The 60948-nt window shown below is 37.8% G+C and overlaps 3 protein-coding genes across 3 annotated transcripts; all 3 read left to right on the top strand.

The window, feature by feature from the left end:
* Positions 1-473: 473 nt before the first annotated feature.
* Positions 474-1424, top strand: LOC121451895 (olfactory receptor 13C9-like). Its single transcript, XM_041657692.1, has one exon. It carries the CDS (start codon positions 474-476, stop codon positions 1422-1424), a length of 951 nt encoding a protein of 316 aa, XP_041513626.1.
* A 20467-nt stretch (positions 1425-21891) lies between these two features.
* LOC121451657 (olfactory receptor 13C8-like) lies at positions 21892-22854 on the top strand. Its single transcript, XM_041657355.1, has one exon. It carries the CDS (start codon positions 21892-21894, stop codon positions 22852-22854), a length of 963 nt encoding a protein of 320 aa, XP_041513289.1.
* Positions 22855-50249: 27395 nt separating this feature from the next.
* On the top strand, positions 50250-51212 carry LOC121451656 (olfactory receptor 13C8-like). The gene has a single exon (XM_041657354.1). It carries the CDS (start codon positions 50250-50252, stop codon positions 51210-51212), a length of 963 nt encoding a protein of 320 aa, XP_041513288.1.
* Positions 51213-60948: the final 9736 nt, after the last annotated feature.

Below are 60948 nucleotides of genomic sequence, written 5' to 3'. Positions count from 1 at the left end.
TAATAAACCATATCTGTGTTATAACATTGTATATTATCTTTATATTCACACACACAAAAGTCTTGATTCAACATGGGTCACAGGAAGAGAGTCTTGAGTTTGAGCCTAGGTTTTGACATATACTACTGTAGCTCTATTGACTTTAAAATGGCAATGTTCTAAAATTTAAGTGACACAGTTTATTAAAAACAAGCTGCAGAGTCCTTAGCTCATCACTGATGACCAATGTAATAACTTATCTCTCACAGCCCTCTCCCCACATTGCTTCCTTTCTTTCTTTCTTTCTTTCTTTCTTTCTTTCTTTCTTTCTCCTTTCAGCCTTTCTATCATTTTTTGTCTAACACATTCTTTCTTTCATTGAGTCTAATGCAAATTTTTATACTTTTTTTCATTGATATACTTGGATCTGCTTTAGCATAGAACATGACTTTTAATATTTTTTTAATTCTTACAGGTAAAAGGAAGGCAATACAATGGAATGGGAAAACCGAACTCTTATGGAGGAATTTTTTCTGAAGGGGCTTTCTGGTTACCCAAGGCTTGAGCATCTCTTTTTCGTGCTAATCTTAATGATGTATGCAGTCATCCTTGTGGGCAATGGCACTCTTATTATCCTCAGTATTTTTGACTCCCACTTTCACACCCCTATGTACTTCTTCCTGGGAAATCTGTCCTTCTTGGACATCTGCTTCACGACCTCCTCTATTCCCTTCACCCTGGTACGCTTTCTCTCAGAAAGAAAGACCATTTCACTCCTTGGCTGCGCAGTGCAGATGTTTCTTGGTTTAGCCATGGGGACAACAGAGTGTGTGCTCCTGGGTATGATGGCTTTTGATCGCTATGTGGCCATCTGCAACCCTTTGAGGTACCCTATCATCATGAGCAAGAGTTCCTATGTGACCATGGCAACTGGGTCCTGGTTTTCAGGGGTTGCCAACTCTGCAGTACAAACGGCATTTGTGATGCGACTGCCTTTCTGTGGAAATGTCATCGATCATTTTCTCTGTGAAATTCTGGCTGTCATGAAGATGGCTTGTACTGACATCTCGGGCAACGAATTCCTCATGGTCGTGGCCACAACTTTGTTCACTTTGATGCCGCTGCTCCTCATTGTCGTCTCGTACTCTTTAATCATTTCTAGCATTCTCAAAATTCGCTCAGCTGAGGGGAGAAGCAAAGCCTTTTCTACCTGCTCAGCCCACTTTACTGTGGTGATAATATTCTATGGAACCATCCTCTTCATGTACATGAAACCCAAGTCTAAAGACACACTCAATGGGGATGACTTGGATGCTACAGACAAACTTATATCCATGTTCTATGGGGTTGTGACTCCCTTGATGAACCCTTTAATCTACAGCCTCAGAAACAAAGACGTGAAGGAGGCTATAAAAAGTCTGAAGAGACGGTTCTTAGGCAAATGAATGGTCAACATGTTGGACACTGTGGGAGACTCAAGATTGGAATTTTAGTGGGTTTTCTTTCTCGCTTGCCCTTTTACGCATTGTGTTAATGTTTTTATGCCAAGAGACGGCATTTCAAAATTATTGCATGCTCACTGAGAATGGTCAAAGTCTGGAAAGAATAAGGAAAAAAAAAACAAAGATAACATTGAGAAATAATTACTTTTTGACATTTTGGGCAGCATCTTCTTAATTCTGTATTTTTTTTTTACAATATTAGAACTGAGCATATATGGCATTTTTACAAACCTAACTTTATTTTACAAGCAATTGCTCTTCAAAACCTTCAACATAAATAGTCTGGGCTGTGAAAAATGTAAAACAGAAATGTCTGATAATACTTTATCAACCTTTTGCCTCGCAGAGCTCTCTGTTGCGGTATATTAATCTCAAATGTTATATCTTTTCACAGCTTTTAGGCTTTTTTTTTCCTGCCGTGTTCTAAGGATGCTGAGAGTTGGAACTGTAAAGGAAGCAGATAAATAGGAATTATGGGTATGGTCCATACAATCAATGAGTGTTTTTAAAAAGTCATTTCTTTTAGCTTTATACATTAGCTTTAACATAACAAATGTACAAAACTGAAATATGGGTTTAAAATTAGCTTACTAAGGCCAGGAGATGATCCAGTGGGTAAAAGCACTTGTCTCACAGACCTGGCAACCTGAGTGTGATCCCCAGATCAACAAAAGATGGAAACAGAGATTATGCAAAATTGCCTCCTGACCTCCGCATGTACACCATGGTGTGGGTGACCTCTCATCATGCACATACACAAATAATTATCATGATAATTAGAAACTTAAAAATCGGCTTACTGGTTCACATATGAACATTTATATATTTCATTGGACATAGGGTAACAGCATTCCCATTTCTAATAAGCCAGATTTCTTTTCGGCTCTGAGTAAAGGGCAGTACTTTCCCAAGTCTTAGACGGCTAGGTAGGCTCTTTATTCTTAATAAGAATGGCAGAATTTATGACTTGTCTCTTGAAGTAGAGAATTTTGTGCCCTCCACAAGCCACGGAAGCAGAGGCTCAAATGATTTTAGGTAGGTGACAGCTTGTGCTTCCTTTACTTTACCCTCAAGTTTTGATTTTATTTGAAGAACACTTCTAATTTACCCCCTAAGATGAATAACAGAGTCTGTTCAGTAGTGTGCCATACTCTAGAACGTCTACTTTAGTAAATACATTGTATCTTGATCGCTCAGTAAATTCAAGGACTTTGGGCAAAACACTTTTTAAGATAAACATTGGATAAATATAGAATCCTTGGGTGTACATATTCATTTAATATTTTTAAGTTTCCCTTTCAATTTTAGAGGAAGGGCCATGAAGTACTCATGGCTTACATTTAATTACTTCCAGATTCCATTATTGTTATTTGTAGATTAAATCTGCTGGCAAGGACAGAGACTATCAAAGTGTCAATTCCACAACCCAACACAGCAGGCTATATATAATAAACTTAGTTCCCATACATCAATCCCTAATATTCCATCCCTGTAAGAAGTCTACAAATTAGGTACTCTGTGTTTCACCATAGGCCATCCTTGATACCCAGGCATTAGCCAACCACTACATGGCTTAAATCCAGCTACTTCCATAAGCTTCCTGGGATGAGATATATAGCTTTTAAACATTACACTTAGACATTTAGATAGAAAATTAATGGAAGAAGAATACATTAAAGCACAATTTACCTTCAGAGTAGGAGACCAGGAAGGTTTTTTTCCCCCAGAGTTGTAAGACCAAGGTCTTTGAAGAATGACTCTTGTCACTCTTAATATGTTCATGTGTTCCGAATTGCTGGGCATGTGTATGATTATAATTATGATTTACTTTAATACCATAAATACAGTCTTTGAGTCTTCAGAGAGCTTTTGATTAAGATTTGTTTTAAAGGCTCATTGAAGCCAGGCGGTGGTGGCGCACGCCTTTAATCCCAGCACTTGGGAGGCAGAGGCAGGCAGATCTCTGTGAGTTCGAGACCAGCCTGTTCTACAAGAGCTAGTTCCAAAACAGGCTCCAAAACCACAGAGAAACCGTCTCGAAAAGCCAAATAATAATAATAATAATAATAATAATAATAATAATAATAATAATGGCTCATTGAGAACTCTTTGGTTGCATTTTTAACAATGCTTCTTCCTAACTTGGGAGCATAGTCAGACGAGCTGGCACAGAATGCTAGGTATTTTTCAGAGAGAGTGTGTGCAGCTAATTTTTGATTAGTGCATGGCACTGCCCCTTCAGGTTTCTAGTCATGCCGTCTCATAGCAGTGTATCTTAGTAGCACGGCTAATATGACTGATGTCGGTCCAAAATGATGCCTAATCACTGTTCATAGAAGAGCTCTAAACCAGAAAAAGAGCTTAATTGGTACATAAAAGATGAATTTGGCATTAACATTAATTTTCCAGAAAAAATCATTATGAAAGCCTGAAGATTTTTTCTTTCTGTTTCCATAGAGATAACATTTGCTTTATAAAAATGGATGTGTTTCACATTTATAGTGTGAAAATAACATTTTTATCTTTGATATTATAAAGTATTATAGTAGATCTTGTAATTTAAAGAACACATTTTTCACCCTTTTGTAAAAATCACTTTCTAAGTGAGATTAGATTCTACGCAGTTATTTTTTATGAAGTTGAAATTTTCAGGCGAGGTACACGGTCATGAATAAATGAAGGAACTAAAGAATTATAATGTGGACAATGGATGTGCACCTTGGAGCCAGGTGTTGAAACATTGACTTGGGTTTGGGAAAACAATGATTGCCTGACATGATTTCTATAAGAGACCAGGTTTGCTCAGATGTGGGCCATGTACAAACACAGTGTTCCATGTATTTTCTAATTTGATCAGAGAATAGTTTAGTTGCTTGAGCAAAAGAAGTGAGTGTGGAATTTTACAGAACCACTCTTGTGGAGTAAGGTAATTGGAGTAAAATTAGTGTATCCTTTTACAAATGTTTGTAGGCATAAGACTAAAAGGCATAAATGAATGAGGCACCATGCAAGGATGCTCACAGAGTGATTATAATCAGTGCTGTGTGTATCTTACTTGTTACTCACACGGTCTACAAATCCAATCCCTTCTCTTTGCCAAAAATAATAAAAACAAGATCAACCAAAGAATAGAGTATGCTGGCCTCTTATTATTTTTACTCAAATCTTCTTGAAATTTAACCAGATACAACTATCCTCCTGTTCAACTCAGTGATTCTTTAATTCAGCCTAACCTAGCTTTGGACAGCATTTATAAGTCAAATTTAATGCATCATTTCCAGCTCTTATTTGCTATCTTTGCAGAATATATGTCTATTTTTGCATCATCACTGCTTTAATTTTTTTCACATATTATATGATTCTAAAGTGATATCTGTTGCAAGAGAACCCAATACAGCAAATTGTACAAAGTATATATTAAAATATAGAAAGGCCTTTGTATAATACATGTATGTATTATCTGTAAATAAATTATGTGGCTTTTATATGCAATAGTATCTGGTGACTTATGGAGGTACCCATCCAGAACACATATTTAATACATTTCTTAAACTAATCTATATTTAATATCTACCTTTATGCCAGTGGTATGTTTCATTCAAAACTGTTCCCAAAGCATCTGTGTTTCTGTGCATTCACATTTTGAAGATTTATTTATTTTTATCATTCTCTGACAGTTTCACATGTGTGTTTAACAGATTTTAGTCATTATCAGCTTCTACTGCCCCGTCTCATGCCTGCTCCTTCCCCTCCTGGAAGAGTACCCCTCCTAGTTTCACACCTGTTCTTCTGTGTGGCCCACTGAGCCTCAGTAAGACTGCGTGGGAAACTTAAGAGCTGTGTGTTGTTTCCCTGTGTGGGTTCAGGAAAGTGTAAGCGATTTTATGGGAAAAGAAAAGCTTGTTTGGTCTTTTAGATGGACTTGTCTGGCGATTTCTTTTGTTTCCTTTTGTTGAAAATAGATTTTTTTCTCACATAATATATTCTGATTATGGTTTTTCATTCTATTCTCCAAGTTTCTCGCCCCATTCCCTGCCATCTACAGCCACCCCCTTTCTGTCTCTCATTAAAAAATAAGCAGGCTTATATGGGATAATTAGGAAATAAAATAATAAGATAAAACAAAAATTAACACCTCAGATTTGGACAAAACAACCAAACAGATGGAAAAGAGCCTAAGAGAAGGCACAAGAAACTTGCTCACACACTCAGGAACTCCATAAAAGACACTAAAGTGTTTTTTTTAAATAAATGTCAAAATATGTATGCAAAGGATCTGTAGGTTAAAAAGAGAGAAGGAAATATATAAACAAAAAATGAAAGCGTTCTTACATGATATGATGAGGCAGAAGCCTCTAAAGCAGCTTTTGAGTTCATTTACTGTTGGCCATGTACTGGTGGGCATGTGCCTACCCTTAGAGAGTAATCTGCCTGTTTCTCCAGTGAGAGTCCCTTGGAGAAAATCAAATGTTCATCTGAAAGTGGTTATCAATGGAGATTGCTTCTGGCTTAGGAATGGGGGTGTATGTTAACTTGTTTCTTTTCTTCTTCTTCTCCTTCTTCCTCTTCCTCTTCCTCTTCTTCTCTTCTTCTTCCTCCTCCTCCTCCTCCTGCTCCTCCTCCTCTTCCTCCTCCTCTTCCTTCCTCCTTTTAGGTATTTTAAGACAGGATCTCCCTTCACAGCTCTGGCTGTCCTGAAACTAACTATGTAGTTCACGCTGACCTCCATCCCATAGTGATCTGCCTGTCTCTGCCTCCTGAGCATTCAGATTAAAGATATGTACCACCATTTTGGACATATTTTGGAATCATAAATTTCAGTATTATGGGGCTAATATGATGCTAATAAACTCATCTAAGTCAAATTACTTTTGTACAATAACTTATGAAGCCATAATATTATTGGAAAAAAGAATGAGGCCAGCATGAAGGATTAGGATGGTTGGCAGCTGGGACTTAATAGGCTAGAGGGCAATCATCAGAAGCATCACTTTGGAGGTAACATTTCGGTAAGACCTGTAAGAGGTTTAGGCATAAGGATATGAAATGAAGTACTACAAGGAGAGGAAAGAGCCTGGGCAAAGGCGTAAGGAAGATTAGCTCCGATATATTTGAGAATTTCCGGTAAGACGGACATGGCTGTCACTGAGAAAACAAGTGAAAAATGCTTGCAACCAGAGAGATAGGATGGAAGTAGGGTGTATATGCTAGGAGAAGCTGACTTAAATGTGTTGCTTTATGACGTTTTCCTCTACAAATTCTTTGAATAATTTCTGATGCTTTTGGTTTGACTCTTTAAGCTTCGACAGTGTTGAATAGTTGTCATCTTATGTATCTATATGAGTGAGTTTAAATATGGAAGGAACTTTACCTAACATATGCATATATAATTTGTGTATCTTATATATATATATTTTTTATGTAATAGTATTTGATAAAGCAATAAAGAATATTTTCAGAATATATGTTTACTACATATCTTAAAATATTCCGTATTTAATAATCACTTTTGTACTTTTGGCCTTTTTAATTCAAAACTGTTCTTTTTTCAAGGTGTTTAATATTTATATACAGTTTCATTTTAAGAGATATATTTCATATTCCTGAGTGGAAACACAAATGCATAAACACACAAGCACTCACACATATCTATTCCTTAGAGCTGCTGTAATTTCCTTGATCTTTCAAAATCTATTTTGCATCATTTTTCTCAAATTTATATGAAAATTGTTCATAAGGAGATAATTCAGGCTCATATTATATACTAGCATACATTTTGAATAATAAATCAGAAAACTGAAAGTTAGATTTGGTAAAAGACTAAACTTTGGTGATGGTGCTTCTTTATTCTTAATTAATTAATTCTTCTCTCATATACTACATCCCGACTGCAGTTTCCCATCCCTCTACTCCTCACAGTCCTTTAGTTCTCCTCCCCTCTCCCTTAGATCCACTCCTCCTTGCTTCCCTTCAGAAAAGAGCAGGCCTTCCAGAGATATCAACCAGAAAAAGTATAACAAGTTACAATTATATGGCGCAAACCCTCCTATCAAGGCTCCACAGTAGAATGAAAAAGATGTCAAGAGTTTCTATTTTGTGGAATAATTTGAGGAGTATTGGCATTAACTCTTCTTCAAAAGTTTGATAGAATTCTGTCCTAAAATCACCTGGCCCTGGCTTTTTTTTTCTTGGAGACTTTTAATGATGGTTTCTATTTTCTTAGGGATTATAAGGTCTATTTAAATTGCTTATCTCATCTGGATTTAACTTTGGTAAATGGGTCCTATAAAAAATTATCATTTTTTATTAAAGATTTTCCAATTTGGTGTAGTATAGGTTTTTAAGTATGACCTTATGATTCTCTGGATTTTCTCAGTGACTATGTCCCTCTTTTCACTTTTGATTTTATTAATTTGGATATTCTCTCTTTGTCTTTTAGTTAGTTGGATAAGGGTTTGTCTATCTTGCTGATTTTCTCAAAGAACTAACCCTGTTTCATTGATTCTGTGCCTTTTTCACTTTGTTTCTACTTTATTGATTTCAGCTCTCAGTTTATTTCCTGCCATCTGCTCACTCCTTTTTGTTCTAGAGCTTTCAGGTGTGCTGTAAGTTGCTAGTAAGAGATTTCTCTAATTTCTTTATGAAAGGCACTTAGTGCTATGAACTTTTTTCTTAGCACCACATTCATTGTGTCCCATAAGTTTGGGTATGTTGTGCATTCATTTCCCTGAATTCTAGGAAATCTTTAATTTCTCTCTCTCTCTCTCTCTCTCTCTCTCTCTCTCTCTCTCTCTGTCTTGATCCAGCAGTCATTCAGTAGACAGTTGTTCAGTTTCCATGAGCTTGTAGGCTTTCTGTTGTTGTTGAAATCCAGCTTTAATTTGTGGCGGGTTAATCTGATAGGATGAAGGGTGTTATTTCAGTTCTACTGTATTTGTTGAGATTTACTTTGTGACCGAGTATGTTGTCAGTTTTGGAGAAAGTTCTGTGAATTGCTGAGAAGAAAGTGTAGTGTGTTTGGGTGTGATATTCTGTAGCTATCTGTTAGGTCCATTTGGTTCTTGACGTCGGTTAATTCCAGTATTTCTCTGGTTAATTTTTGTATGGATTATCTGTCCATTGGTGAGAGTGGAGTATTGAAGTCTCCTACTATTAATGTGTGATGGTCAATCTATAATTTAAGCTTTAGTAATGTTTCTTTTACGAATGTGGGTGCCCTTGTGTTTTGGTCATAGATAGTAAGGATTGAAGCTTCATTTTGGTGGATGTTTCCTTTGATGAGTATCAAGTGTTCTTTCCCATATCTTTTGATTAATTTTGGTTTGAAGTCTATTTTGTTAGATATTAGAATGGCTACACCAGTTTGCTTCTAGGTTCATTTTCTTTGAAAATCTTTTTTCAAACCTTTACTCTGACGTAATGACTATTTTTGATGCTGAGGTGTGTTTCTTGTATGCAGCAGAAGGATGGATCCTGTTTTCACATCCATTCTGTTAGCCTGTGTCTTTTTATTGGGAAATTGAGCCCATTGATATTGAAAGATATTAGTGACATCCGTAAAAGAAACATTACTAAAGCTTAAATTATAGATTGACCATCACACATTAATAGTAGGAGACTTCAATACTCCACTCTCACCAATGGACAGATAATCCATACAAAAATAATTATTAATTCCTGTTATTTTGTTTTTATTGTTGCTATTTTTATTGGTAGTGGTTGTGTGTGTCCTTCCCTCTTTTGTTTTTTTTTGCTGTGAGATTACTTATTTCCTGTGTTTTCATGGGTATAATTATCTTCCCTGGGCTGGAGTTTTCTTTCTAGTATCTTCTGTTGGGCTGGATTTGTAGACAAATATTATTTGAAGTTGACTTTTCATGGAATATCTTGTTTTCACCATTTATGGTGATTGAAAGTTTTTCTGGGTAAGTAGTCTGTGTTAGCATCTGTGGTCTCAAGTTTGCAGAACATCTCTCCAGGCCCTTCTGGATTTTAGAGTCTCCATTGAGAAGTCAGGTGTAATTCTGATAGGTATACCTTTATATGCTGCTTGTTCTTTTTCCCTTATAGCTTTTAATATTCTTTCTTTGTTCTTTTGTGTAGTGTTTGGTTATGTGGTGATATGACTTTCTTTTCTGCTCCAAACTATTTGGTGTCTATAAGCTTCCTGCACCTTTATAGGCATCTCCTTCTTTAGGTGAGAAAATATTTTTCTATGATCTTGATGAAAATATTTTCTGAACCTTTAAGCTGGATTTTTTCCTTCTTCTATTCCTATTATTCTTAGGTTTAGTCTTTTCATAGTGTCCCAGATTCCCTGCATATTTGTGTCAGGAATATTTTAGGTTTGGCATTTTCTTTGACTGATATATCTACTTCTTCTGGTCTTTCATTTTTTCCTTTTAGCAATTTCTTTTGAAATAAAGGGAAACTAAAGTAAGGGTTTCTATGCCTCCATACCTGGTAACAGTAGCACAGGTGTTTGTTGACATTAATTCTTACGACCTACCAGCATGAGGTATCTTACCTTTTCTTTTTTCCTTCTTTCATTGATGTTTTTAGTTTTCAGGATACAGCTCCTTCACTCCCATGGTTGCATTTTTCTTTTTCTCTTAAAAATTATGAGCAGATTGATAACCAATTCATCTAAAATACAATGGGATTGCTGAATTTTTTTTAAAAAAAGAATGGAGAGCTGAATGAATGAGCTTTGTACTTTTTCACTTTACATGCTAGTTCCTTCTGCCTTTGATTTTTATGATAAGGGATGTAACATGCAGGATGTTTTGAATGTGCCCACCTTGACCTAAAAAGTATCTTCAATGTTAAAATGCAGTGGAGAAGTCTCTGTACACAGAAAGGAACGTTTTAAAAAAATGCTTTCTTATTCAATATCATTGCTGAAGATTTCCAGATGGTTATACATTTCCACATAGACTTTCTTTTCTTCTGTGTTCTATAAATGATTGTTTTGGAATGCTTTGCTTTAAAGCAGTCTAGGCATCATCTCTGCTATTGACATTTTAATGCTATAGTATCCTTTTGTGTTATTTTAACAACTAAATAACAGAATGTTTAAAAAAATGAGATGTCATTCATAGGTCTATAAATGGAATAACAAAATATCAGTATCTGTTCTTTGTTGTGATTCCTGAAGGACTGACATTACATGAGACTTTGGTACTCCAATACTACTTATAATCTGAAAATTAGAGTCTGAAACTATGAGGGAAAAATATTCTTAAAAAATTCTTTAAGGGAAAAAACCTTCCAAGGTCATAGTTGGAGCAATAGGGGGAAACGCTCAAAAAGAGAGGAGAGTCAGTGTCTAAGTAGGCCTTACAAAGCCTGAAATCCAATCAATTTATCTTTCAATTAAATTTATTTATTTATTTATTTATTTATTTTATATCCTGACTGCAGTTTTGTCTCTGCTTTTCCCATTTCCTCCCCTCCCATTCACTCCTCCTCTGTTTCTTTTTTTAAAATATTTATTTATTATGTATGCAATATTCTGTCTGTGTATATGCCTGCAGGCCAGAAGAGGGCACCAGACCCTTTAACAGATGGTTGTGAGCCACCATGTGGTTGCTGGGAATTGAACTCAGGATCTTTGGTAGAACAGGCAATGCTCTTAACCTCTGAGCCATCTCTCCAGCCCCCTCCTCCTCTGTTTCTGCACATAAAGGGTCAGGCCTCCCATGGGTATCATCAAAGCATGGCATATCAAGTTGCAGTAAGACCAAGCCCTTTTTCTTGTATTAAGACTGGGCAAAGCAATCCAGTATGACAATAGGTTTCCAAAAGCCAGTCAAAGAATTAGAGATAGCCCCTGCTCACACTGTTAGGAATCATACAAGTAGACAAAGCTACACAAATATCACATATAGAGGGCCTAGGTAGGTCACATGCTGTCTCCCTCAACCAAATTATTTTAATCTGATGTGGGATTCCCCTCTTTATGCTGTAAATATGTTTTATTACTATTGGTTAATAAAGAAGCTGCTTTGGCCTATGGCAGGACAGAATATAGCTAGGTGGGAAAACTGAACTGAATGCAGGGAGAAAGAAGGTGAAATCAGGCAAATGCCATGAAGCTGCTAAAGGAGAAATATGCCAGAACCTTACTGGTAAACCACAGCCTTGTGGAGATACGCAGATTAATAGAAATGCATTAATTTAAGATATAAGAGCTATCTAGGAACATGCCTGAGCCATTGACCAAACAGTGTTATAATTAAAGAAGTCTTTTTGTGATTATTCAGGTCTGGGTGGCCAGGAAATGAAAGAGCATTCTCTGCTTACATAATGGCACCTAAATGCTAGGCAAAAAATTTCCACTTAAAGTTCGAGAAAGCTTTAAAAAGAAAAAGATTCCAGACAGAAAAGAACAGAGTCAAGCATGGCTTCTTAGTAGCAGCATTGTCTCAGGTGGCCTCTGTGTGCTATAGGCAAGCAGAGGCATGGTTCCTTTAAGAGAGGTTTCTTGACTCAGACTTAGCAGCAAAAACCTTGCAGCTCTTTTAAAGAGGCTCTGTCACCAAACACTTAAATGGTGTTTATGAGCAGTTGGTGACAGCTTTCGTGATAGCAGCATGGACCTTGAAACTCCACAGAGTTTGTGACTCCTGCCAATACCTCTGCCATGAAGCTAGACTCTCAAAAAGGTAAGGGAATGGGGGAGACAACAGTCAAAGCTAAAGCTTTAATCCTAGCCATATTGCTTAGCAAATTAACGTCTCGTGCTCTGAAAAAGGTAGAGATATACAGTAAAGACATATTCAGAAAAAAAAAACCCTCTAAACTGTTTACAGTGTATTTAAAAATATACATAGGCTTGGGAGAGAAAAGAAAAAAGATAGAGAAAGCCCTTTAAAAAAGAAATAGAATAGTCAGGTGTGGTGGCACACACCTTTAATCCCAGCACTTGGGAGGCAGAGGCACGCACCTGTGAGTTCAAGGGCAGCCTAGTCTACAGAGTGAGATCCAGGACAGCCAGGGCTAGACAGAGAGACACTGTCTCAAAAAACTAAAAGTTAAAAAAATAAAAATAAATGAAATATAGTTTTAAAAGTTACATAAAGATGGAAAACACACCAAGTCTCTAGTATATGTATATTATTGTGTTTTATTTGAATTTTTGGCTGTGAATGAGCTAACTACAAAGAGACAATTCATTGTATGGACAATTAAGCTATTATAACATACATATTTTAATGGTATCTTGACATCAATTTGAGTTTAAGTATATACTACTTTGGAAAAGAGTTTCTGCTTTTGTTTCCACAGAAGATGAGAACCTATGTATTCCTTCTAGTATAATGTGGTTTGATGGAACAAGACTTCTGTGAAGCCTAAAATTACTTTGCCCAACAAACAGCAGGAAGCAATGCCCAAATTCCCAAAAATGATTATTTATAAATATTTGTTTTTACTTAAAGTGGGTTGATTATAAGGGTTTTATCTTATTGTTCTTCTAGCCTCTACGTCGTTTATTTTTTCTTGATTTTAGCTATTGCAAGTCCCTACCCCTAGATGAAAAGCTAAATAGTGGCTTCTGAGAGAAGGAGAATCCATGTTCTTCAGGGAAGAGCCTCTTGATATGTTATTAAATACCAAGTGATCTATCCTAAACCCAAATATATAAACGTCACACTAAATGGACTCTGTAAGGTGTGTGTGTGTCTGTAAAAATAATAATTATAGAAAGCATGACCATAAATTTGTAAGGTAGTGATGGGGAGATATAGGAGCAGTTGAAGAAGGGAGAAATGAGACACAGAAATAATGTGAATATGGTACTTATGTATAAAATCTCAGAATGATTTAAAACACGGAACAGAAATAGAGTAAAAGAAGGAACAGTGGCCACATCACAACTTCTGATTGCAATTATTGTAACACGTTGCCTTGAATTACTCCAGATTTTACCAATATAGTACATGGTGTGATAATCTATAGAAAAATAAATCTTTTAATCAGAGACATGTTTCATCAGGTAAAGACCTTTGAGGCCAACACTGATGACATGTTGGACACTCAAGAGAGAAGGAGAGCAATGTCCCTCACAGTTGTACTCTTTCCACTTCTGTACACATGCGTGCACACATAAACACATAAATAAATGTAACACAGTTTCAAGAAAGAAAACCTACCATTATTTCAGAACCAGCAGCTCAAACAATAGTATGAAATAAAAGATAAAATGTGAGATTATGATTCTGAGTGAGTCTATGATCGACCAGCTTCTCTTATTGGAATCCAAGCAAAGATATCCAGAATTTATTTTCTCTTTCTGTGAAACTGCCTGGATGTGGACTCCAGTGTTTAATGTACTGTCACCTAAACCTCTAATAGGAACTAAAGTGCAATAGAATTAAATTAAAGGGGAAAAGCAATCCAATTACAGGTAAATTAAAAGTAAAACTAAGTCTCACAGTATGAGCTTAATAATGAAAGCTGCAAAATATTTAAGAAATAAAACTGCAAGTTGTCTATGCGTTTTACATTCCTCTTCTATAAAAGATTTCTGCAGTGTATCTAATGTCTGAATGGGGGATACTTCCATTCCCAAAGAATTAGTTCGGGTAAAAATCCCTTTATCCTTTCTCGTGGGATACACTGCCACAGAAGCCTTTACCACTCACTACCTAATGCAATCAATGATTAATGCTTGGGATCCAGAAGTTATAGAAAACTTCCTGCTTTAATTAATCTATGTGCACTAATGCTAAAAATTTCTTGTGTTACACAGCATGGTCTGTAGTCAGGTGAAGTTCTGAAGTTATCTGTTGAGAATTGGTGCCCAAATAATGCAAAACTCCAATATTTCCAGCCAGGACTGTGATAGTACTTTGTAATTTAAGATGTGCAAAAAGCTAAAAGAGTCTAGTATTTTGTTATCTACTCAACCAATACATTTTTCTATCCATATTTCAGAAGAAATTCAAAGTACATGTAAATGGATTTTGATGATTAATTATTGTAATATTGCCCTTGAAGCTATTTAAATTATCCTTTTTTGTTATAGTCTGAGAAAGTGATAGAGTATATACAATTGAAAATTGCTAGTAATAATTCTTCTGATGGTACAATGCTGAAGAATAAATGTGAATATTAAAAAATACTGAATTAAGAATGATTATGAATAACACGACTACCAGAGAAAGATTGATTAAACTTGCCTAAACACAAGAAAGTCATAAATAAAATAACATTTTTAGAAATTGTTTCATCTATTTTTTTTAATACCCAAACCATCAAAAGAAACATAGAAGAGTTCTGTGTGCTCCAAAATGAAAACAAACAAACAAAAAAACCGCTAAATTTTGAGTTGTTTGATTTATGGAGAAGGCAAATGTCATATCTCAAAATGTTATTATTCCATATTTATAAAGTTTCTAGGAAATGGGGGAGGCTGAATGTGAGCAGGGCCCTGAATAAAAATAAGTACAATTAAATCTTCAGAATCTCCAAAGGTATTGACAAAGTAATAATGCCTTGTATATCATAGAAGTTCAATTATCAAGTATAATTGGAAATATCAAGAACATTTAATCACACTGATGAGCACATTTGAAAAATGTGATATGATACCTTAGTAGAGCCATTGCTACTAACAGTTATCATAAAAGGCTTCAGTTTTATTCCTATTGGGAAGAAATAGTTGGCCAGTTGAGCATCACTTTAAGCTCCCTTTGTTATGGAAGAATGCAAAGCTATTTTGTGAACTGTAATATGCATATTATGGGCTACATGGAAAGAACATTCTAGTGAGAAAGAAGAGCACACTGGTCACCAGGTAAGTGTGAAAATTATGAACTGCAGGACAACTAGAGACATCCATAGTACTCATGAAAAGTCCTACTATGTCTTTAGTCTGTATATTCATCTTTCTGAGGACATCCTTCACCCGTAGACATATGCACTTCTGTATGACTAGATATGGAAAGATGCCCTGAAAAGGAGCTGAGTGTCTACTCATGGTACCTGACAATCAACCTATATTAGCTAGCTGCCCTTTGAAAAGGCAAAAGATAAATCAGCTCATTGAGAATTAACTGTATCTCATCTTCAGACAAACTGGATAATAACTCTAATGATATGGTATACTGTTTTTTTCAGCTCTTTGAGTTAGAACAGTGACTGGAAATATGGTCTGAAAGATAAGCTTGGATGATGAAAAGTAATACATCTATGAGATAAGAAGCCACAGAACATTTGACGGCCCTGAATGGACAGTCAAAGTGGGTAAGACTCTGTTCATGATAAAATCACATTCTGAATTTAGAAAAGGTTAGGGATTAACAGAGGGACTCTTTATTAGTTCTTTGGAAGTTGTTGAGGAGCCTGGGACAAGACGTGAGAGTATGAGAAGGCACACAACCAATGAAGCATTATGTACCCCATTTTTTCCCTCAGAAATTGAAAATGTTATGTAAGGATTATTCTTGTCAACAGAATAAACAGTTGAGACTAAAAACAGTTATGGACCATGTACTAATTCCCTATGGTTGCCTCAACATAGGCCCACAGGAGAGTTCTCTTCAAAAGGATCCAGGGACACTCACCACTGGCAAGAAGATTACAACGAATCAAAACTTTGATCCAGATAGAAAAGAATATCTCATGACTCAGAGAGACCCTTTTTGAATTTGCATGTCTGACAATCCAAACAAATCCCACAACCATCAATAAAAGCTAATACCAAAATGCTATATTAATTTTAATGTTTATTATCCAGCTAAGGAATTCAAGTAAATTGAATTAGTTCTGTGTCACAATATAAAATCAGCTTATATGAGTTGATACACAAAGAAGCAGGTCTTTTGAAAATTAGGATCCCCTGTTGATTGAATTTGGTGATAATAATTGTCGAGGTAGCAGGAAGTTGATGAGGTAGCTCTCACACTCATTCGGTGGTCAAATTTAACACAGGTGAAGAAAAGGGCAGATTGGAATAACATAGATTATTGGGATCTTTCTATAAAATATGGAGAATTTGTAATGCTTATTGGAACATCTATTTTTTCTCTTTTTTTAAGCCCAACTTTTGTTGATTGCATTGATGGGTTCTAGAGGATGAGTTGTGGAACATGACCCTGTGAAATTCTTTCCAAATATAAGTATGAATCATCCCTTCAGAAAGAGTCATTCCTGCTTTTCATGTTTTTAAAGTGGGCTTGTGGAGTTCTGTCTGCAGTGGATGAGGCGGGCTTTACATTGTAGTCTGATTCTCAGTGAGAGATGAAACAGTGAAGCTCACGATTATGTGTGGACAGCAGCTGAATCTAAAACTCTTCTTTTCTTGTGTGTGCTACACAGCCATCATCAAGACAGTCCAAATTCAGCATCTCAGAAAAGATTCTGTAACTCACCAGACTGTTCTGAGAACACTGGTAAATATTTGACTATGTAAATGAGTAGAGCTATTCTATTAATCTTATGTGATTTTTTTAAAGATATATTTAGAAGAATACATGAGCTTATGGTCTATGAGCCTTAAAATCTTCCAATACTGTGGCGTTATGAATGACAATATCTCTGCATTTGAATACCAATCACAAGACTATACTAATTGCAAGAGATAATTGAGTCTGGCAACATTCTCCCTGGAGTTTTGGAAAGTTTTTTTAGCTCTCCATGTTTATGTGTCTAACTCTCTAGCTCACCCAAATAATGATTTCAATGGTCTCTGCACGCTAATGTCTGGCCCTCTGGAAGATGTTTCTGAAGTTTAAAAGGTAAACAAACATTTAGAGCATAACAAAGACCTTCAAGAAACTCTGGCCCATTTTATATTGTTTTCTAAGATTCAGCCACAATCTTTGAACCATCATCTGTTGGTTTTACCTGATAATAGACTACAGGTGAGTAGAAACCTGAAGAAAATAATAAGAGCTCTCAATGCTGTCTTGTTCTCACCTTTGTCCTGCATCTCAACAGTGCCAAGAATGAAGAAAGATGCTTTTAGAACATGATGTAAAATGGCTGGTAAGGGCTTGACCTGACTCTAACCAGGAAAGCAAACTACTCTTCAGGCTCAGGATCGCATCATATTCTGTCTTTTTGTTTTGTAATTCTGAGTTTGAAGTTGTGGATAAACTATTAACATAGATGCTTTAAGTGGAGACATCTATTTTTTTCCTTCACGTTTGGAGCTTCCTTCATGTGGTGGCACAGAAATTTGCGTTTTGGAACACAGGAAATCTCTTTGGTAAGATTGATGTCATTTAAAGAAGAGGACAGACAAAGAAGGTCTTTGTTCTAAACTCAAGTTTAATTTCTTTTTTAGCATAATTTTTGCCTACATGAAAGCATCATTTTGCTTTATCCCCAATCTTGCCTGCAATAAGAATAGATCCTGGGCTTCCTTGGCTAGAACCTAGAAACACTGTGAAACAGGTAATAATTCCTTTCTTCAGTAGCCAAGTAACATGAACACTATTAGTACATGCATAATCTGCTGAAAATTTTTATTCCAAATTTATGAAACTCCAATACAACAATTTGAATAAGTCTTTGACCACAATGCCTGAAAAATAATTTAAGTAGATGAGATATATCATTGATGTATATCACAATGACTACTTGTTTCAAATTATGACGAAATATGATTCCTATATCTGAATGTCAATTGATTCATATTATATACAATCCTCTGAATATAGGAACAAACATAAACTACCTCTTCTAAAAATACTTTCTGGCTTTCCCTAAGCCAGAATTACTGTAGTTAAAGCCTCTTTATTCTTGTTTATTATTTACAAAGGAACATTACTTTGGGTCTGAGACACTTAGCTGAAACTAATTATGACCCAAGGAAGAATCAAATGTGTTTTAAATTCCTACACTCTACCATAAATTCAGTATAAGTAATCACATCAGAACTTATCTTAGGCTAATGAGCCTAGGTTAGTGCCATATGTGAGCTCACAAAGCTGAAGGCAACTAGAAATTTAGCATCCTGCTACCCAGCAGTGGTCACGGTCTTTTTACATACAAATACACTGTGATAACAGATATCACAGGTGTGATAACTGATGATGTCCTGAAGACACTTGTGCCCTCTATGAAAACCAAGGACATTTTTCTACCCACTGAGAAGTGCCTTGATGGACTTGCTCCTTCTCATGAAATAGTAGAGCTGGAACTGGGCAAGAAGACAGGGAGAGCCTTTCTTCTAACAGGGAAAAAAAAAGAATAGAATAACTATAGATAACAAAAGACTTAGGTTCAAATGGTGCCCAGGGCCTCAGTCCCTGAACTTAACCTACAGGTTTTTTTCCCCCTCCTGGTTTCTGGAGATGTGACTTGTACACTCACAAGTTAAGGAGACCAGAAAACCCAGGGAGAATGAGACGGTTTTTGTTATGTATGGCATTAGTTGGTTTAATAACTCAGTAACAGCCAGAACCTAGCTGTGATGAACCCAGCAAAGCTTTAGCCTGACTTCCGAGCTGAAATGAGGTAGATACACTTGGTCCGCATTTATAGAATTGAACTGAGAAGTCATAGGTGACAGACAGATTGTGTCTTTCTCTAGAAAAATTAAGTTTTCTGGTATCAAGCTGACCTAAAACAAACGGTGTCTCTATTATCTAAACAAGATGGATTTGAGTCCTATTCCCTATGCACCAAAGAAGACATGATTACCCTGAAGAGTGAGGGCAGAGTGCATGCTGACAGTTAAGTGTTGATGCGACAGGGACAGCTCTTTAGAAGGTCCCAATGAATCTATTCCTAGTGCTTTCATACTTAATGTCCCCTGGTCAAACTTCACTGGCTCCCAATTGCCTTAAGAACAAATTATAATTTCTTAACATTACCTTTAATATGCCCCACAAATGTGCAAGTCAGCATTCCTTTCCTTACCCACCAGAATGCTGTCCTTTGCTATATTGTAAAGTCTCTGTGTGCCCTAAGGACACAATGGCCTCAGTCAATTGCCCAAGACTGTGCTTCTCAGCTCATGTGGACCATGTGATGAGATCCTGTCACAGGCCCTTATATAGCTTCCTCCCACACTTTGAAGTCTGTCTGTGCTTACTCATTGAGCAATTCAGTGACTTTCTGGGGGAAAATAAACCATTTCCTACAAACATTCTTTACCATAGAGCATTGCTGTGGTCCTTTTACCAACACCCATATTGTGCTCCAACTCTTCACACACTCAAATGGATTCTTTAAAGAAAGAAGAGCCCAGCCCAGCTGTAATTTATTGATGGAGCTTACTGGCAATCCAAAGAGAAAAATTCAAAATGGCTCACAAGTTTTGCTATAAAACAGGGTGCCATACTCTACATAAAACCCAGAAAAGTCAGTGCGGAGCAACCCCTTCATTCTTCTTCAGGGTCTGTTCTTTGTATACCCTATGAGCATGGCAGCTTATCACCAGCAGGGGGCGGAAAGTGAAAAGAAGAAAGTTTCTCCTGACTAAGTGAAGCCTAGTGACTCTGAGACTAAGATAGCCATGTTCTTCTATCTCAGATTAGACCACAGGCTCTTGGGCAAACGCTGCCTCCCACTCATCCTGGGAGCTGCTTTTCATTCTCCCTTATTACTGAGCAATCCTCCGCTCTATGACTTTTTCTTTAGCTAGATTCCAAAATGTATTTTTAAAAACATGTTTTCTAGACAACTTTTGATTTAATTTTTCCTTGTCATGCTTTTCTTTTTATTTCAATCCATTATTTATTGTTTTTAATAAATAAGTGTAGTGATTGCCTCCATTTTATATTTACAATGGTCTCTTCCACTAAAACTGCATTTTTATCAGTGCTCTTTAAAATGATGCCTTATATGTCTCCTTTACTTTTTGCGTGTGCTCTTATCTGCTGTGCCTTTTTGATCTGTGCTCTTATCAATTGTTCTCTGTCTTTTATTTATACCCTGTGAAGGATTTCCCATGTTCTTTTGGAAGTCTCCATTTCTTACGTACATTCTCTGATTCCATTAATATTTTCTCTTTAAACTCACAATCTCTTTAAATTTATCTCTAAAAGTACATGAATCCTGGTGAAATCCTACTTTAATTCCTGTTTTATTATGTTATATATATCATAAATCACTTTGACAGTTTTTTAGTAATCTGTTTACGTTGCTGTAGATGATAGCTTCATTCGCTTCCAATTTCTGAACTCTTTTGCCGGTGCAGATCCATGTGACAGAGCTGTTACAGAGATCATGAACATCTGAGCTGTCACTAACCTCATGGGCTAGAGGTAACGTCATGATCAGATCAGTTCCTTCAAGCCAGATTTCCCAAAAACCTTAGCTAGGAGAGGCTCCCAGGTCTGAGAACTAGATTCTACCCAGTTTCTGTTGTTCTTTAAGTGTGTGCACACACAGACACCTGCGTGTCAAGGTGTCCTTGTAGAGGTCAGCAGACCACTTTCCGGAACTAGTCCACTACTTCTATCCTGTGGATCCTTGCTGTGGAACCCAGGTCCTCAGACTTGTTGGCAGGCACCATTTGCCCATCTCACTGCATCCCTCGCCCACACCCAACTGCAATGCAGAAAAGTCTTTCAAGTAAACTGTTGATCCCAACTTGTGTTTATTTGATACATCTGTTTAAATGATCATGTTTGAACACCTGGTGAACACATTTCAGATTCTGTACTTCAGTATTTCCATAAGATGTTGACCCTGAACATTTAGTAAGTCAGTAAAGCTGCTTCCTGGTTTCCATCTCCGGTGACAGACAAACCAATAAAACCAACAATCTGGACAGTAATAGTGAAAAGAAAGAAAAGGTGACGGTGAAACCCACTAGTTTGTTTGGTTCATATCCACTACTAAATACAACAAACAGAGACAAAACATTGCATTATAGGCAGCTAATTTCCAACATTTGTGTACCACATCAATGTGATTAGACACTCATTTCCAACCTATTAAATCAGAACTTGCAGACACAGCAATATGACTGTTGAGGATCTAAGGATTCACTGTCTTAATAGAGAAAATTCAGGTAGGCATTCCTTATGCTAGGCCTTGATTCATGGTGAGAAACTTTAACATACTAACAACAAAATGAACTCAGCAGATTGTATTTACATATATTTGTGGATACACACGCACAGATATATCACATAAAATCTAAGAAAAACAGGTGATTAACTTGAGAGTGAGGAGGTATGAAAAAAGCTAAAGGAGGGTAGATGGGAAGGGCTGGAGGAAGTAAAGGTATTAGGGAACAATGTAATTCTGTTTCAATTAAAAATCTTTTAAAATGAAAAATTCTTAATTATTAATCACATAGAAAAACTATCCCCCCATACCGTATATATAAATACAGCCATCGGCAACAAAAAATATTTTAATTTTATGAAGTGGCTCTTATAAATTCATTAATAGATTTCTTTCTATCATACCCAGAGTTCTGCTGAAGGACAGACCTATTCATATGGAGAGAGCCAATGGTTCCATGTTGACAGAATTTGTCTTGGTGGGGCTCTCTGACCACCCAGAGCTTCAGAAAGTTTTATTTGTGCTGATTTTGTGCATGTACCTGCTGATCCTGCTTGGGAATGGAGTCCTCATCTCAGTAGTCATCTACGACGTGCACCTGCACACCCCCATGTACTTCTTCCTCTGCAACCTTTCCTTCCTGGACATCTGCTACACAAGCTCTTCTGTCCCACTCATTCTCGGCAGCTTTCTGAAAGGAAGGAAGAGAGTTTCCTTCTCTGAGTGCATGGTCCAAATGTTCTTCTCCTTTGCCATGGGTGCCACAGAATGTGTGCTGCTAGGCACGATGGCACTTGACCGCTTTCTGGCCATCTGCTACCCACTGAGATACCCTGTCATCATGAGCAAGGGTACCTATATGCCCATGGCCGTTGGATGCTGGATTGCTGGGCTTGTTGACTCATTGGTGCAGACATCTCTTACAGTGCATTTACCATTCTGTACTGATAACATCATTCAACAATTTGCCTGTGAATTTGTGGCCGTTGTAAAACTGGCTTGTGGAGATATTTCAGTCAATATGATTAGCATGGCAGGGTCAAATCTGCTTTTTCTAGCTGTTCCATTGATAGCCATTGCTATCTCTTATGTTTTCATCATTGCCACAATCCTGAGGATCCCTTCCTCTGAAGGAAAACAGAAGGCCTTCTCCACGTGCTCTGCCCATCTGACAGTGGTGATTATATTCTATGGAACCATTTTCTTCATGTATGCAAAGCCCAAGTCTAAAGTCACTGCTGGGACAGGACATCAAAGTGTGACTGAGGCACTCATCTCCCTTTTCTATGGAGTGGTGACCCCCATGCTCAATCCTCTCATCTACAGTCTGAGGAACAAGGATGTGAAGGCTGCTGTTCAGAGCATGCTGGGAGGAAATCGTCTGATGAAACATAAATGATTATTTATTTAGACTTTGTGACTCGCTATTAGAAGTTGTGTTTATATAAACACAAAATTCATTAAGATCGAATGACATATGAAAATTCAAAGGCATTAAAATATTTTGGTTTCTTTTGTTACAATTTAGGTTTTGTTATAAATGCAGAAATGAGACATGTTGCGGGATGTCCTCCCATTCCTCCAGCCTATAGCTGCTGAGATACCAGCCCATTGGGGCGTGGTCTCTCTCCCTTTAAATAAGTGGCCACTTCCCTCTCCTCTCTCTCTTCACTTCCTGTTCCGCCGGTGACTAGACTCCCTTCCTGGTTGCATAGAGGGCTGTTGCATGGGACAGTTATCTGTAAGTTTTTTCCCCTTTAAATAAATACCACCCTATTAATCATAATTCCAAACTATTGTGGCATTGTTGGTGACTTATGCCTTCATTTTGGCGCCCAACATTTGGTTTTAGAACCTCTCCTTTCCCCGCTCGGCTGCTGGCCGCAAGTTCGGCTTGGCGGGAGTCATCCCTTCCTCAGTTGCCGCCTGTGCCTTGCAACAGCGGCCTTGGCCTCCCCACGTGGATTTAAACTCCACAGGCCCGCATAGTCTCTGCCCGCGTGATTTGCTCTTTTCTGAGTTGTTTTTAAATCTCCCTTGCAAGCATAGCTCTTAAGTGGCGCTAACCAGAGCATGCAGTTGCTGAAAGCTGCAACCCCTCAGGGTGACTCTGTCACGTGGAGGCATAAGCGGCTTCCAGGTTGTTCTTCTCTACCCCTGGATTCTGGGTTTCTGGTTCCGTCTCTGGAATTGATTTAATTGCATTTACTTTGTTGAGAAACTTGCATTTTCCAGTTTTTAACATCTACTAAGGCACTGAAACAGGATCCCGTTTTCATCGCGACTCGGCAACAGCGCCACCTGCTGGATAAGAGGTAATATGGCAGTTTTCGTTTCTAACGCAAATTTTACTGCTTTGTTTTCACTAATACAATGGATTAGTAAATTTATATTTACTAATACAATGGATTACGTCATACAAGGTTTATATGATTATGGGGATACCTTGATTTGCTTGTTACTAGGTTTCAGTTTTCTTTTCCATATTCTATCATTAAGGAAGAATATGGCACTCCTAAGAACGATAGAATCTTTACGAACTAATAATGAACAACTAATTGACAGGATTAAAATTATTGAAAATCAGAGGTTATCTGAACAAGTGGATACTATGACAAACAAAACTGATTCCATATCCAAGGGTATTAGAAAGTTACCTGAAAGGGTTCAGGCTTTTGAATTTGACATTCAGACTTTATCACAAAGTTTTGATAAGGTAACAGACAGAATGTACCTCCAAGATGGGAATCTACATGATATACAAGAAAAATTTAAGGAGGACATGTTATCTTTGAAGGAAAAAATTAAAGCTTTGGAATCACAGGTGCAGAATGGGGACCAAAAAATTGATGCCTCAGTGAAATCACTGGAAATATATACAGGTCAGGAGATTCAGGATTTAAGAGAGACAATGATAAAAAGATTTGAAAAGATTGGAGAAATTATTGCAGCTGGTGAACAGAGTAAGGAGGCACAAGGACAGGATACAATGCCTCCACCAGCTATTAGAACTGGCTTACCCAGGGTTCTAGCAACATACCCTATACTTAATTCTGACAAAGCGTCAACTTCTAAAGGCTCAAAGGGAGTCAGAGAAGCTAGATGGACACCAATAGCAATGAATGATCTGAAAGAAATTAAGCAAGCTGTTGTTAATTTTGGCTTGCACAATGCATATGTAAAGGAAATGATAAGGACTTGGGATTCTAATGCTAGAGCTACCCCCCATGATTTCCATCAGTTAGTATCTGCAGTTTTAGATAATGGACCTTCCTTGATGTTTGGAATTTATTTCAGAGAAGATTACAAACATATGGAACAGCAAGCAAGAGCAAAAGGTGTCGAGGTTTCCCAAGATCAAATTCTTGGTGCAGGAGAATATGCTGATCCACAGGTCCAAGCTCTTTATGATGATGAAGTACTGTGTCTATGTCACCAAGCAGCTTTAAATGCTTGGAATAGGATACAAGATCCAGCAAAAAGAGTTGAATCATATACCAGAATTAGGCAGGGACAGAGAGAACCCTTTATTGACTTTTTGCAAAGATTAATTAAGGCTGTGGACATAGGGGTAATAGACCCAGAAGCTAGATGAATACTTCTTGAATCTCTAGCTTTTGAGAATGCAAACATAGAATGCAAAAAGATAATTGGGCCTTTAAAGTCTAGATCAGCACCTATGGATGAATGGATTCAGCATACGATGAATGCTGAGACGTTTAGTTATAATGATGAATCTTGGGTAAGAGAAGCGATTTCCAAAGCAATGAGGAGACATCAAACTGCCAGGTGTTTTAATTGTGGTAAATTAGGACATTTGCAAAGGGATTGCAGGCAAAGAATTTCTAGGAATAATATCTCTTCTGGGAATGACAAAAATAGGAGACCTCGGCCTTCAGGTATGTGTAGGAGATGCGGTAAAGGCCGGCATTGGTCCAACGAATGTAGGTCAACAACAGACAGATGGGGCAATCCGATATCATCGGGAAACTCCTTGGGGGGCCTCTCGCAGGCCCCCAAGCCAACAGTGTCCCAGTCATTCCCAGTCACAGTGGAGAACATGCCTTACCAAGAAAATTAAAAGCTCCAATTTCTGCTGTAAAAAGTAAAACTGGCCTAAATGAAGAATTACGTGTGGAGGATGAGTCAAAAAACCCAGTAGGACAGAGTAAACATATATTTTGGCAGACTTCTATTAATGATGAAAGACCAAAGCTAAGAGTCTGTATAAATGGCACTTTTATTGAAGGCTAATTAGACACAGGTGCGGATGTAAGTATCATTACCCCAGAATCTTGGCATCCGAATTGGCCTCTTCAAGAGGTAGATGTTCAGTTCCTGGGAATTGGAACCCTATCTCGTGTAAAACAAAGCACAAGATGGGTTGAATGCATAGGGCCCGAAGGGCAAATAGGAAGACTAAGGCCATATATAGCCAATATTGCCATAAATTTATGAGCTGTGACCTGCTACAGCAATGGAATACCCAGATTAACATTCCTGTAGTTTCAGGAACTCATAATTCTGGGAAGGATATGATGAGGTATTATGGAAAAAGGTCACCAGCCATTCAGGCTGTACAAGAACATACAGCAAATACCAAACCTTTAGAGGTACCAAGAGACCTACCTTTAAAATGGCTAACTGAGAAGCCAATATGGATCAAACAGTGGCCTCTAGCTGAAGATAAACTACAGGCATTGGAACAGCTGGTGCAAGAGCAACTAGATGCTCACCATATTGAAGCATCAACCAGCTCTTGGAATTCTCCTGTGTTTGTTATAAAAAAGAAATCTGGTAAATGGAGAATGGTGACAGATCTAAGAGCTGTCAACAAAGTAATTCAACCTATGGGCCCACTACAATCTGGAATTCCTTTGCCTTCTCTGTTACCAAAAGGATGGCCTCTTATAGTTATTGATTTGAAAGATTGTTTTTTCACTATACCGTTACAAGAAAAGGATAGAGAAAAATTTGCCTTCACAGTGCCTACTTATAATAACTCTCAGCCTAATAGGATATATCAATGGACTATTCTCCCATAGGGTATGCTCAATAGTCCTACACTGTGCCAATATTTTGTAAGTAAGCCATTGGAAATAATTCGTAAACAATTCCCCAAGTCCATAATTTATCATTACATGGATGACATCTTGTTATCTGATTCAAATATCGATACTTTAGAAAGGATGTTTGAAGAAGTAAAGAAAGTCTTGCCTAGGTGGGGATTACAAATTGCCCCTGCAAAGATTCAAAGAGGAAATTCTATTAATTACCTAGGTTACAGAATAGGGTTAGAGAAAATTAAAATGCATGAGGCACAAATTAGGAGAGACCGGTTAAAGACTCTTAATGACTTCCAAAGATTGTTAGGAGACATTTCCAGTCTACGACCAGCTGTTGGGATAACACCTGATCTAATAGTTCATTTAAACAAAACCTTAGATGGTGATAAAGATTTGAATAGTCCAAGAAAACTGACAGCTGAAGCAGAAAAGGAACTGACAATGATTGAGGAAAAATTACAGGAGGCACATGTGGATAGGGTGAAGCCAAATCTTAGCTGCATCCTAGTCATATTGCCTTCCAGAATTTCTCCTACAGGGATTCTAATGCAGAGGGAAGATATTATTTTAGAGTGGATATTTATACCTAATAAGCCAAGTAAAAAATTAAAAACTTATGTGGAAAAAGTCTCTGAATTAATTATAAAAGGTAAGCTGAGACTTCGTCAACTAGCAGGTATAGACCCAGCAGAAATTATAGTGCCTTTTACTACTGAAGAAATAAAAAAGTTATGGGAAGACAATGAACCGTGGCAAAGAGCTTGTGCTAATTTTTTGGGAGAAATTAATAGCAACTATCCCAAAAGTGGTAGACTTAACCTCATAAAAAGGACTTCTTGGATTCTTCCTAGAATTGTATGTGATGCTCCAATAACTGGAGCCCGTACGTTCTATACTGATGCAAATAAATCAGGGAAAGCAGGTTACAAGTCAGATGAATTGAGTAAGGTGGAACAAAGCCCTTATAATTCTGTCCAGAAGGCAGAATTATATGCCATTCTTATGGTGCTAAGGGATTTTAAAGAACCTCTTAATATAGTTACAGATTCACAATATGCAGAAAGAGTTATCTTGCATATTGAAACCGCTGAATTTATACCAGATGACACAGAGTTGACTTCATTGTTTATCCAGGTACAAGACATAATCAGGAACAGGCTTTGTCCGATGTACATAACACACATCCGGTCCCATGCAGGTCTGCCTGGTCCTCTAGCCCAAGGCAATGCTGAGATTGATCAATTATTGATTGGAAGTGTGTTGCAGGCCTCAGAATTTCATAAGAAGCATCATGTCAATAGTAAAGGCCTAAAGAAAGAATTTTCCATTACTTGGCAACAAGCTAAGGACATTATAAAGAAATGTCCTACTTGTTCTTTCTATAATCAAACACCGTTGCCTGCAGGGAGTAACCCAAAGGGTACTAAGAGAAATGAAATCTGGCAGATGGATGTGTTCCACTTTATGGAATTTGGTAAATTAAAATATGTACACCATACCATAGACACGTATTCAGGTTTTCAATGGGCTACTGCCCTGAGCTCAGAAAAGGCTGATTCAGTAATCACACCTTTATTGGAAGTTATGGCCATCATGGGTATACCTGCACAAATAAAGACAGATAATGGTCCAGCATATGTATCAAAGAAAAAGAAACACTTTTTTGATTATTATAATATAAAACACATTACAGGTATACCAAATAATCCTACAGGTCAGGCAGTTATAGAAAGATCAAATCGTACTATAAAGGATATGCTGAACAAACAGAAAGGGACTGAAAATACCCCCAGAAATAGATTACATAATGCTTTATTAACCTTGAATTTTCTTAACGCTAATGAGAAAGGAACGACAGCAGCAGAAAGACATTGGATAATGGAAAAGTCTGCTGAACTAAATCAACCGATTTATTTCAAAGATGTGCTGACCTCTCAATGGAAGCCAGGAGACGGGCCAAGTTGGGGAAGGTGTTTTGCTCTTGTTTCCACAGGAGAAGAAAATTTGTGGATACCATCAAAATTAATAAAGTTTCTATCTGAAGAGGAGAAACCTCTTGGAAAGGAGAAATGACAACTCATCCACATACAGGTGGTAAGAAAAACATATAGAATGGGGGCAGGTTTCTGTTCCTATCTCCACAGGAAAACACTCATCTTTGAAAAATTCAAGGGATCCTGGATGTTTGGATACTGACAGATGGAAAAATACCTGCCCAATAAGAAATATCAAGAAAACTGAATGGGTTGTGTAAGTAATATTAAACCATATTTCTAAATTTATAAAGCTGGTTTTGAAGTTGGACTCTGGTTCAGTCCCTCTCCAATTCCAAGCCTGTTAATAAGAGAAAAACCCAGAGTTTCTGGAGTTTCTGTCTCATGTCAAGAGCCATGATATGGGACAGAAAGAAATATGAGTTTAGAAAACATCTTTGCTTTTCTTCATATCTGTCATACTTTTCATTGAATATATCTATCATGCCTTTCAGTGAATATATACATATATGTCTATATGATTAATGTTTAAGTTTTTCACAATGAACAATGAGTTTTTCCTGAAGTGACATTTGAAGTTTCCAGGAAGAAGATGGGGACCCATAACAACAACTCAACCTGGTTGATATGACGTCATGATACTGATAGCGCTACTACAAGACCTGCTTTGGGTACCAGCTGCACAAGACAGTTCCAACTTCGTTAGCTGAAATGGTGCACATCTTATACAACATTTTGGCCAGACCTGCACAAAATACTCAGAGACTATTTGCAATTTTAAAAGACATTGATTTTGAAATTTAACCATCATTTTACTTTCACAGGATCCCCCAGAAAGAACGCCGCCCCCACGACAGCTGGAAGTAATTCTAGAGGACGACGTCCCCTCTCCCAGTAAAGTTTGCCCTTGGGTTTAGGGACATCATTTAGGGGTTGATTATAATTAGTATATGATTGAGGCTTGGGGGAGGAATTTTATAAGCTCAGGGATCATTTTGAAAAAAAGAAAAAAAAGAGGGATGATGGGATAATAGATTTGTAATTGTGAGTTACTGCTTTTTAGACAAATATATTGGTATAGATTCTTGTATATTGATACGAAGTTAAATTATATTGACTATTGTATGCATGCATGTTTCTACCTCTGTTTAAAACATTTTTTATGTATTGACATATATTGTATTGATATATATATATTGTATATATTTACCATATTGCAGTGTACATTTCTACCTCTGATTAAGATACTTATATAATATTTGTGTATTGATATATATTTACCTACTGAAATGTATATTTGTACATTGTTTATATTTGGAGGTCATTGTCCTCATTTGTTTCACAGTCGTTTATTTTCTTAGTCTTTAAGTTAGATAGATATTGAGAATTATATAGATTAATAGTCATCTAAGTTTGTCATTTATAATTGGACTAATCAGGTTCTTTAGATATATAGAGATTATACTCAGTATAGATAGATAATCTTCAACTTCTTCAAAGTGCTGTAGAAAATGGCCTTTAATCTAACTCAGAGTTTTGTGGTAGTGAGACACAATTGCTCCTGGCAACACCACTCTATTCCCGAGAGAATGTTGAGCACCAAAGACACTCCACCTGGAGCCTTTCTTTTTTGGCAGAACTGGCCTTTGGGCAAAGAAATGCCCATATCTCAATGACTGACAAAGATACAGAGCGTGCATCAATGGATAAAACAGGACTGTCATATCCTGCCAAGACAGGGTAAGATAGTTTTGAAAAGTTGCTTGCCTTAGAAAATGGTATGTCAGTTATGTTAGGCCTTAGCCAAAGTTGGTTGCTTCAATGCTGCTAATGTGACTTTGGGTGATTGCCCAGGTAGCTAGTTGTCTCTGTGATTTGTTGCATGTTTTGGAAGTTGTTTTACTGAACTTCCTAATTACCCAGGTAACATTATTTCCCTTCTCAGATCTTCGATGGGGTTGAAGACTATATAAATGTAGTTACTTTCTCTCATGACTTGGCCAAGTTATTTATTATACAAGACCAAGATAGTTAGAATAGGATATTTGTACTTATTGTATATAATTTCATAGTAGGTTTAGAACTCTCTTATTTAAACAAAAGGGGGAGGTGTTGCGGGAGGTCCTCCCACTCCTCCAGCCTATTGCTGCTGAGATACCAGCCCATTGGGGCGTGGTCTCTCTCCCTTTAAAAAAGTGGCCACTTCCCTCTCCTCTCTCTCTTCACTTCCTGCTCCGCTGGGGACTAGACTCCCTTCCTGGTTGTGTAGAGGGCTGTTGCATGGGACAGTAATATGTAAGTTTTTTTCCCCTTTAAATAAATACCACCCTATTAATCATAATTCCAAACTATTGTGGCATTGTTTGTGACTTACGCCTTCAGAGACATACTGTCATTTGTTAAGTACACTGTTACAGAAATGCAAGAATGCTGAAAACATTTTGGAACAAATAGCAAGGAAAAGTAAACTGTCCCGCGCTACTGTCTGGCCAGCAAGAACGACGTGGCACATTCAGGATTCTTCTGCAGAAAAGCTTTATGCGTCTTGAGAGGGAGAGCATAAGCTTACAGAGCGAAGACCTCAAGGGTCGAAAACCCGGCCCTTATATAGCTTAACAGTCCTCGCCTCGGCCGTGTCAAACTCTGACTGGCTGCAGCCTGTCAAACCCTATGACGCCACGGGAGAGGCAGAGAACAAGGGATGGAAAGTTACTATGTGCATGCGCACTGGCTTGACAAGGTAAACTGTCATTTACCATGCACATGTGCACTGGCTTGATTACAGTGGTGGTGATGATGGTCAGCGTCATCTTGCAATGGAGTATGTGGGAACGGCTCCCCACAGTAAACTCTTCAAATTTAGAAAATGATTTAAGAAACACATTTAAAGTCCTTAAGGCAGTTTATAGTCCATTGTAGGTACACTGTTGATGAGTAGGCATAGTAAATATTAATTGATACATGATATAAGATATTTGCTTTATTTGCTCATTTCTTTATTATTTTTATTCAACATACCTGTAAACTCCCTGATGATAAAACTATTCCGTTCTTTAACGTACAACAACCCAACTCATAACAGGGTCTGGAATATAATAAATGTTAAATGTTGATAAGATTAAGTATTTTAAAGGTATTGTATGTGTTAGCATTTTTTCACAGAAACATTTATTTTGTGGCTAAGGCATTACATTTTGCTTTTTTTGTTAAGCTCATTGCCACTGAGGGGGAGAGCACGGTTTTGCTTTCTAGCAAGGATAGTTTTTCTGAGACTTTATTGATAATTAAAATATAGAGATAAAGTAATTCTAATAATGCATCCTGTGTTGTAGCTTCTTAACGTTAGGTGACACTGTAGCAGAATACACCTCTTGTATTTAGAGCTGAGTACAGGCTGGAAGAAAGACCTCATCTTGCCCTGCATTTCAGAATCATCCACTCTGATGAAAGCCGCAACACAGTTACACAGGGCTGGTAACCGAGAAAACTTGCCATTTGTGGTTGAGTGGACAAAGATGTTGAGCCAAATTCTTCAATGAACTCGATTTGTGAGATTAGGATTAAATATGGTGATCAAAAATGAAAACTATGCTTATTTGTTGGACAGTGGGGTCCTGTGAACTAGCGCCCAGCTGATCAATAAAGATCCCACTTTCCCTGAGGGAGCCATCCTTAGTCAGTGCTAAAAAATACTGCTCCTCCTGGAGGTAGGGGTGAGGGTGAAGTTGGGGGAAGGGGAGACGGGGAGAGGGAAGGGAGAATGGAAAGACTGGTGAGAGCTTGGGGGAGCAGGAGAGTGGAGATGGAGGAAGGGTGGATATAGGAGCAGAGAAGAAGATATCTACATTAAGGGAGCCATTTTAGGGTTGGCAAGAGACTTGGCTCTAGAGGGGATCCCAGGTGTCCACGGGGATGTCCCCTGCACCCGCTGGAGGAATAGATGGACAGACAGTAATGTAGGAACATATCCAACTACAGAAAGACCAATATGGCACTACTAGAAGCTAGTAGTCCTACAACAGGAAGACCTGGACATTCTAACTCAGAAGAAGCAGAGAGAAAAGACCTTCAATAGAACATTATGAAGATGATAGGGACCCTTAAGGAGGAAATGAATAATTCCCTTAAAGAAATGGAGGAAAAGATAAACAGAAACTGAAATAAATAAATCTCTTTAAGAAACCCAAGAAAAACCAATCAAATGGTGAAGGAAACAACTCAAACAGTGCAAGACTTGAAAGCTGAAACAGAGGCAATAAAGAAAACACAAACTGAGGGAATTCTGGAAATGGAAAATCTGGGCAAATGAGCAGGAAGTACAGATGCAAACATAACCAACAGAATATAAGAAATGGAAGAGAGAATCTTTGGAGTTGAAGATACGATAGAGTAATTAGATTAATCTATCAAAAGTGTTAAATACAACAAATCCTTAGCACAGAACATCCAGGAAATCTTGGACACCATAAAAAGACTAAAACGAAGAATAATAATGATAGAAGATGAAGAGGATGTTCAACTAAAGGCACAGAAAATATATTCAACAAAATCATCGAAGAAAACTTTCCCAACCCAAAGAAGGATGTGCCTGTGAAGGTACAAGAAACTTACAGAACACCAAACAGACTGAACCAGAGAAGAAAGTTCCATGGCTATAAAATAACCAAAACACTAAACATACAGACTAATGAAAGAATATTAAGAGCTGCAAAGGAAAAAGGCCAAGCAACATTTAAAGGCAGACCCATCAGAAGTACACCCTACATCTCAATGAAAACTCTGAAAGCCAGAAGGTCCTTGTCAGGTATGCTGCAGACTCTAAGAGATCATGGATGCAAGCTCAGACTATTATACCTAGCAAAACTTCAATCACCATAGATGGAGGAAAAAATATATTCCATGACAAAGCCAAATTTACACATTACTTATCCATAAATCCAGCTCTACAGTAGGTACTAGGAGGTAAACTCTCACCTAAGGATGTTAGCTGAATGAAAGCACAGGCAAGAAGTAACCCCACACCTCACCTTATGTTAAGACTGAATGTACAGTTTTAAACTTTGTAGACAAGATGCTTGCCTTCATACTTGCCTTGCTTACATTCCCCTTAAGAGGCAATGTAAGCCAGGTGGTGGTGGTACATTCCTTTAAATCAAGCACTTGGGAGGCAGAGGCAGGTGGATCTCTGTGAGTTCAAGGTCTGCCTAGTCTACAAGAGCAAGTTCCAAGACAGGCTCCAATGCTACAGAGAATCCCTGTCTTGCAAAAAACAAACAAACAAACAAACAAACAAAAATTCCATTCAAATGAACTTTCTTTCTGCACCTTAAACGTTCTCATTTATTTTGAGTATTAAACACACTGCTTTCTCAATCTATGTCATGTATACCTTCTGATGTGGGAGTGATTTCTTATTAATAAAGAAACTGCCTAGACCCATTTGATAGGCCAACCCTTAGGTAGGCGGAGTAAACAGAACGGAATGCTGGGAGAAAGAAGCTGAGTCAGGGAGTCGCCATGATTCTCCCACTCCAGACAGACGCAGGTTAAGATCATTCCTGGTAAGCCAGCTCGTGGGCTACACAGATTAATAGAAATGGGTTAGATCAATATGTAAAAGCTAGCCAATAAGAAACTGAAACTAATGGGTCAGGCAGTGTTTAAAAGAATACAGTTTCCGTGTAATTATTTTGGGTAAAGCTAGCCGGGTGGCGGGACACAGCCCGCTGCTCCGTACTTCAACAGAGTGGTACCCAACGTGCTAATAAACTCCACGTAAAACCTGAGAGGACTTAAAAAGGAGAGAGAGAGAATTTAAGACAGCTTTTTGCTGTTTGTGGGTTGCCTGCCGCAAAGAAATTGTCCTGACTCACCAGCAGGAAAAAAAACTGGCTGTTTTAAAATGCCGGCTTTCTGGGCTATGCCGCCATTGCGATCTCTGTCTGGCTCCTGTGGGAGACAGAGCTTTTAAATGGAACATTTGGAGTAAAGCTCTACGGCTTGCTTGATGGCAATGTGGACTGCTGTGTGCCTGAAACTGTGTGTGGCTCAGAGGCACCAAATGGCTCTGAGGCAGGAGCGGCTTGGCTCAGCTCTGCCATGCTGAACTGTGATGGTCTCAGGCAAAAACTACCGTAATTACCATAAAAACAGCGCATTTAAGGTTTCAACTGGGCAGGACACAGGTGGTACCGTATTACCTGTACATGGCGCAACTTAAGTTTTTAAGAACTGCTTAACATTTTAAAAAATGCTCCTGGATAGTAAAAAAAATGTTACAGATTCACAATAAAACAGATTCAGACATAAAAGACCACAGTGTTGGATGAGTGTACGTAGGCTTGAGAGAGAGAAGAAAAGAATATAGAGAATAAAGTTAATGGTTTTAAAAAAAAAGGGTAAAGTCTTTAAAGAGACAGAGTACAGATAGTTAAGAGATTAAAAGAAATAAAGAAAAATAAGCCACGTAAAAATGGAAAATTCACAGAGAGTCTGGATTATGTACATTATGTTTTCTTTAAAATTTTTGACTGTAAAGGAGCTAAGTACAGAGAGACATTTCATTCTATGGGCTGCCAAGTGGAACCAAAACGGATATCATGAGGGTATGACTTCAGAATTTGGGTCTAAGGATATGATGCTTTGGAAAGGGTCTTCTTTTGTTTTCACAGAGGACCAGACCCTGTGGATTGCATCTATCCCGATATGGTATGATAGACCACGACCTCCCGAAAAGTTCCTGTGAACACCCTCAAAAAATTACTTCACTCAACTGCCAACTGAGATAAACCTGGCACACAGGTTACACCCTAAATGATCTGATTAACAGCGCCCCCATTCAGCAGGAAGCAGTTTGGAAAGAAAAAACTGCGCCCATGTTCCCAAAATATTGTTTGTAAATGTTCTTTTACATTTAAAGGGGGAAATGATATAGGTATGAGTAATTTGCATTGGTGTGGATTTTACAGTCAATTTTGTTATATGTATATGTATTTCTGATCTTGATTAAGGTATTGTGATTGTGTAGTTCATTTAAAAATGTAATGTATAATTAAGAAATATAGGTTAATGGTTAATCATCAATAATAGTCAAGCTTGTAGTCATGTTAGTTAGATTTTCTAGATATATAGAGATACATTTCAGTTAGATAGACATTCTTCATATCTTTCAAAGACTGCAGAATATGGCATTTAATGTTTTAATAACTTAGAACTTTTCATGACAATGAGACACTCTGCTCCTGGCGGCACCAATCTACTTCAAGAAGAAGATGGGCATCGAAGAGGATCCTTATGGAGTTTGATAGCCATTTGGGCAAGAAACTGCTCTTGCCTGGACTGTTGCATAAAATGGACCCAGAGAACCCACAGAGAGAGGACTGCTGAACTTGCCTTAAGGTGACACGGTCTTTTGGGGTTCCTGACTCATGAAAGAGTCTGCGAAACATTCTGCAGGATACAGCAGAAAGTGACTGAACTGTCTTTGGAATTTCCTGCTTCATGAAAATGTCTGCTGGATACTATGGGCCTGAAGGCTGAAGATGGATGCCCCAACCGTACAAAAGAACTTTGGGTGACTGTCCAGGCAGCAAGATGTCTCTGTCATTTCTAGAGTTTTCTTATTCCTTGTTTACTTAGGTGGTATTATATCCTTCTGGAGTCTTTGATGGAGTTGAAGAATGAATAGATAGTTATAGTTTTCCTTAGTTATGATAAAAGATAAAATAGATATAAATATTATAACTGTAATTCTTGCTTGATAACTGTTTTGCTATATGTAATTTTACTATGTTAAAGTTAAAGCCTTTCTTTTTTGTTTAAACAGAAAAAGGGGAAATGATGTGGGAGTGATTTCTTATTAATAAAGAAACTGCCTAGACCCATTTGATAGGCCAACCCTTAGGTAGGCGGAGTAAACAGAACGGAATGCTGGGAGAAAGAAGCTGAGTCAGGGAGTCGCCATGATTCTCCCACTCCAGACAGACGCAGGTTAAGATCATTCCTGGTAAGCCAGCTCGTGGGCTACACAGATTAATAGAAATGGGTTAGATCAATATGTAAAAGCTAGCCAATAAGAAACTGAAACTAATGGGTCAGGCAGTGTTTAAAAGAATACAGTTTCCGTGTAATTATTTTGGGTAAAGCTAGCCGGGTGGCGGGACACAGCCCGCTGCTCCGTACTTCAACAACCTTCCATCATCTCAGAGGAACTTTGATTAAACAAACGCAGAGCAGGAGATTTAGAGGAGTTCAGTTGCTAAGGGTAACTCTGGATTCCCAGGACGAAGGCAAACAAGCAGCATTATGATTCTGGGCACTCTTTTTGATGCTTCAGATAACATGATTCTTTGTGTAAATATTACACATCATGACTTTTCAGTGTGTGAAAAAAATAAAGGCAGCCATTTCTTACTTCCTTACACTTTAGGAAGAGAAGTACAATTATTAACAGGAGGAGGCGGGAGTCTTACTATGGGTTATAAGTGAGGCATAGACATGTTGAGTCAAGAGCACAAAATGAAGGCACTCAGAATGCCTAAAAGGAAATATCCCAATGACAAAGAGAAAATTGTAGATATTGATATCAAAGATAACATAAATATTATCATAGATAAGGGACATTATGATTCAATACATTCAGGAATGTCTCTACTGGGGCAGGTTAGGGACTCCTCGTGGTGAGTACATGGTTGTCACAGGATCAGTGGGACTCTAAACTGTATGATAGAGTCTTCATCAGTGGTTAATTCAGTACTATTCACAATAGCTGTGCTATAGAACCAAACTAGATGTTCCACAGCAAAAAATAAGAAAAATATTGTATGCATGCATATATGCATACATACAATGGGATTTTCTTTATTGATTGTAAAGAGGATGTTTGAAGAAAGGTGGATAATCACAGGGAAAAAGTTACGTCAGTTTCAGAAAGACAAGCATTCTTTTTCTTAGTTATAATTCCTAGATTATATACAGATATATAAGACTATATGTGCATATATATGTGACCTAAAGTAGGGACTGAACTTTCATAGGGAACAAAGATGAATGACAGGGGACACCAGGCAAAAAATGATAGTAGGGAAGTATAGAGAATGTCTCACATGTAACTATATGGAAATTAAAGACGGTAGGAAGGTATGAAGAATGTCTTACATATAATTGTATGGAAATTAAAAATTTCAGATAAGAAAAATATAAAAAGAGTCTTTAAGCAACCAGTTAGAATTTATTGCCATGTTTATTATTATGTTCATATTCATGCTGCACACTACTTAAAAGTGGAACAACCACTTTGGTGACAAATACTTTGTGTAACTCAGAGAAGCATTAAACACGATGCTGAAGAACAGCCAGTCTTAATAAAATCTGAAATAGATGCATGTTTGATCTATACAATGCATGCATTTTTCCAAAATTAAATGTAGTACCCTAGGTCACATAGTTGGAAACAGTTTAGTTAGGACTAAATACTACTAAATTCTAGTCTAGTTAGGACTAGAATACTACTAAATAAACCCCAAAATTCATACACACATTACCCCACTATGTCCCTTAATATTTTTTCATTGACAAAATATCTGTTAATGGAAATGTTCAACATCCTTAATCATCATAAAAATGTAAATCAAAACAACTCTTAGATCCCATCTTACACCTGTAAGAATGGCCAAGATCAAAAACACTGATGACAACTTATGCTGGAGAGGTTGTGGGGAAAAGGGAACACTTCTGCATTGCTGGTGGGAAGGCAAGCTGGTACAGCCCCCTTTGGATGTCAGTGTGGCGATTTCTCAGAAAATTAGGAAGCAACCTTTCTCAAGACCCAGTAATACCACCTTTGGGTATATATATCCAAAGGATGCTCAATTATGCTCAACTATAGCAGCATTGTTTGTCATAGCCAGAACCTGGAAACAATCTAAATGCTGCTTGATCAAAGAATGGATAAGGAAAATGTGGTACATTTACATGATGGCGTACTATACATCAGAAAAAAATGACATCTTGAATTTTTCAGGAAAATGGATGGAGCTAGAAAACATTACTTTGAGTGAGGTAATCCCAACACAGAAAGACAATTATCACATGTACTCACTCATAGGTAGTTTTTAAACATAAAGCAAAGAAAACCAGCCTATAAACCACAATCCCAGAGAATGTAGACAACAATGAGGACACTTAGAGCGACTTCCATAGATCTAATTTACATGGGAAGTAGAAAAAGACAAGATCTCTTGAATAAATTGGGAGCATGAGGACCGTTAGAGAGGGTTGAAGGGGAGGAGAGAGACAGGGAGGAGAGCAGAGTAAAATGTAGAGTTCAATAAAAATTGATTAAAAAAAGATCTGTTAAGATTTCCCAATTTTCTGTTCTGTAACCCTTAACCTTGTAAAACAAGGTGCCTTCAAAGAGACAGCCAACATAGGAAGTCTTCATTTCCTTTCTGCTAGTTATCTCATAGCCTGGTAATCCCCTCCCCCAGGAGTACAGAGCACAGTCAGTATTTTCTCACCTGAACTCAGAACCACATCTCAGAGGACATCATTATAAGTTTACTGACCTACTTCTATCTGATTCAAAGGTACAAGTAAGTTGCATAAGGGTAGGATCCCATGTGCCTGTTAGTAGTCTAAAGTCAAGCTTGTTAAGGTGAACGGGCAACTTTAACATCATTCTTCCCCTTCAAAAGTTTTCTGGAGGGAATCGGTGGGGAGGATTCCTAGGAGACTGAGTCCATTCATAGAATGAAACAAGAAAGAGTTATGGGAGGTCATCGCGTGGGAAGATCTCAAAGTGTGCTCAGTACTCTGTGAAAATCATGCCAAGCTCTATGCAGTTTCATCAAAAGACATTTTAAAACTTGAAAACAAAACAAAATAAATAATAGTATAAATTAGATGTATTCCAATACAAACAGAGTCAGAGTGATTGGTGAAAAAAGGAATATATAATACTGCCTTTTGTCTAGTCATATGGGATTAAAGCTTTATCCCTCACTTTCTATCCAGTCTGTTACACCCAAATGCACTAATTATAAAGCTATGTAAATATTTCAACTTATGATACTGAGAACACATTAAATCATGAAAACAGCTAATTTTTGTTCCTAGAAGTCAATGTAGAGTCTATACAATTATTGTTTCTTTTTTAATGGTGGAGTTGCTTTGAACAAAATGAGCCCAACTTTTGGAGTGGGATATTATTTTTCTTCCAATATTTGCATGAATCAGAGAAAATTATGGGAATACAAAGGAGACTCCACTGGTAACCCAAGATATGATCCTAGTCACTCTTCTAGCTGTGAAGAGACACCATGGTCAAATTGTTAAAGCAACTCTTATATGGAGAAATGTTTAGTTGGGGTCTGTCTTACAGTTTCTGTGATAGTCCATTATCATCATGGTGGAGAGCATACTGGTGTGGCACTAGAGGAGTTGCTGTGAGAGCTTGAGAGCTTGAGAGAGAGAGAGAAAGAGAGAGAGAGAGAGAGAGAGAGAGAGAGAGAGAGAGAGAGATCCTGGTGTAGGCCTTTGAAACCCCCAAACCCACCCAAAATGGCACACATCCTCAAACAAGGAAATAATCTATATTTCCCCCAACTTAGCAAGGAATCCATTCTACATTTTAGTAGCAGTGATTCATTTTGATACCTTTTCTATGCTTTTTTGTTTTTGTTTTGTTTTGTTTTTGTTTTTCAAGACAGTGTTTCTCTGTAACACTGGAGCCTGTCCTAGAACTAGATTTAGCTCTTGTAGACCATGTTGGCTTCAAACTCACAGAGATCCACCTGCCTCTGCCTTCCGAGTGCTGGGATTAAAGGCATGTGCCACCACTGCCCAGCCCAATGGATATTTTGTTCCCTGTTGAAGTAGAATGATTGACACATCTGTTTTATTGGCAAAAACAATTGATGGTATGGCACCAACTTTAGGCAAAACCATTCAATCATTTGTTTATGTACAAATCTACCAACGTTGACTGTCCTGGAGCAACAATCAGGATAGTTCTTTTTAAAATGTTTATATAGCTGGCTTGTGAGATACTTATAATACACATTTTTATGACTAAAGAGCTTAGTAGTGTCTGCTAAGCCACAGGTCAAGAAATTAGAAGACTCGCTTATGAAATGCAACTCCACAGCCATTCTCTTTTGCAGAGATACATGTTTGTAATCTCCCTATAGCTGGAGGAACAGTTAGCTCATTAATTGAGACCTCCTGCCCACGGTTTCATCAAATACTTCTCTTTATTTATTCTCAAGTTCATAATATCTGATAAAAATTTCTACATTCTTCCTTTCCATGACCAAAAATGGAAACTGAGTCTCAGAAATGTCTAGTGAATTATGGGCAGCTGTAGAGGTGGTGCTTGACCAACCTGGCTCAACCAACTCTGACTAACTTTGTCCTTCCCTCTCTCTAGCAACAGAGATGCTTTGCTCCTGTAGAGTCAGGCTAACCAGTAGGGCAAAGCAGAATGCACAGTGGGGGTCCTCTCAAATCTCTCATTCTTAAGATAAATCTCCAGCAATACAAGGAACAGAACTAGAGGCTAAAACAAGCTAAACCCTAAAATAGAATATAAATTTTGTTAAACTGTTATGAGAGCAGAGTGTATCTATACTTTGATTCCCAGAGAGAAATATGAAGGTTATATACACAACTGTAAATACAACAGAAAGCAAAGAGCACTATGGCGGTTATGGTTATCATAATGTAACTCATCTTACCTCATAAAGTACTTTGACCATCAGTGTGTTGGGAGAGCAGAAGATGGTGAGCATTAGTCGTTATCCATGTATGTTTCTGTCATCTTACAGGAATCAAAGTGACACATTGTAAGATAATATCTGCCTCTGATACCCATCATTTCAAATTTGAATATTTTTCTAGAATAATTACTTTTCTTTGCACTTTTGTAATTGATGACTGAGGTGAATGAGAATATATTTTAAATAAGTAAAATAGAAGGATTCCCTTTATATAGTAAATTATATTAAATATAACATTATTAAAGATGAGAAAGCATAACAAGACCCATTATTTAAACAGATCAGATATTAGACAAAAGTGAAATATAAATGAAATGGGATGCTATCATTCTGCTATAAATTATGTCTTCCCTAGGAATTTGATGGTTTGCAAAAACTGATAATGATACAGTATTGAGCATAAAAGAATTGAATTACAGATATAGGGAGATATGTTATGCTATAGCAGGGTGCTCCTCAAGTTTGTATTTAAAATTTATAAACCTACATTTTTTTCTACCCATTATGTTCAAGTTCATCTCAAAGATGATCAAGGTGCCTGGCATAAAGAGGTGTCTAAAGTATTTGATGAATAAATAATGGGGAAAATATGACACGCATTTAGTAATCATTTAGAAAAGGTTAGAATTTTAAAAAGAACTCTCTGTTCCATGGTTGAGACTTAAGGGAACAGAGTCATCATACAGATGCAAATTTGAAAAGACATATAATAATGTTTGCATTCACTAAAATTTCACTCAATGGGGAAAACATTTGAAACCATCAGAAAGAAATACACATTGAAAGGTTGCTTGCAGCCACATACTCCACAAGTGTTCTATGCCTGGAATTAAGGACCATCCCATGTGATGGAACCTATACCTGATGCGGGTTGGGTGACCAAGAACCTGATATCCCAAAGACCTAGGGAAAAACCAAACACTACTGTTATGCTAAATAAATGCAACAACAAAATACTCCTAATGACATTCTGCAACACCACAGGTCTGTGTTTTGCTCAGCCATTATCAGAGAAGCTTTCTCCTGCAGTAGATGGAAACAAATGCAAAGATTCATAAATGGACATTGGGCAGAGAGTGAGAGTCCTTAGGGTACTCAGTCCTAAATGAGATGTCTCTATCAAATACTTCCCCTCAGGACTCAGGGTTCTCTGTTTAAGAAGAGGCAGAAAGATTATAAGAGCCAGTGGGGATGGAAGACACTAAGGAGACAAGGCCTTCTAGACACAATAAGACTGGCACACACATGAAATCACAGACTATGGAAGCATGCATAGGACTTTAAGAGGCCTAAGCCAGATGGATTCCAGGGCATAGAGGGGAAGTGGATGCATGCCCCTCTCCCTAAGCTATCTCCAGTCAATTACTGCTTGCAAAAGGGAAAATAGTTGTTTTAGAATTAGTTGAAGATCTGTTACACTTGTTTATGCTGTGGAACATTTGTTTAATGAAGCAAAGATGTGTGGCATTCTTTTATGTTGCATTTGTTTAACTCTGAGAGGCTGTGTTACTTTGCCTGTCTACAACACCTGATTGTTTAATAAAGAGCAAAGTGACCAGCAGCTCAGTGGGAGAAATGATAGGTGATTCTGGCAGGCAGAAAGAAAAATAGAAGGAAAAAAAGTGAAGATCGAGGAGGAAGAAAAGAAGGGGCAGCAACCAGCCACATGGGCAGACATAAAATAAGAAGGAAAGAAAAGATATGCAGAAATAGAGAAAGGTAAAAGCCCAGAGACAAAAGGTAGAAGGAATAATTTAAGTTAAGCAAAGCTGGGTAGAAACAAGCTAAGCTAAAGCCGGACATTCATAAGAAAGAATAAGTTTTCGTGTGATTATTGGGGAGCTGGGTGGTGTCCTCCCAAAGAGCCAAAAGAGTAAAAAAACAAAAACAATCAACAACCATTAGTTTTGTCCGTTGAATTCTCACTGGGTATGGAGACTCCCTGGGTATACAAACTACATATGAGCCTGGCTCCGTATTCTGCAATCGATGACCAACAGAAAATGAACTCAGTGGTATTTTGGGAGGTTCCTTTTTTCTTTTATCTTGTAATGCTTTGTCTGAATCCTTTTTTTTAAAAAAAAAAACTTACAGATCTTTTGCTTATTTATTATGATTTCTAACTTTGTTTTTTTGAGTTTTCTGTGCTTATGAACATGGATATAGTTGCATCTGTGTGTGTGTTTCTTGATGTTTTCTTTTGCCTTTTTTGTTTGTTTTACGCTGTTCTGGTTCATATGTTTTTATTTTATAATAATGATGATGATGAATCAGTAATAAATACAATAGTAAGCAGCACTGATAAACTATATTAATTATTAACATTATTATATAATAATTGTTAATATAAATACTTAATACTAATTATTAAGAGGCCTCTTTTCTTTAAAAGAAAGAAAGAAGTGTGAAAGTGGAGATGATGTGGAAGGGGGAGGAGAAGCTAAAATCAGAGTATAATATATGAAAGAAAATATATTTTCAACAAAAAATACAAACCAAAGAAAGCATAAACTGTGAGACATATAAGTGTGTCAGACAAGCAATGTCAGTGATCTGTCAATAAAATCAAAAGATCAGCATGAAAAAAGATGTATTCAGCAAAAAAATGACAAAGGCCAAAAATAAAAAGAAAGGTTAATTGCAAAAATCTTGAAGAACGATCTCAATCATTCAACCTGAAGCAAATCTGGGAAAACTGTAAGAATTCAGTATTAATGAAAATAACTTTGGTTCAAAGAGAATTCCCTTTTCCCAGGCTTTGCTCTCACGTTAATAAAACGGCTTAGGGAGCAGATGAGGGGGGGGGGGGACTTGATCGGGGGAGGGGGAGGGAAATGGGAAGCGGTTGTGGGGACGAGGCAGAAATCCTTAATAAATAAATAAATTAAAAAAAAAAACGGCTTAGGATCATTTAAGGTTACTTGGTTATCTACTTCACCAGCTGTTCTACTTTGATCTCAGCCTAAGTTTAACCTGACTTTAAGTGAGCAACGTAACCAACCTTACCAATTCTTGGATTCCCCTGACACTCTTTAGCATTTACAGTCCAAACTGAGTGTGTAACTTTAATAGTACTTATGTGCTCTTTCGTGTTCCTGACCAAAAATACTTCATGCAGTATTGCGGTAATCTTTTACTGAAAACAAGGAATAGGTTAAAAGCAATATTAAATAATACATATCTTGTCATGTTGGATGAAGGAAAGTTGATAAAGTAGCTCTCACAATTCATCCTGTGATCAAATTTAACACAGATGAAGATAAGAGCAGATCGGTACAACAGAGATATTGGGGATATTTTTTATAAAAATATGGAGAATTTGTAATGCTTATTGGAACATCAATTTTTTTTTATTTTTATTAAGCCCAACTTTTGTTGATTGCAGTGATGAGTTCCAGATGATGAGTTGTGGAACATGACCCTGTGAATCTCTTTCTAATTATATTTACCAATCATCCCTTTCGAATGGTTCATTCCTACTTTTCAGGTTTTTAAATTGGGCTTGTGGAGTTCTGTCTGCAGTGGATGAGGCGGGCTTTACATTGTAGTCTGATTCTCAGTGAGAGATGATACAGTGAGGCTCATGACTACATGCGGACAGCAGCTGAATCTAAAACTTTTTTTCTTGTACATGCTGCATAACCATCAGCAAGAGAGCCCAATTCCGCATCTCAGAAAAGATTCTGTAACTCACCAGACTGTTCTGAGAACACTGGTTAAATACTTGAAAGGACTACACATATCAGTATAGTGATATTACTAATCTTGTGATATTTTTTAAGGTAAATTTAGAATAATACATGAGATTTTCTGCTTAAGGTCTACAAGCATTAAAATCTTTCAATACTTCCAATATTATGTATGACAGTATCTCTGCATTTGAATACCTATCACAAGAATATACTCATTACAAGAAATAATTGAGTCTGGCAACATTCTCCCTGGAGAATTGGAAAGTTTTTTTAGCTCTCCATGTCTATATTTTTAACTTTGCTATAAATATATGATCCCTCCCAGGCTCACCCATAATGATTTAAATTGTCTTCATGTGCTAACGTCTGGCCCTTTGGAAGATGTTTCTGAAGCTTAAAACGTAAACAAATATTTAGAGCATAACAAAGACCCTCAAGAAACTCTGGACCATTTTTTTATATAGTTTTCTAAGATTCAGCCCGAATCTTTGAGCAATCGTCTGTTGATTTTTACCTGATAATAGACTACAGGTAAGTAGAAACCTGAAGCAAGTAACGGGAGAGCCCCTTGCTGTCTGGTTCTCTCCTTTGTCCCTGCATCTCAACAGTTCCAAGAATGAAGAAGGATGCTTTTAGAACATGATGTACAGCAGCCATTAAGGGCCTGACCTGACACTAACCAGGAAAGCGAACTACTCTTCAGGCTCAGGCCACATCGTATTCTGTCTTTTTGTTTTGTAATTCTGAGTTTGAAGTTGTGGATAAGCTATCAGTAAAGATTCTTTAAGTTTAAACATCTATTTTTTTTTCCCTCACATATGGAGCTTCCTTCACTTGGTGTCATAGAGATTTGCATTTCAGAACACTGGATATCATCCACAGGAAAGCTTTTGGTAAGAATTGATGTCATTTAAAGAAAAGGGCAGACAAAAAAGTCTTTGTTTATTCTAAACTCAAGTTTAATTTCTTTTCCAGCATAATTTTTGCCGTCTTGAAAGTATTCATTTTGTTTTATCACCTACTTTTCCAGCAATCAGATTAGTTCCTTGGCTCCCTAACCTAGAACATAGTAACACTGTGAAACAGATATAATTTCTTTTCTTCAGTAGCCAAGTATCTTGAACACTGTTAGTATATGCATAATCTCCTGAAAAAAATTATTCTAAATTTATGAATCACTAATACAACAAGTTGATTATATTTCTGATCACAATGTCTGAAAACCAATTTCTAAGTAGATGAGATGTATCACAGATATAGATCACAATGAGTATTTGTTTCAAATTATGACAAAATATGATTTTTTATATCTGAATGTTAATGGATTCATATTATATATAATCCTCTGTATATAGGAATAAACATAAACTAGCTCTTTTAAAAACACTTTTTGGGTTTTTCTGAGCCAGAATTACTGTAATTAAACTCTCTTTATTTCTGTTTATTTTTGTTATACCATGGAACATTACTTTGTGTCTGAGACTCTTAGCTGAACCTAATTATCACCCAAGAAAGAATCAAATGTGTTTTAGATTCCTACAGTCTACCATAAATTCAGCATAAGTGATCACATCAGAACTTAGCACAGGCTAATGAGCCTCTATTGCTGTTATATGTGAGCACACAAAGCTGGGGGAAACTAGAAATTCAGCATCCTGACACACAGCAGTGGTCACGGTCTTCTACACACACACACACACACACACACACACACACACACACACACTGTTAACTTATGAAGTTTGTAGACACTGGGGCTCTTTATAAAAACCAGTGTCATTTTTCTGCCCACTGAGAAGTACCTTGATAGACTTGCTCCTTCTCATGAGACAGTAGAGCTAGAACTGAGTAAGAAGACAGGGAGAGCCTTTATTTTAACAGGAAAAAAAGAAAGAATAGAATTGCCCTGAATAAAAAAGACTTAGGTTCCTATGATGCCCAGGGCCCAGGCCCTGAACTTCACCTATAGGTTTTTTCCTTCTCCAGGTTTCTGAAGACGTGACTTTTGCACTCACAAGTGATAGAGACCAGAAAGCCCAGGGATAATGAGGTAGTTTTGTAATGGATGACACTAGTTGGTTTTAATAACTCAATATCAGCCAGGACCTTGCTTTGAAGAACCAAGCAAAGCTTTAGCCTGAAATTAAGTAGATACACTTGGGCCGCATTTCTAGAATTGAGCTGAGAACTCATAGGTAATAGGTAGATTGTCTTTTTCTCTAGAAAAATTAAATTTTCTGGTATCAAGTTGACCTAAAACAAACTGTGTCTCTATTATCTAAACAAGATGGATTTGAGTCCTATTCTCTATGCACCAAAGAAGACATGATTGCCCTGAAGAGTGAGGGCAGAGTGCATGCTGACAGTTAAGTGTTGATGCGACAGGGACAGCTCTTTAGAAGGTCCCAATGAATCTATTCCTAGTGCTTTCATACTTAATGTCCCCTGGTCAAACTTCACTGGCTCCCAATTGCCTTAAGAACAAATTATAATTTCTTAAAATTACCTTCAATATACCCCACAAATGTGCAAGTCAGCATTCCTTTCCTTACCCACCAGAATGCTGTCCTTTGTCACTTTTCTATGTGCCCTAAGGACACAGTGGCCTCCATCAATTACCTAAGAATGTGCCTCTCAGCTTATGTGGACCATGTGATGGGATCCTGTCATAGGTCCTTATCTAAGAGCTTCCTCCCACTCTTTGAAGTCTGTCTAAGCTTATTCATTGAGCAATCCAGAGACTTTCTGGGGGGAAATAAATGGTTTCCTACAAACATTCTTTACCATAGAGCATTGCTGTGGTCCTTTTACCAACACCCATATTGTGCTCCAACTCTTCACACACTCAAATGGATTCTTTAAAGAAAGAAGAGCCCAGCCCAGCTGTAATTTATTGATGGAGCTTACTGGCAATCCAAAGAGAAAAATTCAAAATGGCTTACAAGTTTTGCTATAAAACATGGTGCCATACTCTACATAAAACCCAGAAATGTCAGTGCAGAGCAACCCCTTCATTCTTCTTCAGGGTCTGTTCTTTGTATACTCTATGAGCATGGCAGTTTATCACCAGCAGGGGTCGGAAAGTGAAAAGAAGAAAGTTTCTCCTGACTAAGTGAAGCCTAGTGACTCTGAGACTAAGATAGCCATGTTCTTCTATCTCAGATTAGACCACAGGCTCTTGGGCAAACGCTGCCTCCCACTCATCCTGGGAGCTGCTTTTCATTCTCCCTTATTACTGAGCAATCCTCCGCTCTATGACTTTTTCTTTAGCTAGATTCCAAATTGCATTTCTAAAAACATAGTTCCTAGACAACTTTTGATTTAATATTTTTAATGTTTTTTTCTCCTTCAATCCATTATTTATTTTTTATGGCATAGTGGTCAAGTTTCCCCATTTTTACATTTACAATCCACTCTTCCACTAAATCTAAAATTTTATTAGGGCTCCTTAAACATGCTCCCTGTAATCATGTCTTTTTTACTTGTTGCACATGCTCTTACCTGTCTGTGCCTTTGTGATCTGTGCTTTTTCTCTGTGTTTTATTTTCTACTCTATGAAGTATTCTCCATGTTATTTTAAAAGCCTCCTCTCCTAACTTATATTCTCTGATCCTTAATATTTTCTCCTCAAACTCACTACTTCTTTAGATTTATCTCTAAAATTAAACAAATTCTGGTAAAATACTACTTTAATTCCCATGTATTATTTTGATATATAAATCATAAATAACTTTTGACAGTTTTTCCAGTAATCTGTTTATGTTGTTGTAGATATTAGCTTCATTTGCTTCCAATTTCTGAAAACTTTTGCAGTTAAAGGTCCATGTGACCGAGCCGTTATAGAGAACATGAACATCTGACCTGTCGTCTGCATTTTTGGACAACAGGCAATGTCATGATCAGTTTTATCAAGCCAGATTTCTCAAAAAACTTCACTAGGATGGGCTCCCAGGGCCGGACACCAGATCCTGTACTGATTCTTCTGTTGTTTTCCTTTAAGTGTGTAGGCACACAAACATGTGTGCCACCGTGTCCTTGTAGAGGCCAGAGAAACTCTTGTAGGAGTCGTTCTCTACTTCTGCCCTGTGTGTTCTGGGTGTGTCAGACTTGATGCCAGGCACCACTGAGCCATCTCATTGCCCCTCCCTCTTCCAACTTTAAGGCAGAAATGGCTTTCAAGTAAACTGGTGCTTCCTACTACTAATGTTCTACCTGACCCTGACTTGTGTTTATCTGATATGTCTGTCTGTTTAGATGATCAGGTTGGAACACTTTGCAGATTCTGTACTACAGTATTCCTTTAAGATGTTGACTCTGAACAATTAGTAAGTCAGCAAAGATACTTCCTGGTTTCCAGCCTGGGTGACAGAAAATGGAACAAATTCATAAACTTAAACAGTAATAATGAAAAGAAAGAGAAGATGACACTAAAACCCACTAGTTTATTTGGTTAGTATCTATTAATAACTACAACAAACTTGAGACAAAACCTGCATTATAGGCAATTAATTTCCAATATTTGTGCACCAAATCCAGGCTATTTTAAACTCATTCCCAAGCAGTTAAACCACAACTTGAAGAAAGAGCAATAAACTGTTTGGGATCTAAAGATTGACTTTCTTATTGGAGAAAACTTAAGTAGTCATTCCTCATTCAAGGCCCAGAATTGTGCTGAGAAACTTTTTTTTTTTTTTTTTTTTTTAATTTTTTGAGACAGGGTTTCTCTGTAGCTTTTGGTTTCTGTAGTGGAACTAGCTCTTGTAGACCAGGCTGGCCTTGAACTCACAGAGATCTGCCTGTCTCTGCCTCCCGAGTGCTGGTTAAAGGCGTGCGCCACCACCTCCCGGCTGTGCTGAGAAACTTTAACACATAAGCAACAAAATGAACTCAGCAGATAGTATTAACATATATTTGTGCACACATCAAACACACACATAAGTAACACAAATAATCAAAGAAAAAAGTCGATTAATTTGAGATTGAGGAGGTATGATAAAAGTTTGAGCAAGGGCAGCTGGGAAGGGCTGGAGGAAGTAAAGGGATGAGGGAGTGATGTAACTCTCTTTCAATTAAAATTTTTTTAAAATGAAAAATCCTTAATTATGGATCACATAGAAAAAGTGTCTTCCCCCATTATACTGTGACATCTAAATATAGACCATCAACAACAAAGAATATTTTCATTTCATGAAGTGGCTCTTATAAATTCATTCATAGATTTCTCTCTTTCATACCCAGAGTTCTGCTGGAGGACAGACATATTCATATGGAGGGAGCCAATGGTTCCATGTTGACAGAATTTGTCTTGGTTGGGCTCTCTGACCACCCAGAGCTCCAGAAAGTTTTATTTGTGCTGGTTTTGTGCATGTACCTGCTGATCTTGCTTGGGAATGGAGTCCTCATCTCAGTAGTCATCTACGACGTGTACCTGCACACCCCCATGTACTTCTTCCTCTGCAACCTTTCCTTCCTGGACATCTGCTACACAAGCTCTTCTGTCCCACTCATTCTCGGCAGCTTTCTGAAAGGAAGGAAGAGAGTTTCCTTCTCTGAGTGCATGGTCCAAATGTTCTTCTCCTTTGCCATGGGTGCCACAGAATGTGTGCTGCTAGGCACGATGGCACTTGACCGCTTTCTGGCCATCTGCTACCCACTGAGATACCCTGTCATCATGAGCAAGGGTACCTATGTGCCCATGGCAGTTGGATGTTGGGTTGCTGGGACTGTTGACTCATTGGTGCAGACATCTCTGGCAGTGCATTTACCATTCTGTAGTAACAATGTCATTCACCACTTTGAGTGTGAAATTCTGGCCATTCTGAAACTGGCTTGTGGAGATATTTCAATCAATGTGATTAGCATGGCAGGGTCAAATCTGCTTTTTCTAGCTGTTCCATTGATAGTCATTGCCGTCTCTTACGTTTTCATCATTGCCACCATCCTGAGGATCCCTTCCTCTGAAGGAAAACAGAAGGCCTTCTCCACATGCTCTTCCCACCTGACAGTGGTGATTATATTCTATGGTAGCATCTTCTTCATGTATGCAAAGCCCAAGTCAAAAGCCACCGCTGGGGAAGGACATCAAAGTCTGACTGAGGTCCTCATCTCCTTTTTTTATGGGGTCGTGACCCCCATGCTCAACCCTCTCATCTACAGTCTGAGGAACAAGGATGTGAAGGCTACTGTTCAGAGCATGCTGGGAGGAAATTGTCTGATGAAACATAAATGATTATTTAGACCATTGACTCACTATTGGAAGTTGTGTTTATATAAACACAAAATACATAAAGATCGAATGACACATGAAAACTCAAAGATATTAAAATATTTTGGTTGCTTTTTTACAGTTACATTTTTATTATAAGTGCAGAAATGAGACATACTGACAGTTGTTAAATACACTTTTACATAAATGCAAGGATGCTGAAAGTACTTTAGTAACAGCTAGCAGGAAAAAATAAGCTCTTAAACATTTAGAAAATAATAGGTAAAATTGTTTAAGAAATACATTTATTTAAAGCCCTTAAAGGTAGTTTATAGTCTGTTGTAGGTACACTTTGATGACTAGGCACAGTGAATATTAATTGGTACATGACATACAGTATTCCCTTTATTTAGTCACTTATTTATTATTTGGATTCAACACACATATACGTTCCCTGATAATTGAACTTTACTTTAGCCTACAATAATCCAACTTATAACAGAGTCTGGAATATAATAAATGCTTAATATTTTTAAATAAATGCAATAGCCACCTGATGTATAATGTTAGAAATGTATTTCTGTTACACCTACAAGAGTAAAATTTATTAAAAGAGATTAAATATTTTCGATACATTGTATGTTTTGGGATTTTTGTCACACAAACATTATCTTGTAGGTAAGGCATTATCTTTTGTTTCTTTTTTATGCTCATTGTCACTGGGGAAACACAGTTTTGCTTCCTAGCCAATACAGCTTTTTTGAGACTTCCTTCATAATGAGAATATAGAGATGAAGAAGTTCTAATAATGTTGTGTTGATGGAGGAAGGTCATTGGTTAAATAAAAGAAACTGCTTGGCCCTCATTGGTTAGAAGATAGGTGGGAGGAGTAAACAGAACAGAACGCTGGGAGGAAGAGGAAGTGAGCTCAGACTCCACAGCTCTCTTCTCGGGAGCAGACGCCTCAGAGAGACGCCATGCTCCCAACTCCCAGGCAGACGCACGCAATGAAGCTCCGACCCAGGATGGACATAGGCTAGAATCTTCCCGGTAAGCGCACCTAGGGGCGCTACACAGATGATTAGAAATGGGCTAAATTAATATGTGAGAATTAGCCTAGAAGAGGCTAGATAGAAATGGGCCAAGCAGTGATGAAATGAATACAGTTTGTGTGTTGTTATTTCAGGCATAAACTAGCCAGGCAGCCGGGGTGTGGGGACGCAGCCCCACTGCTCTTATTACTACATTGTGTTGTGACTTTTTAAATGTTAGCTGACACTGTAGCAGAACACACCTCTTGTAATTTGAGCTGAGTGCAGGATGGAAGGAAGACCTCATCTTGCCCTGCATGGGATCATCCACTCTGATGAAAGCCCCAACACAGTTACACAGATCTGGTAACCAAGAAAACTTGCCATTTGTGGGTGAGCGGACAAAGATGTTCAGCCAAGTTCTTCCATGAACTCGATTTGTGAGATTAGGGATAAATATGGTGATCAAAAATGGAAACTATGCTTATTTGATGGACAGTGGGGTCCTGTGAACTAGCACCCAGCTGATCAATAAAGACCCCACTTTCCCCGAGGGAGCAATCTTTAGTCAGTACTAAAGAATACTGCTCGCTTGTCTAACTCTGAGGAGGTGAGGTCATGACTACAGAGTAAAAATCTAAAGTAATTACGTGCTGCTACTTTTCAGAGAAGAGCTTACAAATCCTTTCTTATCAATAGCTGTTTTTTTATCAAATAATATGAGACAAATCAAAAAATAACCTCATTAACTCATATTCCTTAGTTATTTGGTCCGAGCCTATATGCCACACATCAAACATGTCACAGAATCAGTACCTAAACCTTTATTGTGGTAAACTGGAGTGGTCAGAGACTATTATTGAGTCCTTACCATCCTAAACACACAGAGACACGCAAACACAGACACACACACACACACATAGACACACACAGATGCACACACACACACACACACACACAGCTGGAAGAAATACAGGAATGCAATAGTAGAAAATTATCTCCATAGGAAATGCCAGTGTCAGCCCGCCAATGGGTCTGGTGCTAATTTAGAAAGCTGAGCCCAGAACTCTTGCATTGTCCCTGAACACTCTAATGGAGCAAAGTGGATTTTTAGAAGCGTTGTTTGCTTTGACATGATGTACTAGGCACAACTGAACCTCAAACACATACTGTGTAATCCTGCAAGCACAGACTAGAATGTAACAACTGCCAGAGGAATAGACACATTTCATGTCCTAAACATATCAATGAGTGATTTCGCAAAGGATGGGATCAAGCTGCTGCTTCTAGACGGAGCGTATTTTCTCCCCCAGTAGACTAATATGAGTTAACACCAATTCACAAGACTTCAGATCAGAGTCCCTATCTTGTTCCCACTAAACATAGATTTAAAGGCTCTTGGGAAAAATAATATTTGCTTTTAATCATTCAAGGTTCAGATGAAAGAATAAATATATAAAAATATGCTGCACCAAGCACTTTGTTGAAACTCCATGCACACTATAGCCATAACCAAGGTATGTAGGCCAAGCCCATTTTGGAGGTAATAGTGAATTAAAAGAAGTATGTTAATTGGTATGCAATTTTTAAAAAGGCACTTTGCCTTACTTCAGTCTGTCCATTTTAAGGAGATATATAGATGTATAAAAAAATGTTTAAATTAAAAGACAGAAAATGCATGCTAGGCTGTTGATTGCCTTTGGGTGGGCTACTCAGTCTAGGGGTTGTAACCCACCCTGCAATCAGTTATTCCAGGGTCACGGAGAGACCTGGAATATATGGGCTAGGAAAGCGGAATGAATCTAAGCGAGAATTCTTGTCAAAGCCTCAGTTTATTAGAGACGGGGTACAACTTTTATAGGGTAAAGAGTTGGGGGGTGGGCACAGGGGCCTGGGCTCTTGCCGCGTGGTTCATGTTGGTCACATGGTCCGAGTTGTTCACGTAGGCAGGAGGTTGTCTTCGGTCAGGTCACTGTAGGCCAGGAAGTCGCGAGTTGACACACCTAGATCCCTAGATAGTTTGGAATGTGGGATGGGTTCCGCTAACAGATAGCTCTCATTAACAGCCAATTTGGGTGTGGGGTAGGCTCTGTCAATAGAACTATTCATAACACAATTAAGGGTGTGGGGTTCTCTGCAGACTCCCCAGGGTGATGGTTCCTGTAATGAATTTAGGAGGAAATTGGCTCCTGACAGATCCCCCTTTCTTTTATAAAGACAGGCAGCTATTAAGTGGAGGGCACCAGATAAGAGTCCAACCACGGTGTCAGATCTAAAGGAGAAGGGACTGGGACAAGGAGAGACCCTCCTCTCGAATGGTGAAGCAATTTACCTCTCCTGGGAACAGAGGGGTGCCTTATGATTCTTAGGTCGAGTAGGGACCAGGTCTTTATCCCCCTTACCCGTCCTAGGATTCCCAGTATCCTGTCTTAGGTTGGGGGATTTCCTGCCACAAGTCACTCGTCCTTGGAGCTCCTCAAATGAAAGTATCTAGCGAGATTTAAAGTAAACAGATCACAGGGCGCCCTGTCTTAGGCTATGTAGAGGGCACTCCTCGTGCCTGGCACCATGCCATTGTTGAGCCGGTTTCTACAACCTCTGTATGGTGTGCTGTTCAGGCGAGTGCTCCACAATATCTCCCGTCATTGGGCCCCTGCGTCAATCATTAATGAAAAGTCTGTGAGGAGCCCCTCAAACAAAATATAATGATATAATTTTGGGCACCAATAACTCCATCTTCCAGACCAGAAGAAAGGGCGTTTTCCAAACCCAGTATTCACCTTTGAGTCTGGCCTTTGGTATATCTGCTTCCTAAATGCCTATTCCACATAAAATTACGTGTGCTGCCTGCCAACAATTAGGGCAGTGTAAAAGGGATCTAAATCTAAAATTTTTAACATATGTATTAAACCCAAACACTTTACATCGTGTGTCAATCCTTTCCCAACATCTATAAGCAGTTATAAGTATCAGGTCAATTGTAGTAAGAGCACAATGACATACATTGTTGTCATCAAATACCACCAGTTCCAGTCTCTGAACAACAGTGACAGGAACCCCAATCTTTCCCCTTCTTAAGTGAAGAGAGGTTAGTATTTTAATTAAAATGAGTTTTGTGTCCCAAAGATTAAAATTGTCAGATGTTTAGTCTGCATCAGAAGCAGCTTAGCATTTCATTTGTGCTTCAGGGCAGGTGGGATTCCTGAGTGAGGTGAGCTGGATTCAGCTATCTGAAGCACATCCTGGCACTTATCTCAGGCGGGTCTCCCTGGACTCTCTAGGGGCAGAAATGACACCCTGCAGAGTGGCCTAGCAGCTTCTGTTATCAGGCACTCCTCTCCTTGGGGGCAGGAAAGGCCGGACCAAGGACCTCTCCCCAGTCGCCTCTGGAACTCCTCTGTGGGCATCTGCAGCCTCGACATCAGATCCAGCTTCTATTTTCTTTCTGTGAAAAAAGCATGAACATATCCTCGACCCCAAATATACATAGGTCGGGTTTTTTTTTATAATGCATTGTAAGGGCTTTTCCACCTTGCCCTAGTAAAGGTTAGCTTGGTGTTATCAAGCCATATCCGTTTGTATCAGGATCTGTTGGCAACTTTTTATGAGTTGCTTTCAAGGAGCCTTGTTACGCTCCACAATTTTTTTTTATTTTTCACCATATATGCACTTCTTCCATTGGAAGAGCCATTTGTAAAATTTAGCATAAAATCCTTTAAGGGATTTTTTGCTATAACATTAGCAAAATACAGTTGTGTAAATTGTAGCAATGATCTGGGAAAAGATTATTGTTTTTTTGGCCTTTGAATCGAGTAAAGGCAATTGTCCAGGAATCAATCTTAAAACTATCGATGAATCTATTGTTTAGTATAAGAAACATTGATCAGAGTCAACATTTTGTCAAACCATTTTCCAGCTTTTATCCTGCCTTTTGTGTCAGACAGGCTACTGTTTTAAATAAGAGTTTAATATCTTAACTGGCAAAACTGAGAAGGTTTAGCCATAAACAGCATTTTTTTATAAAACTGTTGTAGAATAAGTTTTACATTTAATATACACATTTTCCATAGCTGAATTATAATTAATATACTGTATTTGTTGATTATTGTATACTTTATCTGTTGATTTATGTTTTACCTGCTTGAGTACCTGTTAGGCAGCTTTCTTTAAGCTCTCTATTGGAAACTGTTTTTTTGTAAGAATTTTACCTTAGTGGCTCAAGGTCTCCCATAAGAATATTATAACTAGAGCTTTAACCATTGGACATCCAACCAAAAGTTTGTAAGCTATCCTCCTAGTTTTAAGTCTGCCTTGCAGATAGGAAAATGGAAAAAGGAAGCATTTTAACAATGCTGGCCTCATTAGACACCAACATGTAGAAGAATGAAAATAGATCTACATCCATCTCCATGTTCAAAACTTAAGTTTAAATGAGCCAAAGGCCTCAGCATATAAAAATTATGTTGAACCTCACAGAGAAAAATTTTTGAAGCACACTTTGCCACATCTCAAACACAGCCTCAGTGTTTGTGCCAAATGTGGCACAAACATTTGGAGAAACCATAAATCTCCTGAACTGAGAAACTTTTGTATAACAAGGCTATATAGTGGGAAAAGATCTTTACTTATCATAAACCCATTTCAAAAATATATGAAGAACTCAGGAAATTAGTTATTAAAAATTTAATCCAAAAATTTTGTTATCTAAACTGAAAACTCTCAGACGAACTTAAAAATGACCGAGACACTTAAAAAATGTTCAAACATAACAACCTTTAGCCCTCAGAGAAATTCAAACCAAAACTCTGAGATTTTATCTTATCCTTGTAGAAATGACCAAGATTAAAAATTATTGCTAACAATTTATGCTTAAGAAAAGGTGGATAAGGAAAAAACTTTATTGTTGGAAGTGTAAACCTACAGTCACCTTTTGATCACACATAGTATTGAAAAACCTGGATAAACCAGACTCCCCTAGCAGGAAGAGAAAAATCAAAAATCCAGGGCCAGCCTGTTCAGCCACCCTGCACCAGGGACCAGCTGAAGACAAAACCAGACCTTGACCTCGAAAAACAGGTTTTTTAGATGCTATTATCACAGTACTGTTTTAGGAACTAGCGGATTACAACCTTGGGAATGGTCCCCTTGGGAGTGGTCCCTTTTCTCAAAAATTTTTTCTCCTGGTCACTTGGGGTCGAACTCCTCCCCCGCCAACCAAGGCCACGTGCACGACCTCAGCAAGGATGGTCTTTGGCGAGCCATGGGGGGGCCCCATGCCATCCCAAGACCCAAGTGAGAGTCTCCCCAGCACTGAGGGACCCCCATTATGTCTATTTTTTAAAATTAGGCAAATATCTACCTCAAAACTTAGCAATACCCCTTTTGGGCCTAAATACAAAGTTGTTTAACCATAAGACCATGTGCTCAGCCTTGCTTGCAGCAGAATTACTTTATCATAGCCAGAATCTGAAAATCCAAATGTATCTCTTTTACATCTAGGATAAATGAGACATTATCCTTTTAAATATCCATGAATACCACAAAATATCTTGGGAGTAACTTTAAGCAAGCAGGACAGAAGTTTTGGGTCCTGTCATCTCTGCCTGTGAAGGCGGAAATGTTTTTTATTTTTAACCATTATCATTTGTTAGAGTATAACTCTGGCCCTTGATAAATTTAGAGGCCTGAATCTCAGCAGGCCACCCTGATGCTACACCTAGCAGCAGGAAAGAACCTCAAGCTGAAACAATATGACTCCCACCCAAGAGCGGGCCGTACAAACAGAAAAACTTGTAGGATAAGAACTTTAAATCTTGAAAGATCCCCTACTTTCTTGGGAAAGCAGAAGAAACACAGCAATAATGACAATTTCACTGAAAGCAGTTTACAGATTCAGTGTAAATGTCCATTAAAAATTATAGCAACATTCCTCACAGAACTCACATACAGATTTTAATGTAAATGTTCATTAAAATTATAGCAAAACTTTTCACAGAACTCAAAAGAACAATATAGAACTCAGAAGAACAATCCCCAACCTTATACGAAAGAAATAAAAACTCAGGATAGCCTAAACAATTTTAAAAATCCTCTGAATATATCACAGTCTTTGATTTTAAAACTTTTTTACAGAAACACAGTACTGAAATTAATCTACCTTAGATATAAACTTATACACCTACAAACTAAAGATTTTTGACCAAGAAGCAAGATTTTTAAAATGGAAAAGAAGCATATTTACTGTCCTAAATGAAGCTGCAGATTTTTGAATCTAGATTTCTGTATAGCAAACCTGCCTGTCAGCTTTTGCTCCATATGGCAGGGGTTTAAAGATATAGGCTCTCTAGCCCTAGCAGCCAGCCTGCTTGGCAGGCGTAGCTGTGTGGATTATACCCTAACTTCTCGCATCTCGAGGGACTCCCTTTTGAGCCCGCAAGCAAACACATAAGGCAAACACATAAATCTCTGTTTTTGACTCTTACTCCTCTTTCCCTGAGTGATTGATTAAATTTCTGTATGAATTTCTCTTCCTTTGAAAGTCCCATATCTTTTTGGACGACGGTGAACCTGCACCTACCTTATCCTGCAGATCTGTCCGAGTTCTACAGCTGCGGAATATTCTTTTTTCTTCTTGTTGTCCCGGGACTGTGCGTTGTCGTCCGATAGTTGACCGTGCTCCGAGTCGCTGGTTCGGGCAACACTGTCGATTGCCTTGGTGGGCTACTTAGTCTAGGGTTAGTAACCCACCTAGCAGTTCAGTTATTCCAGGGTCACGGAGAGGCACTACCTGGAAGATATGGGCTAGGAAAGCGGAATGAGGCTAAGCGAGAATTCTTGTCAAAGCCTCAGTTTATTAGAGACGGGGTACAACTTTTATAGGGTAAAGAGTTGGGGGGTGGGCACAGGGGCCTGGGCTCTTGCTGCGTGGTTCACGTTGGTCACATGGTCCGAGTTGGTCACGTAGGCAGGAGGTTGTCTTCGGTCAGGTCACTGTAGGCCAGGAAGTCGCGAGTTGACACACCTAGATCCCTAGATAGTTTGGAATGTGGGGTGGGTTCCGCTAACAGATAGCTCTCATTAACAGCCAATTTGGGTGTGGGGTAGGCTCTGTCAATAGAACTATTCATAACACAATTAAGGGTGAGGGGTTCTCTGCAGACTCCCCAGGGTGATGGTTCCTGTAATGAATTTAGGAGGAAATTGGCTCCTGACACTCGGCAAATTATTTAAGTATTGATATTTCTATGTTAATGACCAATAAATGAATTTATGATCAAACACAATTTATCTTTAATAAAGGAATAGTTGCATTATGATAGAAGGTGAATTTAACCCAATAGATATACAATTCTGACTGGTAGGTCTCCTAACAAAAGACTTTCAACAAGTATAATGGAAGCAATATAATGATCTTTACATCCTTTTCAAGTATTAAGACAGTAAACAAAGATTTATAGTGACGTAAAATATTTGAGCAAAAATAAATCCCACTTTGATAGAACACACATTCTTTTAAAGCATATGTAGGATGGTTGTAAAAAATCAATATAATGTCAAGTTTTATGCATGATCAGCATTTTCAAAGAAATTATATTACCCAGTCTACACTCTTGTTCCTATATACACCCTAAGAATTATTATTTAAAGAATCCTTATAAGCTGGCACAATTAAAACACATCTGTAAATAATTGAAGAACAGTAGTATTATTAATAATGTTAATAGTTCCAATAATTCCAGTCAGAATGTATATCTGTTTTGAACATCTGATATGACTGTAGGGATAAATTATAGCTAATTATTTGTCTTTTTATAGTTCAGAGAAAAAAGTTAAACACTTAATACTGCATGAAACAAATCCTGTGCTTTTAGGTTCTTCTGTATGCGTATTTATTGCTTACCTTAGTACCTATTGTGATTGATTAGTAATTCTACCATATTCTTAGTAAAATATTTTTACCATCATTTATGCTAAAATGAACTATAATTTAATAATACTGAGCAATATATAATAAACTATGCTAGATATACATACAGCCTTTTGGAATATTCATACTTAATTCTTAGCAGGAAGTTGATTTTAGAGAATAGAAGAGAGAAGGAAGGAAACAAAAGGAAATTGAGAAGAAAAAAAATTAGAGAATTTAAATTCAGAACTAACATGATAGTTCTTTTAGTATATTCATATGATGCAATTTTTGATTAACTTTTCACAATAATATTGAGAGTTATTTGACATCACTCAGTCTACAGGCAAAGATTCTAAGACGCACAGAGGTTCACCCACTGAGATGCTTTAGCTGGGTTTCTATCCTATAAGGCTGACAGTCAGTTGAGAAATTTAAAGTTCAGTTGTTTATTTGAGTCAGGAAAATAATCCAAAGTATGTGGATTCATAGAAAATCTGAGAAGGAGAGAGAGAAAGAGAGGGAGAAGGAGAGGAGGAAAAAAGAGAAGGAGAGAGAAAAGTGGAGAGAGAAGGGTTGAGGGAAGGAAAAGAAGAGGGTGAGGGAGAAGGAGAGCGAAAAGGGGAGGGAAAGGCAGAGGGAGAGGGAGGTAACTGATTTTTAAAATGGATCCTGTCAGATTCCTCTTATGTCAGAAATGCCTAAGTCTTAAGACCTTTCCTATTAATGGCTTATTGTTATTTCACAAAGTAAAACTGGACACCTCAAAAAAGAGCTTCATTAACCCAAATCCCCAAGTTATTTGGTTAGAGATGACACCAAG

The sequence above is a fragment of the Microtus oregoni genome, unplaced genomic scaffold, assembly GCF_018167655.1.
Source record: "Microtus oregoni isolate MIOR12 unplaced genomic scaffold, Mior012 000008F_ref0000371, whole genome shotgun sequence".
Classification (NCBI taxonomy): domain Eukaryota; kingdom Metazoa; phylum Chordata; class Mammalia; order Rodentia; family Cricetidae; genus Microtus; species Microtus oregoni.
This window is presented reverse-complemented; position numbering and strand designations above follow the sequence as displayed.

Coding starts and splice junctions, on each gene's coding strand:
- LOC121451657 (XM_041657355.1), top strand. CDS start 21,892: ATGGAGAGAGCCAATGGTTCCATGTTGACAGAATTTGTCTTGGTGGGG.
- LOC121451895 (XM_041657692.1), top strand. CDS start 474: ATGGAATGGGAAAACCGAACTCTTATGGAGGAATTTTTTCTGAAGGGG.
- LOC121451656 (XM_041657354.1), top strand. CDS start 50,250: ATGGAGGGAGCCAATGGTTCCATGTTGACAGAATTTGTCTTGGTTGGG.